This window comes from Lolium perenne, chromosome 6, assembly GCF_019359855.2.
Source record: "Lolium perenne isolate Kyuss_39 chromosome 6, Kyuss_2.0, whole genome shotgun sequence".
Classification (NCBI taxonomy): domain Eukaryota; kingdom Viridiplantae; phylum Streptophyta; class Magnoliopsida; order Poales; family Poaceae; genus Lolium; species Lolium perenne.
In genome coordinates this window covers 101,448,829-101,520,917 of record NC_067249.2, presented here as the reverse complement: position 1 = coordinate 101,520,917, position 72,089 = coordinate 101,448,829, and the positions used below count along the sequence as shown (strand labels likewise).

Sequence of the window (72,089 nt, the reverse complement as noted above, 5' to 3'; positions counted from 1 at the left end):
TTCACTAGTGGACACTCTCAACATTGATCACATAACGCAACGTATAAATGCATACTCTACACTTTTGTTGGATGATGAACACATTGCGTAGGATTACACGAACCCTCAATGCCGGAGTTAACAAGCTCCACAATAATGCTCATGTTTAAGTAACCTTTAGTGTAAGATAGATCAACAGACTAAACCGAGTACTAGCATAGCATGCACACTGTCACCTTCATGCATATGTAGGAGGAATAGATCACATCAATAATATCATAGCAATAGTTAACTCCATAATCTACAAGAGATCATGATCATAGCATAAACCAAGTACTAACACGGTGCACACACTGTCACCTTTACACACGTGCAGGAGGAATAGAACTACTTTAATAACACATCACTAGAGTAGCACATAGATAGTAGTGATACAAAACTCAGATGAATCTCAATCATGTAAAGCAGCTCATGAGATCATTGTATTGAAGTACATAGGAGAGATTAACCACATAGCTACCGGTACAGCCCCGAGCCTCGATGGAGAACTACTCCCTCCTCATGGGAGCAGCAGCGGTGATGAAGATGGCGGTGGAGATGGCAGCGGTGTCGATGGAGAAGCCTTCCGGGGGCACTTCCCCGCTCCGGCAGGGTGCCGGAACAGAGATCCTGTCCCCCAGATCTTGGCCTCGTGATGGCGGCGGCTCTGGAAGGTTTTCGTGGGTTTCGTCAATCGTGATGGGGTTTTCTGATCCAGGGGCTTTTTATAGGCGGAGAGGCGGCGCAGGAAGGTCGAAGGGGGGCCCACACCCTAGGGGGGCGCGCCCCCCCCCTAGGCCGCGCCGGGGTGTGGTGTGGTGGCCCTGCCACCCTTCTCTGGCGGTTCTCGTGTGTTCTGGATGCTTCCGGGTAAAATAGGAACCTGGGCGTTGATTTCGTCCGATTCCGAGAATATTTCGTTACTAGGATTTCTGAAACCAAAAACAGCAGAAAACAGGAACTGGCACTTCGGCATCTTGTTAATAGGTTAGTTCCAGAAAATGCACGAATATGACATAAAGTGTGCATAAAACATGTAGATAACATCAATAATGTGGCATGGAACATAAGAAATTATCGATACGTTGGAGACGTATCAGCATCCCCAAGCTTAGTTCTGCTCGTCCCGAGCAGGTAAAACGATAACAAAGATAATTTCTGGAGTGACATGCCATCATAAACTTGATCATACCATTGTAAAGCATATGAGATGAATGCAGCGATTCGAAACAATGTAAATGCAATGAGTAAACAATTGAATCATAAAGCAAAGACTTTTCATGAATAACACTTCAAGACAAGCATCAATAAATCTTGCAATAGAGTTAACTCATAAAGCAATAATTCAAAGTAAAGGTATTGAAGCAACACAAAAGAAGATTAAGTTTCAGCGGTTGCTTTCAACTTGTAACATGTATATCTCATGGATATTGTCAACATAGAGTAATATAATAAGTGCAATAAGCAAGTATGTAGGAATCAATGCACAGTTCACACAAGTGTTTGCTTCTTGAGGTGGAGAGAAATAGGTGAACTGACTCAACATTGAAAGTAAAAGAATGGTCCTCATTGAGGAAAAGCATCGATTGCTATATTTGTGCTAGAGCTTTGATTTTGAAAACATGAAACAATTTTGTCAACGGTAGTAATAAAGCATATGCATCATGTAAATTATATCTTATAAGTTGCAAGCCTCATGCATAGTGTACTAATAGAGCCCGCACCTTGTCCTAATTAGCTTGGACTACCTGGATTATCACCGCAATACATATGCTTTAACCAAGTATCACAAAGGGGTACCTCTATGCCGCCTGTACAAAGGTCTAAGGAGAAAGCTCGCATTTGGATTTCTCGCTTTTGATTATTCTCAACTTAGACATCCATACCGGGACAACATAGACAACAGATAATGGACTCCTCTTTTAATGCTTTAAGCATTCAACAACAATTAATTCTTTTCTCATTAGAGATTTGAGGATGTTTGTCCAAAACTGAAACTTCCACCATGGAACATGGCTTCGGTTAGCGGCCCAATGTTCTTCTCTCACAATATGCATGCTCAAACCATTCAACTCAGAGTAGATCGCCCTTACTTCAGACAAGACGAACATGCATAGCAACTCACATGAAATTCAACAATGAGTTGATGGCGTTCCCCAGTAAACATGGTTATCGCACAACAAGCAACTTAATAAGAGATAAAGTGCATAATTACATATTCAATACCACAATAGTTTTTAAGCTATTTGTCCCATGAGCTATATATTGCAAAGGTGAATGATGGAATTTTAAAGGTAGCACTCAAGCAATTTACTTTGGAATGGCTGGAAAATACCATGTAGTATAGGTAGGTATGGTGGACACAAATGGCATAGTGGTTGGCTCAAGTATTTTGGATGCATGAGAAGTATTCCCTCTCGATACAAGGTTTAGGCTAGCAAGGCTTATTTGAAACAAACACAAGGATGAACCGGTGCAGCAAAACTCACATAAAAGACATATTGAAAACATTATAAGACTCTACACCGTCTTCCTTGTTGTTCAAACTCAATACTAGAAATTATCTAGACCTTAGAGAAACCAAATATGCAAACCAAATTTTAGCATGCTCTATGTATTTCTTCATTAATGGGTGCAAAGCATATGATGCAAGAGCTTAATCATGAGCACAACAATTGCCAAGTATCACATTACCCAAGACATTTATAGCAATTACTACATGTATCATTTTCCAATTCCAACCATATAACAATTTAACGAAGGAGAAACTTCGCCATGAATACTATGAGTAGAAACCAAGGACATACTTGTCCATATGCTACAGCGGAGCGTGTCTCTCTCCCATAAAGTGAATGCTAGGATCCATTTTATTCAAACAAAACAAAAAAACAAAAAAACAAACCGACGCTCCAAGAAAAAGCACATAAGATGTGATGGAATAAAAATATAGTTTCAGGGGAGGAACCTGATAATGTTGTCGATGAAGAAGGGGATGCCTTGGGCATCCCCAAGCTTAGACGCTTGAGTCTTCTTGATATATGCAGGGGTGAACCACCGGGTGCATCCCCAAGCTTAGAGCTTTCACTCTCCTTGATCATGTTGCATCATACTCCTCTCTTGATCCTTGAAAACTTCCTCCACACCAAACTCGAAACAACTCATTAGAGGGTTAGTGCACAATATAAATTGGCATATTCAGAGGTGACACAATCATTCTTAACACTTCTGGACATTGCATAATGCTACTGGACATTAGTGGATCAAAGAAATTCATCCAACATAGCGAAAGAGGCAATGCGAAATAAAAGGCAGAATCTGTCAAAACAGATCAGTTCGTATTGACGAATTTTAAAATGGCACCAGACTTGCTCAGATGAAAATGCTCAAATTGAATGAAAGTTGCGTACATATCTGAGGATCATGCACGTAAATTGGCTTAATTTTCTGAGCTACCTACAGGGAGGTGGACCCAGATTCGTGACAGCAAAGAAATCTGGAACTGCACAGTAATCCAAATCTAGTACTTACTTTTCTATCAACGGCTTTACTTGGCACAACAAAACACAAAACTAAGATAAGAAGAGGTTGCTACAGTAGTAAACAACTTCCAAGACACAAATATAAAACAAAGTACTGTAGCAAAATAACACATGGGTTATCTCCCAAGAAGTTCTTTTCTTTATAGCCATTAAGATGGGCTCAGCAGTTTTAATGATGCACTCGCAAGAAATAGTATTTGAAGAAAAAGAGAGCATCAAGAGGCAAGTACAAAACACATTTAAGCCTAACATGCTTCCTATGCATAGGAATCTTGTAAATAAACAAGTTCATGAAGAGCAAAGTAACAAGCATAGGAAGATAAAACAAGTGTAGCTTGAAAAATTTCAGCACATAGAGAGGTGTTTTAGTAACATGAAAATTTCTACAACCATATTTCCCTCTCTCATAATAACTTTCAGTAGCAACATGAGCAAACTCAACAATATAACCATCACATAAAGCATTCTTATCATGAGTCTCATGCATAAAATTATTACTACCCACATAAGCATAATCAATTTTATTAGTAATAGTGGGAGCAAATTCAACAAAGTAGCTATCATTATTATTCTCATCAAGTGTAGGAGGCATAGTATAATCACAACAAAATTTACTCTCCATAGTAGGTGGCATCAAAAGACCACTATCATTATCATCATAAATAGGAGGCAAAGTATCATCAAAGAAAATTTTCTCCTCAATGCTTGGGGGACTAAAAATATCATGAAAACCAGCTTCCCCAAGCTTAGAACTTTCTATATTATTGTCAACAATGGTGTTCAAAGCGTTCATACTAATATTACTACCAGCATGCAAAGAAGATTTCATAGGTTTTTTAATTTTCGCATCAAACAATCCATATTTTAAATCAGGAAATAGAACAAGAAGCTCACTCTTGTACATTATGCCAACTAGTGTAAACAAGAAACAACAAGATGCAATTGCAGGATCTAAAGGAAATAGCTTAGAGCACAAACACGACGGCGCCAGAAAAATACTTTACCTGGAACCGGAGTATGAGTGCCTTTTACCTTTCCTCCCCGGCAACGGCGCCAGAAAAGTGCTTGATGTCTACGTTCCCCCTCCTTTCCTGTAGACAGTGTTGGGCCTCCAAGAGCAGAGGTTTGTAGAACAGCAGCAAGTTTCCCTTAAGTGGATACCCAAGGTTTATCGAACTCAGGGAGGAAGAGGTCAAAGATATCCCTCTCATGCAACCCTGCAACCACAAAGCAAGAAGTCTCTTGTGTCCCCAACACACCTAATAGGTGCACTAGTTCGGCGAAGAGATAGTGAAATACAGGTGGTATGAATATATAGGAGCAGTAGCAACGGTGCCAGAAAAGTGTTTGGCGCGTAGTTGATGGTGGTGGTATTGCAGCAGTAGTAACGCAGTAAAACAGTAAACAAGTAGTAGTAACGCAGCAGTATTTAGGAACAAGGCCTAGGGATTACACTTTCACTAGTGGACACTCTCAACATTGATCACATAACAGAACAGATAAATGCATACTCTACACTTTTGTTGGATGATGAACACATTGCGTAGGATTACACGAACCCTCAATGCCGGAGTTAACAAGCTCCACAATAATGCTCATGTTTAAGTAACCTTTAGTGTAAGATAGATCAACAGACTAAACCGAGTACTAGCATAGCATGCACACTGTCACCTTCATGCATATGTAGGAGGAATAGATCACATCAATAATATCATAGCAATAGTTAACTCCATAATCTACAAGAGATCATGATCATAGCATAAACCAAGTACTAACACGGTGCACACACTGTCACCTTTACACACGTGCAGGAGGAATAGAACTACTTTAATAACACATCACTAGAGTAGCACATAGATAGTAGTGATACAAAACTCAGATGAATCTCAATCATGTAAAGCAGCTCATGAGATCATTGTATTGAAGTACATAGGAGAGATTAACCACATAGCTACCGGTACAGCCCCGAGCCTCGATGGAGAACTACTCCCTCCTCATGGGAGCAGCAGCGGTGATGAAGATGGCGGTGGAGATGGCAGCGGTGTCGATGGAGAAGCCTTCCGGGGGCACTTCCCCGCTCCGGCAGGGTGCCGGAACAGAGATCCTGTCCCCCAGATCTTGGCCTCGCGATGGCGGCGGCTCTGGAAGGTTTTCGTGGGTTTCGTCAATCGTGATGGGGTTTTCTGATCCAGGGGCTTTTTATAGGCGGAGAGGCGGCGCAGGAAGGTCGAAGGGGGGCCCACACCCTAGGGGGGCGCGCCCCCCCCCTAGGCCGCGCCGGGGTGTGGTGTGGTGGCCCTGCCACCCTTCTCTGGCGGTTCTCGTGTGTTCTGGATGCTTCCGGGTAAAATAGGAACCTGGGCGTTGTTGTCGTCCGAGTCCGAGAATATTTCGGTCCTAGGCTTGCTGAAACCAACAACAGCAGAAAACGAGGCGGCACTTCGGCATCTTGTTAATAGGTTAGTTCCAGAAAATGCACGAATATGACATAAAGTGTGCATAAAACATGTAGATAACATCAATAATGTGGCATGGAACATAAGAAATTATCGATACGTTGGAGACGTATCAGTTGTATAAACTAGTTTTGATGCATGATTAGTACTCTAGCAAGTTCCTATAGTAGTTCCCCTTGATTATATGTCACCAAATCAAATTTTAAATTGTTTGTTGAAAATTTCAGAAAATGGAGTGGAATAGATATCAACTAAACCAACAAGAATTGGAGGTCCAACAAGTCATGAGAGTGAACCGTGAAGAGGGAGTATACCCCTCTTACTACCCGTGCGCAGATTTCATGAGAATCGCAGGAATATTGGAAGATGTTCAAAGTCTAATTTCTCGTGCAGGGCTGAGTGATTTTGTTGATGGAGAGCCAAGCCAATATGAAAAATTAACTATGTCTGTTGTGCAGGACTTTAAGTTCAATTGGTCGCGATCTAACCCCACGGTTCAGTATAAAATTTACAATAAAGCTGTCAACTTGCCATTCAGTGATTTTTGTGCAGCAATTAGAGTACCGCAATGGGGATCATGCGAGAAGATAAGGGGATCGCCGCAAGAACTCTTAAGCCTCTTCAAGATGATTTGCTATGGAAGGAGTTTCTCAGAGGATAGTGGTAAAATCACTAGCATTCAGCTCCCAGCTATCCGCTACTTTGCTTATTTCATTACTAAATGTGTTCTTGCTAGAAAGATTGGTGGTAAACTATCTATCCCGGATTTAGCTTTTCTAGCTGCGGCACTGCAAAGTAGTAGGACTTATAATTTGGGGGCATTGATAGCTTATAGACTTGCTACTAACCGTGAGAAAGGTGGAATTTGTGGAGGTCTCATCGCCTCTCGTTTACTAGCTTTTCATAATGTAGAACCTCATCATCTTGATATTCCATTTTCCATAGAAAAACTTGACATAGCCTCTATGATTAAACATGAATTTGTTTATGATTCCTCCAACTTGGGTAACCTGTTTTACAAGATGACATTTTATAAGAAAGTCTGGAGAATAACTAAGAAAACTGAGAAACTAGAAAGATTGCCTGCGCCTGTTCTGTCTAACCTTGATTCCAGGGAGGATTGGTTGGTCACAGAAGGTGCACTGGATGCACACATAGAGGGAGGAGGCCATCATGCAAGAGACAACACGGAGGAGGCCGAGGAACACCTCGACTCATCATCCGATGCAGCAAGTTCCTCGCATCAACATGTTGGGTATGTGGAGCCTCCACGTTTTTCTTCTGCACAGGAACTTTACTATGACTACGCCATGAATTATCCACCGGCGAGGAACAGCGACCCTCGTTGGGGTTGAACTCCACTTAGGCCAAAAGCCTAAGCTTGGGGGGAGGTATACCGGCATCACTCATTCTTTGCATATTATGATTGCTGGATACTTGTACATACTTGTTTTGTTCGTTTGAGTGGTTTTCTAATGAGAGAGAGATGATATTTGGGGAAGTGCTGCCTGAAAACAGATTCTGGACAGTTACCGTAAAAATTCTCAAAAATAGCCAGAACAGTATTTTGCTAAGCCAATTTTTGTACATGTTCCCCAGGTTGTTATCTAACTTTCATTAGTTGAACAATTTTCGATTTGAGCAGTGGAAGAATTTACTAAAAATCGGGTACTGTACTGCTATCAAGTTTGACGAATTTCTGCTGCTTTGTGTTTATGTGAGTTTTCTAGTTTGCCATTTCTTGTTTTTGCTTTGTTTCTTTCCCAAAACACAAAAAGACCAAAAATATTTCTGTTGTTTCTCTTCACCATTTGTTTGCTTTAGTTTCTTGCATTTGTTTCGCTTTATTTGCTATTGCTAGTTTGCTATAAGAAAACCCAAAAAGATTTTGCTTTGTTTGCTTGTTTCCTTTTGTTCTTGTTTCTAATTCGAAAACACCAAAAATATTTGCTGTTCTTCTTTGGTTTGTAAAGTTCATTATGAGTTCAATGGTCTTCGGTGGCTGGAGCGTGGTTTTCATTTCATATTATCCAAGCTACACAAGTGAAAGGCAATAATGACGATCTACGACAATTGGATTGTGGTGAGAGGCTGGTATGAACTCCATTTGTTTTCATTTTTGTACATATACTCATCCATGTGAGCATGCTTAGTTGGTTCATGTGAGGTATATGTTATTTGAGAAAGTCTAGTAGTTTATGATCTCTCATGTTTAGCTCCAATTTATTAAATGAGTAGCATGTCATGGATGTTTGCTTGCATTGTTTTATTCATAAGTAAGTATGGCATTGTGGTATCCTCCTCTGAATAATTCATTTATATCGACTTGGCACATGCTCACGCATGCATATGACTGAACCAAAGTCAATTAAGCCTCGATGATTTATATTGCTTCAGAGTTCTTGTATCACTTTTATGCCTCCGTTAATTTATTTTGCCGCAAGCATGATTATGACAGTTACTGCTCTCTTGATTTGTCGCTCCCTAGTCTTTTGCTAGCCTTCACTTGTACTGAGCGGGAACGCTGCTCGTGCTTCCAAACACCTGAAAACCAAGTTGTTCCAAAGTGTCCACCATAAATACCTATGCATGGCATTTCAAACCATTCCAAGTAAATTCTCATGCGCTACCTTTAAAACCTTCAAAATGCTTCTCAATTTGTGTTTATGTTTCATAGCTCATGAGGAAGTATGTGGTGTTTAGCTTTCAACATTGTCATTTACTTTTGACGGACTCTCATATGGACTAGTGGCACATTCGCTTATCCAATAATTTTGCAAAAAGAGCTGGCAATGGGATTCCCAGTCCCAAATTAATTAACTTAAATAGACACTCCTCCATGGTTTGTGATTGTTGGACGGCACCCGAAGGATTCGGTTAGCCATGGCTTGTGTAAGCAAAGGTTGGGGGGAGTGTCATCATCATAATAAAACTAAAATAAAAAGGCACTCCTTCATGGTATGTGATTGTTGGCAGGCACCCGAGGATTCGGTTAGCCATGGTTTGTGAAAGAAAGGTTGGAAGGAGTGCCACATAAATATGCAAATAATTCATGGGAGCCGCTCTTGGGAGTCCGGTTGGCGAGGTAGTTAGTGTACCCATTACCATTCGTTGACAACGACAAACACCTCTCAAAATAATTTTACTCCTGATTTCAAAAATGAAAAGCTCTAGCGCATGTTAATCCCTGCTTCCCTCTGCGAAGGGTCAATCTTTTACTTTTATGTTGTGTCTCCATTATTTCTTTGAGCACTATCTCGAGAGCACAACTGTCATTCTTAGTATAATATGCTTGTCTCAAAATATGATTGATTGTGGTATAACTTTGATGCTTTTATCTTTGACAATCACTACTTCTAGTCTTTCTATGAACTCCAGAGGTGCCTGGGCATTGATGTTTTGCCGATCAAATACGGGCAAGCGAGATACCACTTTATCATACTCTCTTATGAACATTGCAATCCTGCTTATATACATGATTCATGATGCTTATTATTAATTGTTGGTACCTCTCCATGATTGACATAGCTGTTAGATGATCTTGTTTGTATGTATCTCATTATGAACTGCTTAAGTATTAGCCATAGCATGAGAATATATACATCATATGAGCAAATGTGTTCGTGAAAGCTCTTTTATCGCTCAGTTGTTAACTGAATTGCTTGAGGACAAGCAATAAGCTAAGCTTGGGGGGAGTTGATACGTCCAAAACGTATCTACTTTCCCGAACACTTTTGCTATTGTTTTGCCTCTAATTTGTGTATTTTGGATGCAACTAACACGGACTAACGCTGTTTTCAGCAGAACTGTTCTGGTGTCTCGTTTTTGTGCAGAAATCCAAATTTCAGGAAAATCCTCGAAATTTATGCAGAAGGCCCTATTTTCCCAAAATATTGGCGGAGCCAGAAGGACAAGTCAGGTGGAGGCCCGAGGGCCCCACACCATAAGGCGGCGCGGCCTAGGGGGGCCCGCGCGGCCCTATGGTGTGGCCCCCTCGGCCGGCCTCCGACGCCCTCCTTCGGACTATAAATTGCCTTCGACCTAAAAACGCACGGGGAGAAGTCGAAATCGCCAGAAAGCCTCCAGAACGCCGCCACATCGCGAAACTCCGTCGCGGGAGCCAGAAGTCTCCATTCTGGCACTCCGCCGGGACGGGGAATTGGAGGAGATCATCGCCATCATCACCGCCAATGCCTCTCCATCAACCAGCCATGCTTCCCCCATCCATGTGTGAGTAATTCCCCCGCTGTAGGCCGAAGGGGATGGTAGGGATTGGATGAGATTGGTCATGTAATAGCATAAGATTGTTAGGGCATAGTGCCTAGTGTCCGTAATTGGTACTTTGATGATATTGTTGCAACTTGTTATGCTTAATGCTTGTCACTAGGGCCCGAGTGCCATGATCTCAGATCTGAACATGTTATTATTTGATCATGATATTCATTGTTTATGGTCTTACCTGCAAGTTGTATACACATGTTGCTGTCCGGAACCAATGGCCCCGAAGTGACAAGAATCGGGACAACCGGAGGGGATGGTAGTGACGTGAGGATCACATGTGTTCACGGAGTGTTAATGCTTTGCTCCGGTACTCTATTAAAAGGAGTACCTTAATATCCAGTAGTTTCCCTTGAGGCCCGGCTGCCACCGGCTGGTAGGACAAAAGATGTTGTGCAAGTTTCTCATTGCGAGCACGTACGACTATAATTGGAACACATGCCTATTGATTACTTTGTACTTGGACACCGTTTTATTATTATCTGCAAATGCCCTGCTATGATTGTTACATGAGTTTCTCTCATCCATGCAACGCCCGTCATCCATCCCCGTGCCTACAGTATTTTAATCCTGCTGTTTACTAAAATCACTACTGCTGTCTCTGTTACTCTGCTGCTGTTATTTCACTACTGCTACTGCTATAAAACTGTTACTACTGATAAACTCTTGCGAGCAAGTCTGTTTCCAGGTGCAGCTGAATTGACAACTCCGCTGTTAAGGCTTCCAAGTGTTCTTTGTCTCCCCTTGTGTCGAATCAATAAATTGGGTTATACTACCCTCGAAGACTGCTGCGATCCCCTATACTTGTGGGTTATCAGTCGAGCATACAAGTAACCAAGAGGAATAGCACGGCCATGATACCATGCATCCCATAATCACAAAGACAATAGTGGAGTATCACCACTAGGGAGTACCCCACTTGCAATCACACATAGATGACATAAATAGAGAGAATAACACACAGAGTTAAGGTGCTTTGGACATCAACAAATGACATCCAACTAGACACCGAATCAGAGATCAAAAGATGGCTTGCCTTGGCTTATTTGTCCCTGGACTTCTTCAACTCCATCAATATAAGAATTCCAACAATATAAATAATCTTCCGATCCGATTCCACTTCTTCTTCTTCTCCGGAATTGTTCGCATCTATCGCCGGAAAATATAAAAGGAACACAATCAATCACATTGCATCAACAAGACAACATTCAACAATCAACAACTAATCATGCAGCCAAGGTATAACATACTAAGGACTTATAGATACCACAAAATAAATTTAAGAGTTTTAATTTAGAAAACCCCATTTATTTACCTAGTAGAGGCATGAGTGCATCACAACATAGCAATTGCCTCTCTCGGTGATCACCATGGTATAAACAAATTATCCCCTGGTAGATAACATCATGAAGAGGACAAGAGCATTAGTTTGGCATCACAAACATTCACAACATAATTTCAAACATTTTTGGAAAAGTAGAAATCAGTTTTCCTAATTTAATTCGCTCACTTAACACTATACAAAAATAGGAAGCAAACCATATACCACATCATATGAAAACTTAAGCAAAACGAAAGAGTTAATGTTAGGTTGCAGAGGTTTTGTTTTGCAAGCATAAAACAAAGGTTGCCCATCTCTTCTAAAAAGAGTTGGTCAAGGGTTTTAAATAAACCGAAAAGTTTTGCTTCAACAATGCATGTCACACATAAACATTACTAACAGCAACAAATATGTATAAACAGAGTCTAATTATATTTTTCCTATATAGCCAGTACTAATACAAGACTAACCCAATTAGAATCACCCAAAAATATTAAACCTACAATTTTAGGAATTTCCTTGAATCTGACTGTACAGAAAAAAAGATCTGTAAGCCATAAATCGTAGAAAAATCCTAAAAATATGAGACCACTGGAATTTGAAAGATATTTAAACAGAGATTCACACACAATTGGATTTGGATTCAAATTGTTTCTGAAACTCTCACAAATGGATTTACAAGTTTACCGCATGTCTGTACCATTTTCTTTCTCTCTGGATTTACACAACAGATAAATGTTTGAAACTTATTTGAGATGATTAAGAAAACATTCAGCAGTCCTACAAAATTGGAATCACTCAATTAGGTTCAAAAATGGATTTTTGATGATTTAAAAGCTAACAGCCATGTCTGCAGAACACACAGAACAAGTTTAATTCACCAAAAATCATACACAAATCAAAAAAATATGAGGTCTGCTGCATCAGAAAGGTATTGAATAGGTGGTTCTTACCCAGTTGGTTTCATTCAAAAATTCATCTCCAAGATCCTGGTTTAATTCGACAAAGTCAGATCTGACCAGATCTTGATCTGTGAACCATTTCAATTTCAGGAGGTCATTTGAAGTGAAACCAATGCCAAAATGAAGGTACTGGAGAGGGTTTTCACCCACAGTTGAGTTTACTCAAAAAGGTTTTGTAAAACGGAAGAAATCTAACAAACAGTGATTCTGCATGTTTGCAGAACTTTATTTACCATGCAAAATCCTTAATGGATTTAAAGATGAGACCAACTCCAAGTTGTAGATCTTTTCGATACCTATCTGTGGAACTTTGAATCACTCGATTTGGATCTGCACACGAGTTTTGGCGGATTTTACAAGTTCGTACCAGAATCTGAAACAGCAAGATAGCAGAAATTACTGCAAGGTTTTGGACGAACTTTGGTCAAGAGTTTCAGATCTGAGGATTGCTCAACCTTCTCCATGCTTGGACCAACATGCACCTGCATCAAGATCCAATCTTGTGAGAGGGGAGAAGAGAAAGAGGGCTGGATTCATCAAAGGTTAGGGGAGAAGAGAGTGAGAGGGATGCTCTCATGGTGAGGATGAGCTTGAGGGAGGAGGGGAGCTTCATCTTGGTGGCTTTCCATGGCCATGGCCGGCCATGCAAGCAAGGGGCAGCAGCATTTCGTGGGGAAGTGGAGGAGGAGAGTGTGAGGGAGTGAAGGAAGAGAAATGAGAGCCAAAGGTGAAGGAGGTGGCCGGCCAAGCTCCTTATATAGAGGGAGAGGGGTGGCTGCCTCCTTTTTTGATTGGCCAAGGTGGGTGGCTGCCCATTTAATTGTTGGGGTAGTTGGGAGGCAAGGCTTGCAAGAGAAGAAAATGAGGAGCACAATGGCTGGCCAAAATTGTCATGCCAACACAATGGCCGGCTCCATTTTTGTCAAACACAAGTGAACAATGAGAGAGGTGCACAACATTCACGTGTATAGACCAAGACATGATGTTGAGAGGATAATGTCAATGAGTGACTTTGATAATGATAAAAATAGGAGTAGATACATATATATAAAAAATGGGTATGAAGGTGACATGTGCCATGAGAATAATCTTCACCACTTTGGTGGAGACCAACTTATGATAAAGATAGTTCCCAAGGTAGAGTTAATGAATAGAAGTTTTCATTTGAATTCAATCTTGGAAGTATTGGGGTTGACCACATGCAACAATGCATGAGCATGTCAAGGTAGATGGGATGGTGATGGTGGCTTAGTCAAGGATAGAGCAAGATTAAGAGAGATGGTGAGTGAAGTATTCATACACTCACAAAGATGAATATATAGACATAAATCTTCAATTCATGAGACCAATGTGATAATGGAAAAGAATAGTTGATTGAGATGGGTAGGAAGAAACATATATAAGTTGCTCTACAAATAAGAGGTCAATTGGGAGTGATTTGAGAGTATCAAATGATCATCCATTTGATCAAGAATTGGAGGATGGAGGGGATACAATGTGGTGGATCAGAGATGTGCATAAGATGTGCAAGAGTTGCCATTTGAAAAAGAGTTTAATTGAAAGGTATGGGACACACCTCAATTGTCTAGAGACAATTGGGAATGAATTCAAGTGAAATGGAATCTTGAAGATGTTGAGAGAAAACTATTTGGAACATAGGAGTTCAAAATATTCTACTTACTTTCTCAAGTAAAGTAGAGTTTTTCTCAAATTTAAAGTAAACAAGAAATGGTATAGGTACCATAAACAAGCCTTTTGTTAAAAACAAAGCAAAATAGAGAGTAATGTTTTAGAAATCAGTGCTTGGTAGAAATAGGATGAAAATCAAAACCCATTTCAGTTCTTTGTTTTCCTTGAAGAAATATCTTGAAAAGATTTAATAAAACTAGAAGTAGTTTTGTGATCAAAACTAGAGAAGGAAAACAATAGGGTTTTTGAGGAGGGAAAATAATGTAGGGAGGAGTGTTCTCAAGGGTAGGTGGTAGCTACTAAATGTATCCATCATTCCCACTCTTGGTTTTGTGAAGATTAAACTTGAATAAAAACAAGAGGTAAAAATAAAGAAAGTGATCTAGTGCAGAAACACTGGATAAGGTATGAGATCAAGTTGAATATAGGAGTTGCAAGGATAGATTGAGACATGCAGGACGTGGAGGTTGAAGAGGGTGTTGCATAGATGGGATCCATGCACTGAGATCACCAATAACAGTGGTGGTTGCTTAGATATCGACTGCCAAAGTCTGGACATTTTAACCCTGCCAACACAGATGGTCGACATGGCCTCAAAACCAACAAGGATGAGTGGGTACAAGAGAGGGATGTAGCTAGGGGTAGATGATCCCAAGTTTTGAATTAAGGATGATTGAGCTATCTTGTACCACAAAGAGAAAAATCAAAATGGCACACTCATGTTGCCATCAGAAGAAGAGTTTGATGTAGTAAAAAGGAAAACAATTTTTCCTAAGTCACACATGTGTTTTATTAGGTGAGTTGTTTGTCTGCCCACTAGAGGTGTTGTTCTTTGAGGTAGCTCAAGGCAAAACTCAACAAGAATTCAAGACAACACATCTACCAACAGATCAAGGCAATTCATCATAACAAACAGATCAAGGCAATTCATCTAATTAGTCTTTAGAAAAAAGTTTTTGTTCCCCCTAATTTTTGCAATAAGGACAATTAAACAAGTTTGCAAAAGTGGGGCATTACAGATCCTTCCACCCTTAAAATAATCTCGTCCCGAGATTACTGAGTGTAGAACTAGAGGGGTTGTAAAGCTTAACGAAAGTTAGACTCCATCCTTCTGTAGATGCACCATTGTAGAGAAGGTCGTTGCTTCATCTTCTAGCAGACATGATGGATTCCTGCCGATGGCGAGCTTCATGAAGAGGTTGACTACTCCCTGCAGATGTTAGACCTGTAGCTTCTTAACGACCCTAGTGGAGCTCACGACTTCGGAAATTTAGTGCACTCCAATGGTGCCTTAGCAGGGTTGAAAACTTTTTAGAGTTAGCTTAAATTTAGTGGAAAACGAAGTCTTCCACCCTTAAAATTGTTCCTCGGGGAGGGGGCGTTAAAATCTGTAAGCTTCGGCCACGGATCTTGTCGGGTGATTTTTGGAGAAGTCATTGATCTCTCGTCTTGAGTCAACATCTTCAGTGGGTGTTGAGTAGTCCACGGCTTCAAGAGGGGTTAGTGCATCCTACGTTTCCAACGGTGTTTTAGAAAGGTTTAAAAAGTTAGGGGTAGCTCCAACTTTTAGTGGAAGACGAGGTCTTCCATCCTTAAGATTTTTCATCGGGCTTTCGGGAAAACTTAGAGCTTCTGCCTTGTAGTTCTGTCAGGGGCTTCTGAAGAAGTCGTCGATCATCCGCATTCAGTTGTAGAATCTTCACGGGCGACGTGCAGACCACAACTTCTAGAGACACTCACGGTGTTAACTAAACCATAGGGGACGCGCAGTGAGTTGGTAGGTTGATGAAACGCCTGGTTGGTACCCATATGAAGCAGCAACAGGGGTCGTCGAAGACAATCTGCAGCTTGCGGGTCGGTGCTAACCAGCGAAGAAGTGAGCGGGTAAGTTGCACCAAATCTTGAGCCTTGGGGTATCTTCAGGAGCTTCGCTTCATGAGGAGCGGATGAACCATGTGATGTAGCTTGGTTTTGACGCTAATGTCCTCTCATTTAGTTAGACGGTGTGTTAGGGGGGGGGGTTTCAAAAAGATATCCTCGAGGTTAGCGCGATTATATACCGAGGTTAGACCAAGTTAGTAAGTCTTCTGGTAGAGGTGCAGTCACTCTTGAAGGTAGGGGCTTCCGCTTTCTTGATGAAGTGGAGATGCTTCAGCGGATCTTGAAGGTATTGGCTTTTGCTTTGTTGGCGTAGTAGAGATGCTTCAGATGACCTTGAAAGTAGTCGGCGTAGATAGGGGTCTGAGTTAGTTTCCCTGACGGTTGAAAAACAACTGCTAACAGGTTTAGATTTAGAGTCTTCCGTTAACCTATCCAACTAACTAGCAGTTAGCAATACATCGGCGATGCAAACTTTAATCCTATCATTGCATGTGACACCCATACAATCATAACCAGAGACAAAATACCACTAACAGAGGCTACTGGTATTTTTCCTAGATGCACATTAACAAAACAAGATCAACACAATTGGAATCATTCAAAAATATTTATTTTTCAATTTTTGAGACTCAAAATACTAACCAGAAACAGTGATCAAGTTTTATTTATTAAAAAATCGCACAAAAATCCTAAAAATACAAGGTAAATGGCATCTGAAAGGTAATTTCATACTGGTTCTAGCGCAATTGGAATCACATCAATCGGAGCTACCAAACTATTTTTATTAGCAAAACAGTACACTGGCAGATTTCCATTTTTAATTTCTGTTTTACAAACTTCAAACAATTAAAAAGGGCGGGAACGCCTAAATAGCAAGACATACATGCACACAACAAACAGATACAAACACTCAAGGCAGCACACTAGGGAACTACAGGCAATCATCAAACCAGACATGGTACTCTAAGTACCCAGAAATTCCTAATGCGCGGGGGTAGCTCAATCAAAGCGATTGAGTTTGTCCTATCCATCCTATAGGTTTGGGGGCTGGTCACTGATACGTCTCCGACGTATCGATAATTTCTTATGTTCCATGCCACATTATTGATGTTATCTACATGTTTTATGCACACTTTATGTCATATTCGTGCATTTTCTGGAACTAACCTATTAACAAGATGCCGAAGTGCCGATTCTTTGTTTCTGCTGTTTTTGGTTTCAGAAATCCTAGTAAGGAAATATTCTCGGAATTGGACGAAATCAAAGCCCGGGGGCCTATTTTTCCACGAAGCTTCAAGTCCGAAGATGAAACGAAGAGGGGCCACGGGGTGGCCAAACCCTAGGGCGGCGCGGCCCCACCCCTGGCCGCGCCGGCCGTGGTTTGGGCCCCCGTGCCGCCTCTCCCGACTTGCCCTTCCGCCTACTTAAAGCCTCCGTGACGAAACCCCCGATCTCCGAGAGCCACGATACGGAAAACCTTCCAGAGACGCCGCCAACGCCGATCCCATCTCGGGGGATCCAGGAGATCGCCTCCGGCACCCTGCCGGAGAGGGGAATCATCTCCCGGAGGACTCTACGCCGCCATGGTCGCCTCCGGTGTGATGTGTGAGTAGTCTACCCCTGGACTATGGGTCCATAGCAGTAGCTAGATGGTTGTCTTCTCCCCATTGTGCTATCATTGTCGGATCTTGTGAGCTACCTAACATGATCAAGATCATCTATCTGTAATTCTATATGTTGCGTTTGTTGGGATCCGATGAATAGAGAATACTTGTTATGTTGATTATCAAAGTTATATCTACGTGTTGTTTATGATCTTGCATGCTTTCCGTTACTAGTAGATGCTCTGGCCAAGTAGATGCTTGTAACTCCAAGAGGGAGTACTTATGCTCGATAGTGGGTTCATGCCTGCATTGACACAGGACAAAGTGAGAAAGTTCTAAGGTTGTGTTGTGCTTTGTTGCCACTAGGGATAAAACATTGATGCTATGTCTAAGGATGTAGTTGTTGATTACATTACGCACCATACTTAATGCAATTGTCTGCATTGCTTTGCAACTTAATACCGGAGGGGTTCGGATGATAACCTGAAGGTGGACTTTTTAGGCATAGATGCAGTTGGATGGCGGTCTATGTACTTTGTCGTAATGCCCAATTAAATCTCACTATACTCATCATGATATGTATGTGCATGGTCATGCCCTCTTTATTTGTCAATTGCCCAACTGTAATTTGTTCACCCAACATGCTGTTTGTCTTATGGGAGAGACACCTCTAGTGAACTGTGGACCCGGTCCAATTCTCTTTCTTGAAATACAATCTACTGCAATACTTGTTCTACTGTTTTCTGCAAACAATCATCTTCCACACAATACGGTTAATCCTTTGTTACAGCAAGCCGGTGAGATTGACAACCTCACTGTTTCGTTGGGGCAAAGTACTTTGGTTGTGTTGTGCAGGTTCCACGTTGGCGCCGGAATCCCTGGTGTTGCGCCGCACTACATCCCGTCGCCATCAACCTTCAACGTGCTTCTTGGCTCCTCCTGGTTCGATAAACCTTGGTTTCTTTCTGAGGGAAAACTTGCTGATGTGCGCATCATACCTTCCTCTTGGGGTTCCCAACGAACGTGTGAGTTACACGCCATCAAGCATATTTTCTGGCGCCGTTGCCGGGGAGATCAAGACACGCTGCAAGGGGAGTCTCCACTTCTCAATCTCTTTACTTTGTTTTTGTCTTGCTTAGTTTTATTTACTACTTTGTTTGCTGCACTATATCAAAACACAAAAAAATTAGTTGCTAGTTTTACTTTAATTGCTATCTTGTTTGCTATATCAAAAACACAAAAAAATTAGTTACTTGCATTTACTTTACTCGATTCATCATGTTTCCTTTTAATTTTACCACGAAAGACATACCGGTAGGACGTGGATCTATAGTTGGGAGAAATAATATAGAAGAATTTTTCAATCATGTTAGTACCATTGAAAGTTTTGAAGATAGACACTTGGTAGACCTTGCGCCTACTTATGAAATTGCTGCTGCGCATTTAGTTCGCCTGTTGGAAACTAAATTTGTTAATCTTAATCCTATAATCCAACACATGTTTCTCACACTTGGTGATATGGAAGAAGGGGAAAAGAAAGATTTTGTTTTAGAAACCCTTCTTAGAGAATTTGGTGGTCTAGCAAGAGAAGCTAGAAAGGTCTTTGCTAAATTTAATATGCTTGGTTCTCATACTAATTTTGTTAGTCTCCTTGAAAAGATGGACATGGATAGAATAAGATACACTAATAATATTGATGATGGTGGGGAGATCAAAGCACCAATACCATGTAAACTCTTAGCTATGAATGATGCACTAGAAAATAACTATGCTTGGCTTGTTCCTGAAAATTTGTTTGATGAGAGTAGCACACCTAAGACTAATGAAAAGGGGGATGCTAAAACCTATGTATCAAATATATTATGCCTGGTTGAGAAAACTCCGCACCCCACTGAGAATGCACCATCTCTTGATAATACTTGATACACACTTTCTGCGCCTAGCTGAAAGGCGTTAAAGAAAAGCGCTTATGGGAGACAACCCATGTTTTTACCTACAGTACTTTGTTTTTATTTTGTGTCTTGGAAGTTGTTTACTACTGTAGCAACCTCTCCTTATCTTAGTTTTGTGTTTTGTTGTGCCAAGTTAAGCCGTTGATAGAAAAGTAAGTACTAGATTTGGATTACTGCGCAGTTCCAGATTTCTTTGCTGTCACGAATCTGGGTCCACCTCCCTGTAGGTAGCTCCGAAAATTAAGCCAATTTACGTGCATGATCCTCAGATATGTACGCAACTTTCATTCAATTTGAGCATTTTCATTTGAGCAAGTCTGGTGCCATTTTAAAATTCGTCAATACGAACTGTTCTGTTTTGACAGATTCTGCCTTTTATTTCGCATTGCCTCTTTTGCTATGTTGGATGAATTTCTTTGATCCACTAATGTCCAGTAGCATTATGCAATGTCCAGAAGTGTTAAGAATGATTGTGTCACCTCTGAATATGTTAATTTATATTGTGCACTAACCCTCTAATGAGTTGTTTCGAGTTTGGTGTGGAGGAAGTTTTCAAGGATCAAGAGAGGAGTATGATGCAACATGATCAAGGAGAGTGAAAGCTCTAAGCTTGGGGATGCCCCGGTGGTTCACCCCTGCATATTCTAAGAAGACTCAAGCGTCTAAGCTTGGGGATGCCCAAGGCATCCCCTTCTTCATCGACAACATTATCAGGTTCCTCCCCTGAAACTATATTTTTATTCCATCACATCTTATGTGCTTTTTCTTGGAGCGTCGGTTTGTTTTTGTTTTTGTTTTGTTTGAATAAAATGGATCCTAGCATTCACTTTATGGGAGAGAGACACGCTCCGCTGTAGCATATGGACAAGTATGTCCTTGGTTTCTACTCATAGTATTCATGGCGAAGTTTCTTCTTCGTTAAATTGTTATATGGTTGGAATTAGAAAATGATACATGTAGTAATTGCTATTAATGTCTTGGGTAATGTGATACTTGGCAATTGTTGTGCTCATGATTAAGCTCTTGCATCATATGCTTTGCACCCATTAATGAAGAAATACATAGAGCATGCTAAAATTTGGTTTGCATATTTGGTTTCTCTAAGGTCTAGATAATTTCTAGTATTGAGTTTGAACAACAAGGAAGACGGTGTAGAGTCTTATAATGTTTTCAATATGTCTTTTATGTGAGTTTTGCTGCACCGGTTCATCCTTGTGTTTGTTTCAAATAAGCCTTGCTAGCCTAAACCTTGTATCGAGAGGGAATACTTCTCATGCATCCAAAATACTTGAGCCAACCACTATGCCATTTGTGTCCACCATACCTACCTACTACATGGTATTTTCCGCCATTCCAAAGTAAATTGCTTGAGTGCTACCTTTAAAATTCCATCATTCACCTTTGCAATATATAGCTCATGGGACAAATAGCTTAAAAACTATTGTGGTATTGAATATGTAATTATGCACTTTATCTCTTATTAAGTTGCTTGTTGTGCGATAACCATGTTCACTGGGGACGCCATCAACTATTCATTGTTGAATTTCATGTGAGTTGCTATGCATGTCCGTCTTGTCTGAAGTAAGAGAGATCTACCACCTTATGGTTAAGCATGCATATGTTAGAGAAGAACATTGGGCCGCTAACTAAAGCCATGATCCATGGTGGAAGTTTTAGTTTTGGACATATATCCTCAAATCTCATATGAGAAAATTATTAATTGTTGTTACATGCTTATGCATAAAAGAGGAGTCCATTATCTGTTGTCTATGTTGTCCCGGTATGGATGTCTAAGTTGAAGAATAATCAATAGCGAGAAATCCAATGCAAGCTTTCTCCTTAGACCTTTGTACAGGCGGCATAGAGGTACCCCTTTGTGACACTTGGTAAAAACAGTGCATTGTGATGATCCGGTAGTCCAAGCTAATTAGGACAAGGTGCGGGCACTATTAGTACACTATGCATGAGGCTTGCAACTTATAAGATATAATTTACATGATGCATATGCTTTATTACTACCGTTGACAAAATTGTTTCATGTTTTCAAAATCAAAGCTCTAGCACAAATATAGCAATCGATGCTTTTCCTCTATGGAGGACCATTCTTTTACTTTCAATGTTGAGTCAGTTCACCTATTTCTCTCCACCTCAAGAAGCAAACACTTGTGTGAACTGTGCATTGATTCCTACATACTTGCTTATTGCACTTATTATATTACTCTATGTTGACAATATCCATGAGATATACATGTTACAAGTTGAAAGCAACCGCTGAAACTTAATCTTCTTTTGTGTTGCTTCAATGCTTTTACTTTGAATTATTGCTTTATGAGTTAACTCTTATGCAAGACTTATTGATGCTTGTCTTGAAGTGCTATTCATGAAAAGTCTTTGCTTTATGATTCACTTGTTTACTCATGTCATATACATTGTTTTGATCGCTGCATTCACTACATATGCTTTACAAATAGTATGATCAAGATTATGATGGCATGTCACTCCAGAAATTATCTCTGTTATCGTTTTACCTGCTCGGGACGAGCAGAACTAAGCTTGGGGATGCTGATACGTCTCCGACGTATCGATAATTTCTTATGTTCCATGCCACATTATTGATGTTATCTACATGTTTTATGCACACTTTATGTCATATTCGTGCATTTTCTGGAACTAACCTATTAACAAGATGCCGAAGTGCCAGTTGCTGTTTTCTGCTGTTTTTGGTTTCAGAAATCCTAGTAAGGAAATATTCTCGGAATTGGACGAAATCAACGCCCAGGGGCCTATTTTTCCACGAAGCTTCCAGAAGTCCGAAGATGAAACGAAGAGGGGCCACGGGGTGGCCAAACCCTAGGGCGGCGCGGCCCTACCCCTGGCCGCGCCGGCCTGTGGTTTGGGCCCCCCGTGCCACCTCCTGACTTGCCCTTCCGCCTACTTAAAGCCTCCGTGACGAAACCCCCAGTACCGAGAGCCACGATACAGAAAACCTTCCATAGACGCCGCCAACGCCGATCCCATCTCGGGGGATCCAGGAGATCGCCTCCGGCACCCTGCCGGAGAGGGGAATCATCTCCCGGAGGACTCTACGCCGCCATGGTCGCCTCCGGTGTGATGTGTGAGTAGTCTACCCCTGGACTATGGGTCCATAGCAGTAGCTAGATGGTTGTCTTCTCCCCATTGTGCTATCATTGTCGGATCTTGTGAGCTGCCTAACATGATCAAGATCATCTATCAGTAATTCTATATGTTGCGTTTGTTGGGATCCGATGAATAGAGAATACTTGTTATGTTGATTATCAAAGTTATATCTACGTGTTGTTTATGATCTTGCATGCTTTCCGTTACTAGTAGATGCTCTGGCCAAGTAGATGCTTGTAACTCCAAGAGGGAGTACTTATGCTCGATAGTGGGTTCATGCCTGCATTGACACAGGACAAGGACAGAAAGTTCTAAGGTTGTGTTGTGCTGTTGCCACTAGGGATAAAACATTGATGCTATGTCTAAGGATGTAGTTGTTGATTACATTACGCACCATACTTAATGCAATTGTCTGTTGCTTTGCAACTTAATACTGGAGGGGGTTCGGATGATAACCTGAAGGTGGACTTTTTAGGCATAGATGCAGTTGGATGGCGGTCTATGTACTTTGTCGTAATGCCCAATTAAATCTCACTATACTCATCATGATATGTATGTGCATGGTCATGCCCTCTTTATTTGTCAATTGCCCAACTGTAATTTGTTCACCCAACATGATGTTTGTCTTATGGGAGAGACACCTCTAGTGAACTGTGGACCCCGGTCCAATTCTCTTTACTGAAATACAATCTACTACAATACTTGTTCTACTGTTTTCTGCAAACAATCATCTTCCACACAATACGGTTAATCCTTTGTTACAGCAAGCCGGTGAGATTGACAACCTCACTGTTTCGTTGGGGCAAAGTACTTTGGTTGTGTTGTGCAGGTTCCACGTTGGCGCCGGAATCCCTGGTGTTGCGCCGCACTACATCCCGTCGCCATCAACCTTCAACGTGCTTCTTGGCTCCTCCTGGTTCGATAAACCTTGGTTTCTTTCTGAGGGAAAACTTGCTGCTGTGCGCATCATACCTTCCTCTTGGGGTTCCCAACGAACGTGTGAGTTACACGCCATCAGTCACATATGTTGCCGTCTTCATTTTGCTCTTATGGACTCCAACATGGATTTTCGTGGCAGTTGGTTGCGAAGCAGGCCTGGTGTTCGGTCTTCTATGTTGAGGCGGAGGAGAAAACTGCATAGTCTTCTTGCTCAACATCCCGGGGATGTGAGGTCTTCGAAGAGGTAGTTGTTGAGGTACTCCCGAAGTCGATATCTTCTCGTGGCTGGCCTAAAAATTACTAGTCAAGAAACTGAGGACTTGATTCCTGACGACTGCAAAAAGTGCGAGTCCATGGAGGAAAAAGGTCAGCTCCTTGACGGGCTTTGGTGGTAACCAAAGACATGATCTAATTATCCCTTTGCGGGCACACTAAGTCGGCCTCCAATCTTCAATAGTTGTCGTTGGAGATACGTGAGACTTCATAAAAGGTTGATCCATCTTCGACTTCGAGTCTCCGGTCTGAGTTGGGGACATTGTCCAATATGCAGGTTTGAAGTGGATGAGACAATAGAGTAAGGATTTTCAAATCTTTTTATAAAGCGGAGAGGTAAGAATTTAGAAGTTTTGAATAAATAAGAGGAGTAGAAGCTATACTTCCGACTAAAGAAAGAATTTGTTTCGTAAATAGTTTTTCCCAAGTACTTGCTTCCTAACTAACGTCCATGCTAACTAAGGTCTCCTACAGTCAGGATAGCTCTGATACCAGCTCTGTGGGGACCCCGGACTAGCTGTCCGAAATTCCCTGTTATGTATACAATTCACGATCCCATGATCAGTGCGCCGTGAACACATAATCGAACTGATATCAATTTACACCATCCATTACAAAGCGGAATAAGAAAATTACAATGAGGTCACATGACCATCCTGTACATAATAGTCTCGAAGGGGCTAACTAAACATCAGAGTAGCAACATCACTTCAGCAGCGCAGTACCCAAGTCATCTGCCATAACCCTACAGGCAACTGACTGGGAAGACGTTCCTAGCTCGCATAGACGTCGCCAACTCCTTCTTCATCCGTCGTGTTCCTCCAAGTCTGACCAAGTAAATAGCCAGGGACAAAGCCGTGAGTACATTTGGAATTGTACTCGCAAACCATCAAGAAAGGTACTTTGCAAGAGCGCAAAGATAACAAGTGCTAATCTACGATGACAAGAGGGAAGAGCTAATTTCACTAGTGGAAATAGCAGGGGGAAGAGAATCAGTTTCTCTGGTGGATAAAGCATGTGGAAGAGACATAGTTTCTCTCGTGGATATAGCATGCACAAGAGCGTCAGTTTCTCTTGTGGATATAGCATGCACAAGAGCGTCAGTTTCTCTTGTGGATATAGCATGCCGCCATCTCAATTGATGGGGACGCTTAGGAAGTTCTATGACATATCTATATCTTTATTGGAGATGAGGTAGCATAAGTCCATCTCAGTTGATGGAAATGCTAGAGGATTCCTATGACATACCTATATCTTTATTGAAGAAGATACTTCAAAAGATACTTATGACATCTCTATATCTTTGTTAAAGAAGAGTTCCTCTTCAAGAAACATTTAGGAAAGAGTTCCCCACTTAGCCTCCATTTTTCCACGACCATCTCCATATGGTCAACACACGCCCTTTTTCCGTACCCTTCCGGTACATCCAACACAACACTTTCTTTGCAAAGCATTTATCAAAACAAAACTCAAGCCCCGGTTAAGGTAGACCTTTGCAACCCGTCCATGACCGCGGACGCGGCTATTCGAATAGATTTAACTCTGCAGAGTTTGCACACTTTCCCCACAACTATCCGGATACCTATCGTGTGGGCATCATCCCCGCATAACAACATATGCCACGACGGATACCCGGACATAACCTTTCGCCCATCTCCACTGGCACGAGTCCTTCCCTGCGGGCTTACCCCTTCCCGGCACCCCGGCAGCATACCTCCTTTTGAGCGTATCTCCGGCGCCATGACAGAAGACCCTCAGTAATCGTCCGGCTATAGACAACTACAGTGTATTGCCTCCTCCAGAGCGCAACCCGGCTTCAGGGGCCATATCCACCCCTATAGAAAGTTGTGAGGTGTCCCATGCCAGCTTCAACAAACTACGGGCTAAGCCCCGTCCCACACCAGGGTAGAGTGGTTGCGCGATAAAAGTTGGGCTGGTGTACACTTATACGCAGTGCTCCTTTTTAAAACCATTTTTCCCACAACACCTTGGTTGTTCAACAAACAGCCATACACCACTTTCCCAAACATCCTTATCAAGATCCTTTGCTTTCTTAAACCATACACTTGGGTTAACTCACCCAAGGTTTTCATAAACATTTACAACAAGGTAAACCTTGAGGGGTTCCCAACCTATAGTTTCATGAGAAGGAACTAATACAACACCATGGCCGAGATGAAGGTCATCACGCCATAAGGGGTATATGTGAGTGGCATAAAGAGGATCATACTTGCTTAAGGTAAGCATGTACTATGACCACACAAGGAGGATTATACTTTCAGATTTGTGGTGCTAGAAAAACAACTTAGATAATGGAGTATCACTATCCAACATACTCTCCAATGGGTACACGGCATATTCCTCTCAAGTTGAGAATACACCAAGATCATGACATCGATACCTCTATAATACGAAAGGGGGTGGGTGTGGTGTAAGTCATTATCTTGGGATGGAACATGCTCAAGTCGAGCATACAAGTAACCAAGAGGAATAGCACGGCCATGATACCATGCATCCCATAATCACAAAGACAATAGTGGAGTATCACCACTAGGGAGTACCCCACTTGCAATCACACATAGATGACATAAATAGAGAGAATAACACACAGAGTTAAGGTGCTTTGGACATCAACAAATGACATCCAACTAGACACCGAATCAGAGATCAAAAGATGGCTTGCCTTGGCTTATTTGTCCCCGGACTTCGTCAACTCCATCAATATAAGAATTCCAACAATATAAATAATCTTCCGATCCGATTCCACTTCTTCTTCTTCTTCTCCGGAATTGTTCGCATCTATCGCCGGAAAATATAAAAGGAACACAATCAATCACATTGCATCAACAAGACAACATTCAACAATCAACAACTAATCATGCAGCCAAGGTATAACATACTAAGGACTTATAGATACCACAAAATAAATTTAAGAGTTTTAATTTAGAAAACCCCATTTATTTACTTAGTAGAGGCATGAGTGCATCACAACATAGCAATTGCCTCTCTCGGTTATCACCATGGTATAAACCAATTATCCCCTGGTAGATAACATCATGAAGAGGACAAGAGCATTAGTTTGGCATCACAAACATTCAGAACATAATTTCAAACATTTTTGGAAAAGTAGAAATCAGTTTTCCTAATTTAATTCGCTCACTTAACACTATACAAAAATAGGAAGCAAACCATATACCACATCATATGAAAACTTAAGCAAAACGAAAGAGTTAATGTTAGGTTGTAGAGGTTTTGTTTTGCAAGCATAAAACAAAGGTTGCCCATCTCTTCTAAAAAGAGTTGGTCAAGGGTTTTAAATAAACCGAAAAGTTTTGCTTCAACAATGCATGTCACACATAAACATTACTAACAGCAACAAATATGTATGAACAGAGACTAATAATATTTTTCCTATATAGCCAGTACTAATAAAAGACTAACCCAATTGGAATCACCCAAAAATATTAAACCTACAATTTTAGGAATTTCCTTGAATCTGACTGTACAGAAAAAAGATCTGTAAGCCATAAATCGTAGTAAAATCCTAAAAATATGAGTCCACTGGCATTTGAAAGATATTTAAACAGAGATTCACACACAATTGGATTTGGATTCAAATTGTTTCTGAAACTCTCACAAATGGATTTACAAGTTTACCGCATGTCTGTACCATTTTCTTTCTCTCTGGATTTACACAACAGATAAATGTTTGAAACTTATTTGAGATGATTAAGAAAACATTCAGCAGTCCTACAAAATTGGAATCACTCAATTAGGTTCAAAAATGGATTTTTGGTGATTTAAAAGCTAACAGCCATGTCTGCAGAACACACAGAACAAGTTTAACTCACCAAAAATCATACACAAATCAAAAAAATATGAGGTCTGCTGCATCAGAAAGGTATTGAATAGGTGGTTCTTACCCAGTTGGTTTCATTCAAAAATTCGTCTCCAAGCTCCTGGTTTAATTCGACAAAGTCAGATCTGACCAGATCTTGATCTGTGAACCATTTCAATTTCAGGAGGTCATTTGAAGTGAAACCAACGCCAAAATGAAGGTACTGGAGAGGGTTTTCACCCACAGTTGAGTTTACTCAAAAAGGTTTTGTAAAACGGAAGAAATCTAACAAACAGTGATTCTGCATGTTTGCAGAACTTTATTTACCATGCAAAATCCTTAATGGATTTGAAGATGAGACCAAAGCCAGGTTGTAGATCTTTTTGATACCTATCTGTGGAACTTTGAATCACTCGATTTGGATCTGCACACGAGTTTTGGCGGATTTTACAATTTCGTACCAGAATCTGAAACAGCAAGATAGCAGAAATTACTGCAAGGTTTTGGACGAACTTTGGTCAAGATTTTCAGATCTGAGGATTGCTCAACCTTCTCCATGCTTGGACCAACATGCACCTGCATCAAGATCCAATCTTGTGAGAGGGGAGAAGAGAAAGAGGGCTGGATTCATCAAAGGTTAGGGGAGAAGAGAGTGAGAGGGATGCTCTCATGGTGAGGATGAGCTTGAGGGAGGAGGGGAGCTTCATCTTGGTGGCTTTCCATGGCCATGGCCGGCCATGCAAGCAAGGGGCAGCAGCATTTCGTGGGGAAGTGGAGGAGGAGAGTGTGAGGGAGTGAAGGAAGAGAAATGAGAGCCAAAGGTGAAGGAGGTGGCCGGCCAAGCTCCTTATATAGAGGGAGAGGGGTGGCTGCCTCCTTTTTTGATTGGCCAAGGTGGGTGGCTGCCCATTTAATTGTTGGGGTAGTTGGGAGGCAAGGCTTGCAAGAGAAGAAAATGAGGAGCACAATGGCTGGCCAAAATTGTCATGCCAACACAATGGCCGGCTCCATTTTTGTCAAACACAAGTGAACAATGAGAGAGGTGCACAACATTCACGTGTATAGACCAAGACATGATGTTGAGAGGATAATGTCAATGAGTGACTTTGATAATGATAAAAATAGGAGTAGATACATATATATAAAAAATGGGTATGAAGGTGACATGTGCCATGAGAATAATCTTCACCACTTTGGTGGAGACCAACTTATGATAAAGATAGTTCCCAAGGTAGAGTTAATGAATAGAAGTTTTCATTTGAATTCAATCTTGGAAGTATTGGGGTTGACCACATGCAACAATGCATGAGCATGTCAAGGTAGATGGGATGGTGATGGTGGCTTAGTCAAGGATAGAGCAAGATTAAGAGAGATGGTGAGTGAAGTATTCATACACTCACAAAGATGAATATATAGACATAAATCTTCAATTCATGAGACCAATGTGATAATGGAAAAGAATAGTTGATTGAGATGGGTAGGAAGAAACATATATAAGTTGCTCTACAAATAAGAGGTCAATTGGGAGTGATTTGAGAGTATCAAATGATCATCCATTTGATCAAGAATTGGAGGATGGAGGGGATACAATGTGGTGGATCAGAGATGTGCATAAGATGTGCAAGAGTTGCCATTTGAAAAAGAGTTTAATTGAAAGGTATGGGACACACCTCAATTGTCTAGAGACAATTGGGAATGAATTCAAGTGAAATGGAATCTTGAAGATGTTGAGAGAAAACTATTTGGAACATAGGAGTTCAAAATATTCTACTTACTTTCTCAAGTAAAGTAGAGTTTTTCTCAAATTTAAAGTAAACAAGAAATGGTATAGGTACCATAAACAAGCCTTTTGTTAAAAACAAAGCAAAATAGAGAGTAATGTTTTAGAAATCAGTGCTTGGTAGAAATAGGATGAAAATCAAAACCCATTTCAGTTCTTTGTTTTCCTTGAAGAAATATCTTGAAAAGATTTAATAAAACTAAAAGTAGTTTTGTGATCAAAACTAGAGAAGGAAAACAATAGGGTTTTTGAGGAGGGAAAATAATGTAGGGAGGAGTGTTCTCAAGGGTAGGTGGTAGCTACTAAATGTATCCATCATTCCCACTCTTGGTTTTGTGAAGATTAAACTTGAATAAAAACAAGAGGTAAAAATAAAGAAAGTGATCTAGTGCAGAAACACTGGATAAGGTATGAGATCAAGTTGAATATAGGAGTTGCAAGGATAGATTGAGACATGCAGGACGTGGAGGTTGAAGAGGGTGTTGCATAGATGGGATCCATGCACTGAGATCACCAATAACAGTGGTGGTTGCTTAGATATCGACTGCCAAAGTCTGGACATTTTAACCCTGCCAACACAGATGGTCGACATGGCCTCAAAACCAACAAGGATGAGTGGGTACAAGAGAGGGATGTAGCTAGGGGTAGATGATCCCAAGTTTTGAATTAAGGATGATTGAGCTATCTTGTACCACAAAGAGAAAAATCAAAATGGCACACTCATGTTGCCATCAGAAGAAGAGTTTGATGTAGTAAAAAGGAAAACAAATTTTTCCTAAGTCACACATGTGTTTTATTAGGTGAGTTGTTTGTCTGCCCACTAGAGGTGTTGTTCTTTGAGGTAGCTCAAGGCAAAACTCAACAAGAATTCAAGACAACACATCTACCAACAGATCAAGGCAATTCATCATAACAAACAGATCAAGGCAATTCATCTAATTAGTCTTTAGAAAAAAGTTTTTGTTCCCCCTAATTTTTGCAATAAGGACAATTAAACAAGTTTGCAAAAGTGGGGCGTTACAGATCCTTCCACCCTTAAAATAATCTCGTCCCGAGATTACTGAGTGTAGAACTAGAGGGGTTGTAAAGCTTAACGAAAGTTAGACTCCATCCTTCTGTAGATGCACCATTGTAGAGAAGGTCGTTGCTTCATCTTCTAGCAGACATGATGGATTCCTGCCGATGGCGAGCTTCATGAAGAGGTTGACTACTCCCTGCAGATGTTAGACCTGTAGCTTCTTAACGACCCTAGTGGAGCTCACGACTTCGGAAATTTAGTGCACTCCAATGGTGCCTTAGCAGGGTTGAAAACTTTTTAGAGTTAGCTTAAATTTAGTGGAAAACGAAGTCTTCCACCCTTAAAATTGTTCCTCGGGGAGGGGGCGTTAAAATCTGTAAGCTTTGGCCACGGATCTTGTCGGGTGCTTTTTGGAGAAGTCATTGATCTCTCGTCTTGAGTCAACATCTTCAGTGGGCGTTGAGTAGTCCACGGCTTCAAGAGGGGTTAGTGCATCCTACGTTTCCAACGGTGTTTTAGAAAGGTTTAAAAAGTTAGGGGTAGCTCCAACTTTTAGTGGAAGACGAAGTCTTCCATCCTTAAGATTTTTCATCGGGCTTTCGGGAAAACTTAGAGCTTCTGCCTTGTAGTTCTGTCAGGGGCTTCTGAAGAAGTCGTCGATCATCCGCATTCAGTTGTAGAATCTTCACGGGCGACGTGCAGACCACAACTTCTAGAGACACTCACGGTGTTAACTAAACCATAGGGGACGCGCAGTGAGTTGGTAGGTTGATGAAACGCCTGGTTGGTACCCATATGAAGCAGCAACAGGGGTCGTCGAAGACAATCTGCAGCTTGCGGGTCGGTGCTAACCAGCGAAGAAGTGAGCGGGTAAGTTGCACCAAATCTTGAGCCTTGGGGTATCTTCAGGAGCTTCGCTTCATGAGGAGCGGATGAACCATGTGATGTAGCTTGGTTTTGACGCTAATGTCCTCTCATTTAGTTAGACGGTGTGTTAGGGGGGGGGGGTTTCAAAAAGATATCCTCGAGGTTAGCGCGATTATATACCGAGGTTAGACCAAGTTAGTAAGTCTTCTGGTAGAGGTGCAGTCACTCTTGAAGGTAGGGGCTTCCGCTTTCTTGATGAAGTGGAGATGCTTCAGCGGATCTTGAAGGTATTGGCTTTTACTTTGTTGGCGTAGTAGAGATGCTTCAGATGACCTTGAAAGTAGTCGGCGTAGATAGGGGTCTGAGTTAGTTTCCCTGACGGTTGAAAAACAACTGCTAACAGGTTTAGATTTAGAGTCTTCCGTTAACCTATCCAACTAACTAGCAGTTAGCAATACATCGGCGATGCAAACTTTAATCCTATCATTGCATGTGACACCCATACAATCATAACCAGAGACAAAATACCACTAACAGAGGCTACTGGTATTTTTCCTAGATGCACATTAACAAAACAAGATCAACACAATTGGAATCATTCAAAAATATTTATTTTTCAATTTTTGAGACTCAAAATACTAACCAGAAACAGTGATCAAATTTTATTTATTAAAAAATCGCACAAAAATCCTAAAAATACAAGGTAAATGGCATCTGAAAGGTAATTTCATACTGGTTCTAGCGCAATTGGAATCACATCAATCGGAGCTACCAAACTATTTTTATTAGCAAAACAGTACACTGGCAGATTTCCATTTTTAATTTCTGTTTTACAAACTTCAAACAATTAAAAAGGGCGGGAACGCCTAAATAGCAAGACATACATGCACACAACAAACAGATACAAACACTCAAGGCAGCACACTAGGGAACTACAGGCAATCATCAAACCAGACATGGTACTCTAAGTACCCAGAAATTCCTAATGCGCGGGGGTAGCTCAATCAAAGCGATTGAGTTTGTCCTATCCATCCTATAGGTTTGGGGGCTAGTCACATATGTTGCCGTCTTCATTTTGCTCTTATGGACTCCAACATGGATTTTCGTGGCAGTTGGTTGCGAAGCAGGCCTGGTGTTCGGTCTTCTATGTTGAGGCGGAGGAGAAAACTGCGTAGTCTTCTTGCTCAACATCCCGGGGATGTGAGGTCTTCGAAGAGGTAGTTGTTGAGGTACTCCCGAAGTCGATATCTTCTCGTGGCTGGCCTAAAAATTACTAGTCAAGAAACTGAGGACTTGATTCCTGACGACTGCAAAAAGTGCGAGTCCATGGAGGAAAAAGGTCAGCTCCTTGACGGGCTTTGGTGGTAACCAAAGACATGATCTAATTATCCCTTTGCGGGCACACTAAGTCGGCCTCCAATCTTCAATAGTTGTCGTTGGAGATACGTGAGACTTCATAAAAGGTTGATCCATCTTCGACTTCGAGTCTCCGGTCTGAGTTGGGGACATCGTCCAATATGTAGGTTTGAAGTGGATGAGACAATAGAGTAAGGATTTTCAAATCTTTTTATAAAGCGGAGAGGTAAGAATTTAGAAGTTTTGAATAAATAAGAGGAGTAGAAGCTATACTTCCGACTAAAGAAAGAATTTGTTTCGTAAATAGTTTTTCCCAAGTACTTGTTTCCTAACTAACGTCCATGCTAACTAAGGTCTCCTACAGTCAGGATAGCTCTGATACCAGCTCTGTGGGGACCCCGGACTAGCTGTCCGAAATTCCCTGTTATGTATACAATTCACGATCCTATGATCAGTGCGCCGTGAACACATAATCAAACTGATATCAATTTACACCATCCATTACAAAGCGGAATAAGAAAATTACAATGAGGTCACATGACCATCCTGTACATAATAGTCTCGAAGGGGCTAACTAAACATCAGAGTAGCAACATCACTTCAGCAGCGCAGTACCCAAGTCATCTGCCATAACCCTACAGGCAACTGACTGGGAAGACGTTCCTAGCTCGCATAGACGTCGCCAACTTCTTCTTCATCCGTCGTGTTCCTCCAAGTCTGACCAAGTAAATAGCCAGGGACAAAGCCGTGAGTACATTTGGAATTGTACTCGCAAACCATCAAGAAAGGTACTTTGCAAGAGCGCAAAGATAACAAGTGCTAATCTACGATGACAAGAGGAAGAGCTAATTTCACTAGTGGAAATAGCAGGGGGAAGAGAATCAGTTTCTCTGGTGGATAAAGCATGTGGAAGAGACATAGTTTCTCTTGTGGATATAGCATGCACACGAGCGTCAGTTTCTCTTGTGGATATAGCATGCACAAGAGCGTCAGTTTCTCTTGTGGATATAGCATGCCGTCATCTCAATTGATGGGGACGCTTAGGAAGTTCTATGACATATCTATATCTTTATTGGAGATGAGGTAGCATAAGTCCATCTCAGTTGATGGAAATGCTAGAGGATTCCTATGACATACCTATATCTTTATTGAAGAAGATACTTCAAAAGATACTTATGACATCTCTATATCTTTGTTAAAGAAGAGTTCCTCTTCAAGAAACATTTAGGAAAGAGTTCCCCACTTAGCCTCCATTTTTCCACGACCATCTCCATATGGTCAACACACGCCCTTTTTCCGTACCCTTCCGGTACATCCAACACAACACTTTCTTTGCAAAGCATTTATTAAAACAAAACTCAAGCCCCGATTAAGGTAGACCTTTGCAACCCGTCCATGACCGCGGACGCGGCTATTCGAATAGATTTAACTCTGCAGAGTTTGCACACTTTCCCCACAACTATCCGGATACCTATCGTGTGGGCATCATCCCCGCATAACAACATATGCCACGACGGATACCCGGACATAACCTTTCGCCCATCTCCACTGGCACGAGTCCTTCCCTGCGGGCTTACCCCTTCCCGGCACCCCGGCAGCATACCTCCTTTTGAGCGTATCTCCGGCGCCATGACAAGACCCTCGATGTCGTCCGGCTATAGACAACTACAGTGTATTGCCTCCTCCAGAGCGCAACCCGGCTTCAGGGGCCATATCCACCCCTATAGAAAGTTGTGAGGTGTCCCATGCCAGCTTCAACAAACTACGGGCTAAGCCCCGTCCCACACCAGGGTAGAGTGGTTGCGCGATAAAAGTTGGGCTGGTGTACACTTATACGCAGTGCTCCTTTTTAAAACCATTTTTCCCACAACACCTTGGTTGTTCAACAAACAGCCATACACCACTTTCCCAAACATCCTTATCAAGATCCTTTGCTTTCTTAAACCATACACTTGGGTTAACTCACCCAAGGTTTTCATAAACATTTACAACAAGGTAAACCTTGAGGGGTTCCCAACCTATAGTTTCATGAGAAGGAACTAATACAACACCATGGCCGAGATGAAGGTCATCACGCCATGAGGGGTATATGTGAGTGGCATAAAGAGGATCATACTTGCTTAAGGTAAGCATGTACTATGACCACACAAGGAGGATTATACTTTCAGATTTGTGGTGCTAGAAAAACAACTTAGATAATGGAGTATCACTATCCAACATACTCTCCAATGGGTACACGGCATATTCCTCTCAAGTTGAGAATACACCAAGATCATGACATCGATAACTCTATAATACGAAAGGGGGTGGGTGTGGTGTAAGTCATTATCTTGGGATGGAACATGCTCAAGTCGAGCATACAAGTAACCAAGAGGAATAGCACGGCCATGATACCATGCATCCCATAATCACAAAGACAATAGTGGAGTATCACCACTAGGGGGTACCCCACTTGCAATCACACATAGATGACATAAATAGAGAGAATAACACACAGAGTTAAGGTGCTTTGGACATCAACAAATGACATCCAACTAGACACCGAATCAGAGATCAAAAGATGGCTTGCCTTGGCTTATTTGTCCCCGAACTTCTTCAACTCCATCAATATAAGAATTCCAACAATATAAATAATCTTCCGATCCGATTCCACTTCTTCTTCTTCTTCTCCGGAATTGTTCGCATCTATCGCCGGAAAATATAAAAGGAACACAATCAATCACATTGCATCAACAAGACAACATTCAACAATCAACAACTAATCATGCAGCCAAGGTATAACATACTAAGGACTTATAGATACCACAAAATAAATTTAAGAGTTTTAATTTAGAAAACCCCATTTATTTACCTAGTAGAGGCATGAGTGCATCACAACATAGCAATTGCCTCTCTCGGTTATCACCATGGTATAAACCAATTATCCCCTGGTAGATAACATCATGAAGAGGACAAGAGCATTAGTTTGGCATCACAAACATTCACAACATAATTTCAAACATTTTTGGAAAAGTAGAAATCAGTTTTCCTAATTTAATTCGCTCACTTAACACTATACAAAAATAGGAAGCAAACCATATACCACATCATATGAAAACTTAAGCAAAACGAAAGAGTTAATGTTAGGTTGCAGAGGTTTTGTTTTGCAAGCATAAAACAAAGGTTGCCCATCTCTTCTAAAAAGAGTTGGTCAAGGGTTTTAAATAAACCGAAAAGTTTTGCTTCAACAATGCATGTCACACATAAACATTACTAACAGCAACAAATATGTATGAACAGAGACTAATAATATTTTTCCTATATAGCCAGTACTAATAAAAGACTAACCCAATTGGAATCACCCAAAAATATTAAACCTACAATTTTAGGAATTTCCTTGAATCTGACTGTACAGAAAAAAAGATCTGTAAGCCATAAATCGTAGTAAAATCCTAAAAATATGAGGCCACTGGCATTTGAAAGATATTTAAACAGAGATTCACACACAATTGGATTTGGATTCAAATTGTTTCTGAAACTCTCACAAATGGATTTACAAGTTTACTGCATGTCTGTACCATTTTCTTTCTCTCTGGATTTACACAACAGATAAATGTTTGAAACTTGTTTGAGATGATTAAGAAAACATTCAGCTGTCCTACAAAATTGGAATCACTCAATTAGGTTCAAAAATGGATTTTTGGTGATTTAAAAGCTAACAGCCATGTCTGCAGAACACACATAACAAGTTTAATTCACCAAAAATCATACACAAATCACAAAAATATGAGGTATGCTGCATCAGAAAGGTATTGAATAGGTGGTTCTTACCCAGTTGGTTTCATTCAAAAATTCGTCTCCAAGCTCCTGGTTTAATTCTACAAATTCAGATCTGACCAGATCTTGATCTGTGAACCATTTTAATTTCAGGAGGTCATTTGAAGTGAAACCAACGCCAAAATGAAGGTACTGGAGAGGGTTTTCACCCACAGTTGAGTTTACTCAAAAAGGATTTGTAAAACGGAAGAAATCTAACAAACAGTGATTCTGCATGTTTACAGAACTTTATTTACCATGCAAAATTCGTAACGAATTTGAAGATAAGACCAACGCCAAGTTGTAGATATTTTCGATACCTATTTGTGGAACTTTGAATCACTCGATTTGGATCTGCACACGAGTTTTGGCGGATTTTACAATTTCGTACCAGAATCTGAAACAGCAAGATAGCAGAAATTACTGCAAGGTTTTGGACGAACTTTCGTCAAGAGTTTCAGATCTGAGGATTGCTCAACCTTCTCCATGCTTGGACCAATATGCACCTGCATCAAGATCCAATCTTGTGAGAGGGGAGAAGAGAAAGAGGGCTGGATTCATCAAAGGTTAGGGGAGAAGAGAGTGAGAGGGATGCTCTCATGGTGAGGATGAGCTTGAGGGAGGAGGGGAGCTTCATCTTGGTGGCTTTCCATGGCCATGGCCGGCCATGCAAGCAAGGCGCAGCAGCATTTCGTGGGGAAGTGGAGGAGGAGAGTGTGAGGGAGTGGAGGAAGAGAAATGAGAGCCAAAGGTGAAGGAGGTGGCCGGCCAAGCTCCTTATATAGAGGGAGAGGGGTGGCTGCCTCCTTTTTTGATTGGCCAAGGTGGGTGGCTGCCCATTTAATTGTTGGGGTAGTTGGAAGGCAAGGCTTGCAAGAGAAGAAAATGAGGAGCACAATGGCTGGCCAAAATTGTCATGCCAACACAATGGCCGGCTCCATTTTTGCCAAACACAAGTGAACAATGAGAGAGGTGCACAACATTCACGTGTATAGACCAAGACATGATGTTGAGAGGATAATGTCAATGAGTGACTTTGATAATGATAAAAATAGGAGTAGATACATATATATAAAAAATGGGTATGAAGGTGACATGTGCCATGAGAATAATCTTCACCACTTTGGTGGAGACCAACTTATGATAAAGATAGTTCCCAAGGTAGAGTTAATGAATAGAAGTTTTCATTTGAATTCAATCTTGGAAGTATTGGGGTTGACCACATGCAACAATGCATGAGCATGTCAAGGTAGATGGGATGGTGATGGTGGCTTAGTCAAGGATAGAGCAAGATTAAGAGAGATGGTGAGTGAAGTATTCATACACTCACAAAGATGAATATATAGACATAAATCTTCAATTCATGAGACCAATGTGATAATGGAAAAGAATAGATGATTGAGATGGGTAGGAAGAAATATATATAAGTTGCTCTACAAATAAGAGGTCAATTGGGAGTGATTTGAGAGTATCAAATGATCATCCATTTGATCAAGAATTGGAGGATGGAGGGGATACAATGTGGTGGATCAGAGATGTGCATAAGATGTGCAAGAGTTGCCATTTGAAAAAGAGTTTAATTGAAAGGTATGGGACACACCTCAATTGTCTAGAGACAATTGGGAATGAATTCAAGTGAAATGGAATCTTGAAGATGTTGAGAGAAAACTAGTTGGAACATAGGAGTTCAAAATATTCTACTTACTTTCTCAAGTAAAGTAGAGTTTTTCTCAAATTTAAAGTAAACAGGAAATGGTATAGGTACCATAAACAAGCCTTTTGTTAAAAATAAAGCAAAATAGAGAGTAATGTTTTAGAAATCAGTGCTTGGTAGAAATAGGATGAAAATCAAAACCCATTTCAGTTCTTTGTTTTCCTTGAAGAAATATCTTGAAAGGATTTAATAAAACTAGAAGTAGTTTTGTGATCAAAACTAGAGAAGGAAAACAATAGGGTTTTTGAGGAGGGAAAATAATGTAGGGAGGAGTGTTCTCAAGGGTAGGTGGTAGCTACTAAATGTATCCATCATTCCCACTCTTGGTTTTGTGAAGATTAAACTTGAATAAAAACAAGAGGTAAAAATAAAGAAAGTGATCTAGTGCAGAAACACTGGATAAGGTATGAGATCAAGTTGAATATAGGAGTTGCAAGGATAGATTGAGACATGCAGGACGTGGAGGTTGAAGAGGGTGTTGCATAGATGGGATCCATGCACTGAGATCACCAATAACAGTGGTGGTTGCTTAGATATCGACTGCCAAAGTCTGGACATTTTAACCCTGCCAACACAGATGGTCGACATGGCCTCAAAACCAACAAGGATGAGTGGGTACAAGAGAGGGATGTAGCTAGGGGTAGATGATCCCAAGTTTTGAATTAAGGATGATTGAGCTATCTTGTACCACAAAGAGAAAAATCAAAATGGCACACTCATGTTGCCATCAGAAGAAGAGTTTGATGTAGTAAAAAGGAAAACAATTTTTCCTAAGTCACACATGTGTTTTATTAGGTGAGTTGTTTGTCTGCCCACTAGAGGTGTTGTTCTTTGAGGTAGCTCAAGGCAAAACTCAACAAGAATTCAAGACAACACATCTACCAATAGATCAAGGCAATTTATCATAACAAACAGATCAAGGCAATTCATCTAATTAGTCTTTAGAAAAAAGTTTTTGTTCCCCCTAATTTTTGCAATAAGGACAATTAAACAAGTTTGCAAAAGTGGGGCGTTACAGTGTGCATGTTTAGGATGGTGAAGATGTGTTTGTTTAGATTAAATCGATGTATCTAGATTGCATGAATGGTCATAGGGTCTTCTTAATCGAGTATACTTTGCAAAATAAAATTACCACTGAAATTAGATTTTTATTTAGTTTTTTACATCACAAAGTCATTCTAACAAAGGATGACCTAGCTTAAAAGTTGGAATAGTAATATGAGGTATTGTTTTTTTCCTCTCAAGATGAAACAATCAACATTTGTTCTTTAATTGTCCTTTGGCTGAAATAGTTTGCGTATTATTCATATGACCTTTAATATTGCACCTCCAACTAACATAAGGAATTTGTTCGTCAATTGGTTGCATGGTGTTAATAAGTAAGATAAAATACAATTCTGTGGGGGGGGGGGGGGGCATTAGCTTTACTATGGGCCATATGAAACATGAGAAATGACTTTATTTTTAATAGATTAAAATAAATACTTATTTGTGCAAGTTATCTTGTTGCCTACGCACAGGATCCGTCCGTGGTCTTATCTCCAACCGGAGAAGCAAAGGAAGGATAGGGATAACGGGTGCAGCTATTTGTAGAGAACTAACGGGATAGTGCGACAGGTTCGGTTGTCGACCTGTCAATAGAATAACTTGTTGATATGTTAGTTTTTCTATGTTTTATTTAGGTGGTTGATTCCTACAGCGAAATTTTTGTGATCCATGAGTTGTAATAATTACTTTGATAATAATATCACTGATTGAATAACTACTATATTAAAGATGAATAAACATCTTTTTTCACAGAATTTTGAGGCTGACCTGAAACGCATGTGTTGTTTTCTCCGTGTGCAGCATCGGTGCTTTCTAAGAATTTTTACAGTACGAATCGTTCTCTTCTTTTCTTATTTGGTGTCGCACTGTGTGGCTGTTGCTATTTATGGTGGTCGAGCTGATCTCATCAATTCTTGCGTGGTGGATTTGGTCCCGTCGCACCGCTTTGACCTGCCGCTTTGTGTCTCTCCCCAATTCACCGCTCTCCTTCATCTTTCTCTGGCTTGCCTCGCCATATTCCCGTGACCTGAATTCGTCCTCACACGAGCTCTTCCGTGGCCGAGCGCTATCGCATGGCTAGCAGACTTGCGTGTCAGGTCCTCCGACGTCATGGTCGTCACTGAGGCGCTCACGTGGTCTGCTCCGCCGCCGTTACTCCCCTCCTGGACGGTGGCCCTTGACCCGGCCGTCTGGTTCGCCTTGTGGGCGTACCACCACGACCACCAATGCTCGCGGCTGCTCTGGATCAGGGGCACTGCGTTGCCTCCGGGCCGCCCCGCCGCCACCAACACCTACGACGCCGTCGGCAAGGCGTAGTGCCGATGATAGTGGCAGCATAGAAATCCAGCAGCAGGAGCGGGGCATAGCCGTATGGACGGAGGGAGTCCCGGTTCCTGCGGAACTCATGTGGTGCACCGTGAGCGGCTATTCCTCGGGCCATGCCACAGGGATACAGCGGGAGCAGCGGTAGGTAAAGACGGCGAGGTGTCGAGCCGCTACCAGGGTCTCCTTTGTGGCCGTCGGCCGTGGCCTGCGTCTGGTCTTCCTCGGCGTGGTGACCGTCACCGAGGCGATCCAGATGTTCCCCGCTCCGTCTTCCCCATTATAGCTCCTCTCTTGGCCGATGCCCCGACCCCGCCGGTCTGGTTCAACGCCGCGAGGCCACCACGCTGCTCTGGCTTCTCTCCCACTGACGTGAGGGCGCCACGCCGCCCCGTCTCCACCCCCGTCGCCGCCTGGCTGAAGCGGCGCCCTTACTCCTCCTCACTGGCGGGATGCCGCAGGTCCTCACCTGCTCCATCCCACCGGATTGAGGCCACACCGCTGCAGAAGTTCATGGGTGGCGCCGCGCTATCCATTCAGGCCTGTGTGAGACCTGCACAGCCAGCCCTGCTCCTCGCCATACTCCGTCCTCACAGCCGGGTCTGATTATCTAGATCTGGTGAGTTTTCTTAGCTTCGTTTCCAGCCTTTGACTGATTACATGTGGCTTCTGCAAAGTTTATTTGGTGATTCCATAACTGAATTGTTGTTGTAGATGCAAATTTGGAAATTCCCACTCTGGCAGTTGGATCTAGATAGCCTGGCATTAAGCTCGATATCATCAGCGACATGCGCTTTGAGTTGTTACAGTTCTCGGGTGTGTCCACCCAGTTGTTGACGGCAAAAGGATTGTCTGTTGGACATAGAAGAGAAGGTATCTAATATATGGTTGATTCAGAATTAAGAATTATCAGGTATGCTTGATTTCCCTTCCCTTCAGCACCAAGCTGAGTTTGTTGAGTGTAATTATTGTGTATGTTGAGTGATTGACCAGCATTAGTTTGGTCTCAAGTGAGGGCTGCCTCAAGTGAGCTATGCAGTTAGCTAATTAGTTTGTGGTGATGCAGCCACAAGTGAGGCATGCAATTACATATTAACATTGATAATGTTCAGTCACTCGAGACCAACCAAAATAGCTAGATTTGTTTACTTATGAGCTCTGTAGTCTCCATTGTGTCTGGGAAAAATGTTGCTTTAGATCATCTGTGGTTTGATCATACAAGTACCCAGTTTTCATGCATGTACATGTGCCTATATCATGTGTTTGATGACAACAAGCATGGACTCAGCTTGCTGGTGGCAATACCTTTTTGTCGAGTGTTGCAAATCTGGATTGGGTAAGTTGAGCTGATGACCTTCTGTATCAAGTTGTTCTGCAATGGTTGATAATAAAAAGAATCTTCAGATTTAATCGAGAGGTATATCTTAGGTGAAAAAGAATCAAACTCTATCTGATCATTGTGAGACTTTACTTATATATTTATATTACTAAATCATGAATATCTTGATTTCTTCTAAGAATAGTTTCTCCATACATTCCAAGTTATACCTGGTCAATAGCCTGTCTTCTACCAGGCATATATGTTGTTACTTGTTTTTGGCACAAGTGTCATGGCAAGAACCACAATGGTGATCATTCTAAGAAGTAGAATTATGGCCAGTTAGATACAAACTAATTTTGTACTCAGTTTTATTTCAGAAGAGTGCATGTCGCGCTGCTACTCTTTTGCAAGATACACTTTCCATTGTTACTCCTTGCCTCCTTGGTATCACGAATCGTGGGCCAGCCAACAAAATCTTTACTCATTCACTTCTTTGAAATCGCAAGATTTTGTTTTCTTATATACAGTTATGATTTAGTTTGTTTATGGATATTGTGTAGAAGAGAACTTACTATATTACCCTTAACTGACAATATATTTTTCCCTTCCATTTTTCTTACAGATCTTTTGAAGATGTGTGTGAAGTTTAGTTACCTCTTGGTCTCATGATCTGTCAGGTCCTTTCAATTATCAGTAGTGGCGGAGCCACCTCCCGGCAACCCCAGGCTCCGCCCGGGCTCATCCGGTAAGCGTCTGTTTAGAGCAGTGCTATTCCTACCTTCAATGGCAGCAGTTGTTTGGGCAAACTTTCACTAGCGCAGCATCAGTTAAGGTCTGCCCTGGCTTCCATGACTGACAAGCTCCGCCACTGATTTTCAGGTGAGTGAAACTTGGATCACATGTTCTGCACTCGATTTGTTTCATGTTGCTCAGAGTAATCTTACATGACAGTGCATTGCTACTTTACTAATGCACTATGAATTGTGTGTGTTAATGTGCGCTCACTTTTACGAGTAGTTTGACATTGTTGTCGGTGGCATTTCTTTTACAGTCTTGGTGAACATGGACTTCCTATGTTTTTTTTCATTGTCTCAAGATAACCATCTATAGGAAATTTTGTATAATTGATGCAACTAACCCTAACATTTCATTTGCAGACATTTGTACTAACTATAACCAAGCTATCTCTATTTTCATTTTGTAAGTGGCATAATTTATTTCAAAAGACATTGAATTTGTAGTCTTATTCTTAGGTTTATCTACAATGAAGAAAGGATAAATAAAGTGTCTTTCTCCTCCCATTGTGAGGAAGTTATGAAAATTGATGCAATTGTATGATATTTTCTCTTCACTATTTTTCGAGCGCATATGCAATAAAAACTCTCAGTTACTCATACCATAGTACTATATTCATTTTTAGATGAATACTGATATACTCAACTGTTTTCTGATAGGTGTTTGCAGACTTCACCAAAGCAGAGAATCAGAGAGAAAATGATGTTTGTTGAATGTACTATTGATTGGCCTTGAAGCTCTGTGGTTATTTTTTTTTGGTAAGGCTACTAATATAAGAGAAAAAACTGTGAGTGACATTTTCACTAAGTTTCAGAACAAGGCCATACAACAAGGTAGTATTTGTATAGATTGAAGTTCAGCTAAATAGGTCCAATTGGTCCAGTAATTTCCATTCTCTATCCAACATCTGCTAGCAAGTACTTCGCAGTTATAGTATTTCTCTTATTTCTCTTTGCTAAGATCGTATGCTATTCTTTACTGAAGTGGGAGAAATGCAGTTCTCAGGTAAACTTTGATGTTGAATACACTGCTGTTATATTTCAATAATAAATATGCCAAGATATGTATTTTTGTGTCGCCTCATTAACATTACGATGGCACTATCAGATCCATGCCTCCTCGCACACACGCCGAGACATTTTCCAAATACATACACAGCTTCAATGTCCAAACTCATATTTTGAGCGCCTCTTTCGCTAAAATCTTCTTGATTCTGAGCGCTGGTACTAGAAAGCATAATCCAAGTTAGTGTGAGTTTACTATTTCCAAGTAATTTAATCCCGTTAATTCGAGTACTTTGGATATCATGCTGATGTTACCACATAGTTCTCAGTTTAGCACAGGAGCTAACCGGACTTGTTCTTATTTTTGTGTGTAGAAAGAAGCACGTTGCAGATTAGGAGGTCCCACTCTTTTTTAGGCCAGCGGTGATTGCATAGAACTTCCTTTGAGAAACCCGAGCAAACTTCCCTTAGTTTGTGCCTCTTGGTTTTCCTAATTCTCTTTTGTTCATTCTGACTTATAGCTGAACTAGACGACTTGAATCTGGTCGGAGGTAGAGCATGAAGGTGATGGTACAGAAGTTTCACGACCACGATAAGGTTAAGTCCCATGCTTAATTTAGCTTCCTTTTCTTTGTAGCATGGTCGAGTGTTATCACATTACCCACCAAGATTTGATCTTTGAGTTTTCTCATCTTTTGACCATACAAAGTGCACTTAGATTCAGGTAATGTAGAAAGTGCAAAAAGATTCTGCGGCAAATTTGTTTTTACCTTGGATATGCTATTTGGGCTGGTCCTTTAGGTGGATTTTTTTTCCTAAGTACTAAATCCTTTTGGAAGACAACCTGCTCCAGTTTTGGAGAGGGCAACGACTGGTTCGCCTGCTTTTTTGTCTTAGCAGTTCCCACTACACAATCACTTATTAGTCTTTTTTACTGTTGGTAAAACTAAGTGAGTTTCATGGGAGCATATGTTGGTGTTGTTGCAAGTTCTGCTTCCTCTGTCAGACGAAAGAATTGGATAGCTCTTGCACATTCCGCGTTTCTTAATTTCGGGTGTTTCAATCTCCACAATCAGACACATATGATTATTGTTACATAAATATTAATGTATGATCTTCGAACTGGTAAAGACTGGATAGTACTTCTGCCCATTTCTTATTCTCGAAGTGGAGAATATATACTATATATATGTAATAATAACTCAAAAGATCACACATTAGCTTTCTAATTTCATAGGCAGTTCCTAAGAAATAAACATACATCTACGGTCAGACCTTCCAATCTTCAATATTGAGCTTCTTTCAAGTGATTGGTTGTTCATGTCAACTGAGCTTTTATGCAAAATGCAAGTGCAATAAGTTTAGGCAGCACATTGAGAACAAGCAAGTGCGTGTGGGGAGGCCTCTGGGGCTATCCACGATACGCACCTGCCGCGAGGGTTGGCGATTGTGAGAGAGAAAGAAAAGTCGAAAGAAAAGGTTGGGCGAGCGACAAAAAAAAGTAAAGTGATTGGTCACATGCTTCCTCTCCCTACACGCAACCTTCTCCATCTCTCACATCCTAGCTGCGGCGGCGGCGGCTCCCCATGCCCTCATCTTCTTCCTCTCGTCCTCTCCGTCCGGTTCTTGGCCGCCTCCACCACTACGGCTTCATCTACGTCGCCAGCCCGTGGTGGAAGCAGGCGGAGGCAAATCAACCGCAGAGGCTTGACGGCCAGAGCGATGGCGGCCGGCGTGGCCCTGGAAGGTCGGGCGATGTCGCCATATCGGCCGTCCCGAAGGCCGGGATGCGCTGCCACTCAGCTCTCTCCCCCAACAGATCGAAGGCCGAAGCGGCGGCAGTTTGGACTGAGGTACGTGATTCCCATTTTTCTCGTTGTATTTTCTCCATCTAAATACAGATATATGCCCCACGCTGATAGTTTGTGATTCGGCCTCTTGTTTATTGGTTACTGTGTGGAACAATCATACTGTCATGTTGCCCTTTGCTATTTGACATTTGTTGTTGTTGATTTACAGAACTGCAGGTGCGAGGTGCGGGGTATTCTCTGCCCACTTCCAATCATGCCCCCTTTGCAACTTCTTTATTTCTTGGGATTGGACAATGCACTCTATGTCTTGATGAATTGGTCACTTGCCACGGCTTCAGTTATAGCATAAGGATTTTCCTTGGGAATAATGGAGCTAATTCAATGACAAGAAAGCAACTATGAAGTACATCAGATAGATGTTCAAAAAACTATTCTAAATGGTTTGGTCAAAATCAAGGATCTGGATCATCTAGCTATACTGAAAGGCTATCTTTGTGATATATATTTTTTCCTGTTGCTTTCGTAAGTACATTTGATGTGAACTAATCATTTATGGAAAATTTTCCGTGCAAGATTTGTCCTAATCATTTTGCTGACTCCTACTTTCCTTGTATTTTTACAGGAATCATAGAGGCTTCCTAATCTTTTTGTATGCATCAGAGTGATGAATCGACTTGACATCAATCATCTTTCGAGGTATATAAGCATTCAAACCCAGTTTATTATATTACTCTCTTTGAGATGAAATCCTTTAAGTGACTAGGTTGTATTGATAAGATATACTTCATGCAGTTTTGGGAGGGAGCAATTTTGGCACTATATCCTAACCTTAAGTGGTGCTTATGAGAATTTGACTTGAAAAACACACTACCGCATATACCATATCAGATAAAGATGTTACAAAATATAATTTGGTGGACAACTGTCAGTGAGCTTAAGGACGTTGCCTTCTTCGCTCCTTATGTATGTGTATAACTTGGTCCCTTTATGTTGTCGTCATGTGTTGAAGCCCAAGATTCATTTTTCGCTATGTGTTTTGCCCTTATATTTTCATGCATGTTCCTGTCTGCTTTGATTTGCCAATTGACACGTGTTCTCATGACCACCAATACACCCAACACTGCAAAGAGGGCCTTTTCTCTGAGAGATAAAAGGTTAGGTCCATGTGTTCACTTATTATTGTGTTATATTCTTTCAGTGGGCTAACGCTTGTGCATAATGATTGGGCAAACCAACAAAAATGCAGGAACGCTGGGCTCAAATGTGTGCTTTGGAGACAAAGAGCTGCTGAATTCAATGATAATGGCTAGAGCTCTGCTGCTGTTGGGATCTTTTTGGTGTCCTTATAAAATATTATAACAGTGGGTTTGTTTTTTAACATTTGATGCATTGCCTTCTCAATACATATATCCAGTTCTGGTTTTAGTGAGCACCTGAAGCAAGGTATCAAGAAAAAATATATCCTTATTACATTGAACTCTAATGTACCGTGTAGATGATGAGACACTTAGGGGTGGTTCTGCTTGCAGATGGTACCTCAATGAAGACTTGCCTAATATTGACTCTTGCTTTGAAAGGTAGGTCCATGTTATGTGTACATTCCATTATGCATTCATTTTTTACGTTGGTTGATGGTGTTACCCATTCACCCATATGCGGGCTCTTTCGATGTCTTTGCAACGGTTCAGATGTGTTCTAGAGGAAGAAGATGGAGTTCTATAATTCTATAGAAGAATTGGGCTTAAATCTTACTGTTCAAACAGGTAAATATTTGACCTCTTTCTTTTTAAAGTTGGATCATACTGCAAGTATAGGATCTTTTTAGATGATTCAGTTGAGATGATAAAATAGAGATTAATACTTTTAGATAAATTAGGTATGTCTATGCCTTTTTTTTTGTGTAAAGGTATCTATGCACATATTTACTGTATGGCCACCTCCATATCATGCCGCAATGCAAATAAGCAGGTTAGGAATTCGTATATTTGCGAAACAATGTATAACCCTTGTGGCAATCATGATGAGCTCTCTGAAAAATAGTCATGGGTATATAATTGCAATCTGTGTAAGACTTGAATGGTTTGGTAGGGACGTCCACTTGTTGGAACAGGTTATTAATTGAACGTGTCTGGAAGTATCTATTCACTAGAGTGTGCATTTCTATTCTGAATAATTTCCACTCTGTCAAGAACTTTGTAGAGCCTAACTAGATTACATCATGGATTTTCTAGCCTTTGGTACCTATAATTAATGCTGATGCTGGCAAATGGTTAGTTGTCAATTACTTCTCTCAGTTGGTAAAGCTTGTGGTCATGGCGTTTTTTTGGAAACTTTCTTGTGATAGAGCTATAATCAAATGACTTATCATTGTGGTAAAGTAGGTGTAAATGTTCGTCAAGTCAGGTTATCTGGATTACATATATATTTTTCTCTGTGTAATCGAATTATTTGAAAATGGGGATAACTGTAGATCTCTTTCATGATGCTATAATTGTTTGCTACGTAGATCAGGAGTTGCAAGGCTTGTGTATCATTTTTGTTGATCCTTGTCTGTGTGAAATAAGTGTTAATTTGATGGTGGTGGTTATCTTTTGCAGCTCAATTAGTGAACAGTAATGTTTGTGTTTCTGTGAAATGGTAAAAACATAGTTTTATTGACACAAGCATCTTTGGTAGTGTCAGGAGTACATAGATTTCAGCAGCGAAGAACTGGGTTAGCTTGTATTTAGGTAAGTAGATTAGATATGCCAAAATTAAGAAAATTGAAGATGCTTGGCTACATGCTTGCACTTTGAAATTTGAGTGGATACTTGGTTGTTAAAAACTCAACATGTTGCTTACTGAACTGCCGCATGCACCTAAATTTTATCATACCACACATCTCCTTTCTTTTTCCTGCTCTGTAATTTGTTCTGTTGCTCTTGTGTAAATTTTCAGCTGATGCCATCCAGTTTTTTTTTGCAAAGGATGTTAATATTATCGCAAAACCTTCAGTATTGAAGCTAGCAAGTTGACATCAGCAATCAATCAAGTTATCGCTCAACTACCTAACAGTTCAATATGAGGTGAAGCTGATCTCTATATATATACCTCTTCTGTTTCAATTGCAGGTCGGGGTAGCATGTGCCGTTGAGAGGAAGGTGAGATGCGAAAGGGGAGAGGAGATGTCAAAGGTTGCAAAGAGAAGAAATGCTATCTAGGCACAACTCGGAGGAGAGAGGCAGGCAAATCACTAGCGGTCTATTATTGTTCTGATTTCCACCTTCTAGAATGGTCTTTTAGCCATAGAAATGCTAATGTCAAACTTGTTTTCTTATAATTTATGAATTATCAACTATGTGGAGCATCAAGTTTTGACGTGTTCAGTGTGTGTGTGATAACAATTCTCTGATTATGGTTAGTTGTGCACAACTTGCACATAAGCATTATTATTCAACATTTTTCACTCTATACAATTTTGATCTGAATCAACTATGCCAACCTTGCATGCTGGTAGCTTCATCTACACATTATACTTTTGTGCTGACTAAGACTAACCTGGATTTCTACCAGTGAATGTCTTCTGAAACTGTAAACCCTGAAACTTGACTTGCTACCAATATTCTCAGATGAACATGGTTGGCTTCTTATTTTTAATGGGCTCAAATATATAGACTTAAGTCAAAATTAGCAAACATTATGAAACTGTATTGGTTATCACATATGAAATCAGTATTCCAATATGCAGACCCACAGTTTGAAGCTCAGCAACTACTGTCAGAAAACAAAAATATAATACAACCATTCAAGGTCAGGTGCGAATGCAGGAAGCTAAAAGAGGGTGTCAGCACGCTTGTGATTGTAAAAAATCGACCTCCGTTCTGATTCCTACGGAGGCTCATCCATCTTCCTCTACCCAAATACCCAATGACTATTCCTAAATATGCAGGCCATGTCTTGCACGTGTTACCATGATGCAACTGTTAATATTGGGACGAGATTGAGCCGCAACTGTACGGTAAGGAGGCGCCCCATGGGGCGCCCCAACCACTAGTGACCTGTAATGTACTTGTAGATGTAGTCATATTTTTGGATGTTCAAGCATAGTTTCCTTGGCTCAGCTGAGAGAAGAGCAGGCTGACACAAAAAACTAAGCGGACTTTATTTTGTGTAAAATAGTACACCTTCTTTTTTTAACCAAACCATTGTACACTTTGCTGAAAACATATATATAGCTCAGTTTTATGTTGTAAAATAAAATAGATGCAATCTAGCAAGGCACTGTTCAGAATTAATAATATCAATCAGGTTCACTAGAATTACAACAATCGATATTACACGGTTGGCGCGGCGTGCCGCCGCGCTCATTCCTGCTAGTAAGATAAAGGTCATACATCATTTGATGCAGAGGATAGGGTGCATTTCCCCTTTCAAAAAAAAAACTTGATTCAGAGTCAATTTAACATTGTAGATCTTAATAGATTTTTTATAAAATTGATCAACTTTATAGTGTTCGATTTTGAATCAAATATTTATATTTTCATTGTAGAAATGGAGGGAGTACAACACCGGTTTCAACTCGAGAGCTATGTATATGGGAAAAAAGAATTCCTGGGAGTCCTACAGTTGGAAGATTAGACTGCAGCCACCATACATTAGACGAATTATCTCGCCCCTAACCCTCTCGCCCCCGCGCGGCGGTCCCGCGCCAGGGCAGCCGTTGGCACTCCTCCTTGTCTCGTACGTGCCCCCCCCCCCCCCGGCGCCGCAGGCGCGGCCAGGCAAAGCCTTGGTGGCGTGGCGGACTCTCATCGGTTGTGGACCTGTGGGCACGACTGCGGTGACCGGCCTGGCCTTCCCTGATGCAGCAGTGCGGGGAGGCGGCGGCCATTTCACCGATCTGCAGGCGGCGGCTTCGCTGGTCTATGGCATTGCTACGTCGGTGGTGAGGCGCTACTGGGCCTCTCTTGTGTCATGAGGAATCCTAGGGCAGCAGCTTAGGCATGGCAGTTGCTATCCATCTTCTCCGTCGAAGGTGGTCGGCCGGATTGGGGCTTGTTGTGGCGATCTCCCGATCTCACATCTAGTCCTAGCAGCGAGTTGGGGATGTGCGGCAGCCGGTGAAAACCGTGCTCCGACCCTGCTCGTGGCGGGCGATGGTGACGTCACATACCGTAACCTTCTTGAAGGCATCGCAGTCGCACTCTGCGTCTACTCACTCGTGCTGCTCCAGGGGAAACCCTAGATCTGGGTCTCCCGGATCGGACGATCTGCGTCGTTCTACCTCTTGGGGCATTGATTTTGGAGCAGCTGCTGGACAGTGGTGGGCTGCGGTGGTGTGGTGTTCATCTACCGCATCGACGATGGTGAGTCTCGGCGGCGTCAAACAACATGGTATCGTTGTTGGATGCGGGATGATGAACGCGCGCAGGACAGTGGTGCTGTCATGCGGCATGGTAGCGTCGATGGCAGTCCTGGCGAGGTCAATGCGGTGATCCCTCTTGGGGATGGGTTCAAGAAAGACATGGGTAGCGATTTCTGCGGCGTGTGCAATGGCGTGCGCTGAGGGTCTGCTTGACTGGTTATGCTTCTCACCCGCTAATGGGCGGCTTGGGAAGGCATTTGGTTTTAGAAGATGTGCTTGGTGGATTATTAGGTACTGCCATGTTCATGGTCACCCCCTTCATCGCTCTTGTAGGTATAGCGAGTTGTCGCTAGAAAGGTGGCTTCGATTTGATCTTTGTATCTCCCTTATAAAACTTTGTAAATAATGTAATAAAAAAAGATGTGCACATCTTTTGGATGCATAGGCTTGGGCTATGCTTCCATTTCGAAAAAAAAAGTTAAGAGATTAGAAATGCTGAGGAAAATCAATTGGTAACTTGAACGCTGGTTTTAAAAAGTTGATCTATGGGAATAATGTACAAAAATATGACACGAAGAAATGTTACCCTACTCCTACATCCGACATGACTCGCAAAAAAGTACCATGCCTACAAGCAAAATATGTATACGCTGTTGTACTAGCGACTACACAGGCGGCAAAGCATCATCAGCCGGCAGTTCCGTCTCTACAGCCGCCAATTTTGCAGTAATCGTCCTCGGTGGCGACAGGTCGCAGCGGCAAATAGGGCACGTGGTGTGAGAGTGCAGCCACATGTCGATGCACTCCACATGGAAGAGGTGCTTGCACGCTGGTAGCTGCCGGACCATCTCGCCGTCCTCAAGCTCCTCCAGACACACGGAGCACAGCTCGCCGCTCCCGGACTCGAGGTCGCCGCCTCCCTCGGCGCCACTGGGCGTGTATGCGTACGTGGGCAGCGCGTCGATCGTGCTCTTCCCGAGCCCGAACTTCCACGCCCGCGGTGGAGCGCCCGCCCTAGCCTCCTGCTCGTCGCCGGTGCCGCCCGTCGGCCTAAGGCACTCTACGATCCCGAAGGCAACCAACGCCAGACCGGCGAACACGAACGCCTTCCAGACGCTGACGGTGGCGACGAGCACGCAGAAGACGAGCATTGATACGAAGGACACCGCGACGCCGTACCACGCTCCACGCTGGCCGTTATCTCCGCGGAACCATATCGGGAGCCTCGCCAACAGGTTAGACATGATCACTAGCAGCTAGCGTTGGCAGTAGCCTAGCCCTGTGAAATTGTATGTGATGAAGTTTTACTGGAGCTGCACAGATTGCCTTGTGGGAATTGTGGTGATCTGAGCGGCAAGAAATAGTCTGCGTTTGAGCTCGAGAATTAGAGCATGGTGCTAGAGATCGAGCACGGCCGCGGCCGCCTGTAGCTGCCTGGCGCGCGGAAGATAAGTTCGGTGTTTCTTTGACGAATCAAATATTTTGAGCTCCCGATTCTCTGGTCAACTTTCAACCGCCGGCCATTAGCCTATTGTTAACGATAGCATGGCAAATGATACGGCACGGTGGAAAGCGACACTGTGTCGCCGACACAGAAAGGATTACTCTTTCGAGCACACGTGCAGGGGACCCTACAAAAAATTGTTTAGTAGAAAGAAGGGAAATGGAGATTGCAGAAGGAGTGAGGGCATCTCCAACGTAGCAACCTAAACGGACGTGTTGGACGGTGCGTTTTGGACTATTTAGGTGGACACGCGTGTTATATTGTGATCCAAATTCATATATACTAAAGGGAGGCTAACTTCTGACGAGCGGAGCGAGACCCGTCGCCGGTAGGCTTGCGAAGGGGGTGCGAGGGGCGGCAGCCCCGCGCTACGGATCGTTGCCAACACATCTTGTAAGCCTTCGGCTAGGGTTTATCAGATTATAAGATAACCCAGGACGTTTGTAAACACTCTCCGATATAGTGAAGTTTTGATGACTGACGGCCGTGGTTTTTTCCCCTTCTGTGTTGGAAGGGGTTTTCCAGGTTAAATCTCGTGTCTCCGCCGCTTTTTATTTTATCGTTTTTCGTTATTTGCTTGTCGCGTTTATAACAACACGGACAGCGTCCGTGTACGCGTGCCCGTTTGGGTCGCACGCAGTGGCCACCCATTTGCCCATTTGATCTATTTCTTTGGGAAATAGGTCATTTGGCCACACATACTTATAAATAATACCTAAAAAATATAGAATAATATCAAATAAAATGTGAGCATGATGAAGAAACAAAATGTGTCATAGTTTGAACAAATATAAAAATTACAAATTGAGATTGTCAACTCAATTTGTGCGCTCTAGGATCTCCTTCTGCCTCTTCTCGAACCAAGCTCTCTTCACCTCGTTCATGGCAGTCAAGTCGGCGTTCATGATCATGTGGTTCTCGGCTTGCCGTTTCAGCTCAACTTCCTTCTCCTTCAACTCCACCTCTTTGGCCCTTGCCACTGCAATGAGCTCCAATTCTTTCTCTTTGAGCTCAATTTCCCTAGCCTTCGTCTTGGCCTTCACCTCTTCAATCTCAAGCTTCCTCTTTTGGACATCGAAGTAGGTCTTCATGTCATCTTCCTTCTCCCGGCGCCTCCTCTCATCCCCCTTGTCCGTGCACACCTCTTTGCAACATACATCTTCTTCAAAGTGTCGACCAAATGCATGGCCGAAGTATCACGCTTCAAGTTGGCCTTGGTTGCCTTGTGGCCTTGTGGATGGCTTGCACGAGAAGCGGAGCTACCGCAAGGCTGGCCACCATCCAGGTCAATGACCGTGGCTTCTTTGGAAGTCTTGTTGCCAGTCAAGGTCGCCATGTACCCCTCGTATCCCTCCTGGAACTTGGGGGTGCCCTCGAGTTCCTTCCAACAATGAGGAAGGCAAAGGACTTTCCTTCATTCGCATTTTTGAAGAAATCCAAAGCTTGCCACACCTAGAGCAAAGCGAGACAACAATGACAAACATATGTGCAAATAACGAATGAACAAGTTGAGGTTAAGAATCATACCAAGTCCTTGACGCCGATGCCACTAACGAGAATCCGCTTCACGTGATCATACGCCACCTGGAACTTGTTGCATTATGTTTGAATTGTTCCCCACCTCTTTTGGAGGGAGAACTTGTTGCGGTCGTTGTCAAATCGCTCCTCTTCGTACCGGCGATGTTCATGGAAGTAGTCATGGATCCGACGCCAGAATGCGGCCCCCTTCTGCTCGGCACCTGTCAATGGGCCTTGCTCAAAGGTCAACCATGCATCGATGAGCATTCTGTCCTCCAGCTGCGTGTAGTTGCTGGTTCTTTTGCTAAGCCGGTGACCTCGAGCTTGTGCAGTGCGGCTTGTGTGAGCTCGTCAACGAACAACGGCTCCTCGTCAATGTTCATGGTGCCGAGATGGCCAGTGGTGTCCTCCTCTATGTCAATGCGAGGTGGCGGGGGAGCCTGCTTGGTCGATAGATATGGCATGGTGGTCGGCATCGTCGGCGGGTAAGACGGAGGGGCCTGCATGGTGGACGCCGCCTACATAGATGGCAGCGCGCGCTCGCCCGACAAATCGTCAAACAGGTTGCGGGCACCGGTCATCGCTGATGCTCCCAGGTGCTTAGGGGCCTTGGAGTGCGCCGCCGGTGCACGGTTGAGGTCAATGGACGAAGGCGACGACCCCTTCATGGACTCGCCCTCCTCCGGTGACCCATCCCATGTCGGATACAAGTACCGCCCCGACGGCGCCACCATTTCCTGTGCGCAGGGCGTGTACCCAAACGGGGCAGTCGGTGGGGCTGTTGACCTTGGAGGAAGGGGTTGGGTCACGGACGCAGCGGAGCTTCCCGCCGAGGCCGTGCCGGCGCCCGGGATGATCATTTGCTGAGCTAGCGCGGCGTGGCCGTAAAAGAGCATGGCATGTTCTTCCATGGCCTTAGCCTTCGCCTCCGTTTGGAGTTGGAGGAGCTACTCGGCCGCCCTCTGCTGCTCCTCCACGACAGCGGCCTCCTTCTTCCGTTGTTTGTGCGCCGTGCGCCGGTCGGCTCGCTTCTTGCTCTCGATCGCCCTCTGCTCCACTGTGAGCTCGGGTTTCCCCTTCTTCGTCGCCGCCGCGGGCTACAGGACCACCGGAGCGTCCAAGACATGAGCCTACTCCACGGTAGGAGCGACAACGGCCGCGAGCTGGGCCTCATACCCGATGGTGGTGGTGGCGGTGGCAGGATGATACAACTCAAACGTATCTATAATTTCTTATGTTCCTGATACGCGTACAGCACGCGACCGTTGGGAACCCCAAGAGGAAGGTGTGATGCGTACAGCGGCAAGTTTTCCCTCAGTAAGAAACCAAGGTTTTTCGAACCAGTAGGAGCCAAGAAGCACGTTGAAGGTTGATGGCGGCGAGATGTAGTGCGGCGCAACACCAGGGATTCCGGCGCCAACGTGGAACCTGCACAACGCAACCAAAGTACTTTGCCCCAACGAAACAGTGAGGTTGTCAATCTCACCGGCTTGCTGTAACAAAGGATTAGATGTATAGTGTGGATGATGATTGTTTGCAGAAAATAGTAGAACAAGTATTGCAGTAGATTGTATTCGATTAAAAGAATGGACCGGGGTCCACAGTTCACTAGAGGTGTCTCTCCCATAAGAATAAGCATGTTGGGTGAACAAATTACAGTTGGGCAATTGACAAATAGAGAGGGCATGACAATGCACATACATGATATGATGAATATTGTGAGATTTAATTGGGCATTACGACAAAGTACATAGACCGCTATCCAGCATGCATCTATGCCTAAAAAGTCCACCTTCAGGTTATCATCCGAACCCCTTCCAGTATTAAGTTGAAAACAACAGATAATTGCATTAAGTATGGTGCGTAATGTAATCAATAACTACATCCTCGGACATAGCATCGATGTTTTATCCCTAGTGGCAACAGCACATCCACAACCTTAGAACTTTCTGTCACTGTCCCAGATTTAATGGAGGCATGAACCCACTATCGAGCATAAATACTCCCTCTTGGAGTTAAGAGTAAAAACTTGGCCAGAGCCTCTACTAATAACGGAGAGCATGCAAGATCATAAACAACACATAGGTAATAGATTGATAATCAACATAGCATAGTATTCTCTATCCATCGGATCCCAACAAACACAACATATATCATTACAGATAGATGATCTTGATCATGTTAGGCAGCTCACAAGACCCGACAATGAAGCATAATGAGGAGAAGACGACCATCTAGCTACTGCTATGGACCCATAGTCCAGGGGTGAACTACTCACTCATCACTCCGGAGGCGACCATGGCGGTGAAGAGTCCTTCGGGAGATGATTCCCCTCTCCGGCAGGGTGCCGGAGGCGATCTCCTGAATCCCCCGAGATGGGATTGGCGGCGGCGGCGTCTCTGGAAGGTTTTCCGTATCGTGGCTCTCGGTACTGGGGTTTCGCGACGAAGGCTATAAGTAGGCGGAGGAGATACGTCAGGGTGCCACACGAGGGCCCCACATGCTAGGCCGGCGCGGCCAAGGGCTGGGCCGTGCCGCCCTACTATGTCGCCAGCTCGTGGCCCCACTTCGTATCATCTTCGGTCTTCTGGAAGCTTCGTGTGAAAATAGGCCCCTGGGCGTTGATTTCGTCCAATTCCGAGAATATTTCCTTACTAGGATTTCTGAAACCAAAAGCAGTGAAAACAATGATCGGCTCTTCGGCATCTCGTTAATAGGTTAGTGCCGGAAAATGCATAAATATGACATAAAGTATGCATAAAACATGTAGATATCATCAATAATGTGGCATGGAACATAAGAAATTATCGATACGTCGGAGATGTATCAGCATCCCCAAGCTTAGTTTATGCTCGTCCCGAGCAGGTAAACGATAACAAAGATAATTTCTGGAGTGACATGCCATCATAACCTTGATCATACTATTGTAAGCATATGTAATGAATGCAGCGATCAAAACAATGGTAAATGACATGAGTAAACAAATGAATCATATAGCAAAGACTTTTTATGAATAGTACTTCAAGACAAGCATCAATAAGTCTTGCATAAGAGTTAACTCATAAAGCAATAATTCAAAGTAAAGGTATTGAAGCAACACAAAGGAAGATTAAGTTTCAGCGGTTGCTTTCAACTTGTAACATGTATATCTCATGGATATTGTCAACATAGAGTAATATAACAAGTGCAATATGCAAGTATGTAGGAATCAATGCACAGTTCACACAAGTGTTTGCTTCTTGAGATGGAGAGAAATAGGTGAACTGACTCAACATAAAAGTAAAAGAAGGGCCACTTCGCAGAGGGAAGCATTGATTGCTATATTTGTGCTAGAGCTTTGGTTTTGAAAACATAGAAACAATTTTGTCAATGGTAGTAATAAAGCATATGTGTTATGTAAATTATATCCTACAAGTTGCAAGCCTCATGCATAGTATACTAATAGTGCCCGCACCTTGTCCTAATTAGCTCGGATTACCTGGATTATCATTGCGATGCATATGTTTTAACCAAGTGTCAGAAAGGGGTACCTCTATGCCGCCTGTACAACGGTCTAAGGAGAAAACTCGCATCGGATTTCTCGCTATTGATTATTCTCAACTTAGACATCCATACCGGGACAACATAGACAACAGATAATGGACTCCTCTTTTATGCATAAGCATTCAACAATTATTAATTTTCTCATATGAGATTGAAGATATTTGTTCAAAACTGAAACTTCCACCATGGATCATGGCTTTAGTTAGCGGCCCAATGTTCTTCTCTAACATTATGCATGCTCTAACCATTCTAGCGGTAAATCTCCCTTACTTCAGACAAGACGGACATGCATAGCAACTCACATGATATTCAACAAAGAGTAGTTGATGGCGTCCCCAGGAACATGGTTATCGCACAACAAGCAACTTAATAAGAGATAAAGTGCATAAGTACATATTCAACACCACATAGTTTTTTAGGCTATTTGTCCCATGAGCTATATATTGCAAAGGTAGAGGATAGAAATTTAAAGGTAGAACTCAAGCAATTTACTTTGGAATGGCGGAGAAATACCATGTTGTAGGTAGGTATGGTGGACACAAATGGCATAGTGGTTGGCTCAAGGATTTGGATGCATGAGAAGTAATCCCTCTCGATACAAGGTTTAGGCTTGCAAGGTTTATTTGAAACAAACACAAGGATGAACCGGTGCAGCAAAACTCACATAAAAGTCATATTGTAAACATTATAAGACTCTACACCGTCTTCCTTGTTGTTCAAACTCTTTACTAGAAATTATCTAGACCTTAGAGAGACCAATTATGCAAACCAAATTTTAGCAAGCTCTATGTATTTCTTCATTAATAGGTGCAAAGTATATGATGCAAGAGCTTAATCATGAGCACAACAATTGCCAAGTATCACATTATCCAAGACATTTTAGAATTACTACATGTATCATTTCCGTTTCCAACCATATAACAATTTAACGAAGAAGATTCAACCTTCGCCATGAACACTATGAGTAAAGCCTAAGGACATATTTGTCCATATGCAACAGCGGAGCGTGTCTCTCTCCCACACAATGAATGCTAGGATCCATTTTATTCAAACAAAACAAAAAATAAAAACAAACAGACGCTCCAAGCAAAATACATAAGATGTGATGGAATAAAAATATAGTTTCACTAGAGGAACCTGATAATGTTGTCGATGAAGAAGGGGATGCCTTGGGAATCCCCAAGCTTAGACGCTTGAGTATTCTTGATATATGCAGGGGTGAACCACCGGGGCATCCCCAAGCTTAGAGCTTTCACTCTCCTTGATCATGTTGTATCATCTCCCTCTCTTGATCCTTGAAAACTTCCTCCACACCAAACTCAAAACAACTCATTAGAGGGTTAGTGCACAATCAAAATTTACATGTTCAGAGGTGACACAATCATTCTTAACACTTCTGAACATTGCACAAAGCTACTGAAAGTTAATGGAATCGAAAAATCCATCAAGCATAGCAAAACAAGCAATGCGAAATAAAAGGCAGAATCTGTCAAAACAGAACAGTTTGTAAAGACGAGTTTCTAAGAGGCACCAGACTTGCTCAAATGAAAATGCTCAAATTGAATGAAAGTTGCGTACATATCTGAGGATCACTCACGTAAATTGGCATAATTTTCTGAGTTACCTACAGAGAATTAGACCCAGATTCTTGACAGCAAAGAAATCTGTTTCTGTGCAGTAATCCAAATCTAGTATGAACCTTACTATCAAAGACTTTACTTGGCACAACAATGCACAAAACTAAGATAATGAGAGGTTGCTACAGTAGTAACAACCTCCAAGACTCAAATATAAAATAAAAGTACTGTAGTAAAAACATGGGTTGTCTCCCATAAGCGCTTTTCTTTAACGTCTTTCAGCTAGGCGCAGAAAGTGTGTATCAAGTATTATCAAGAGACGAAGCATTAACATCATAATTTGTTCTAATGATAGAATCAAAAATTAACTTCATTCTCTTTCTAGGGAAGTGTTCCATACCTTTCTTGAGAGGAAATTGATATTTAATATTACCTTCCTTCATATCAATAATATCACCAACAGTTCGAAGAAAAGGTCTTCTCAATATAATGGGACAAGATGCATTGCATTCAATATCCAAGACAACAAAATCAACGGGGACAAGGTTATTGTTAACGGTAATGCGAACATTATCAACTCTCCCCAAAGGTTTCTTTGTAGAATTATCAGCAAGATTAACATCCAAATAACAATTTTTCAATGGTGGCAAGTCAAGCATATTATAGATCTTTCTAGGCATAACGGAAATACTTGCACCAAGATCACATAAAGCATTACAATCAAAATAATTGACCTTCATCTTAATGATGGGCTCCCAACCATCCTCTAACTTCCTAGGAATAGAAGTTTCGCGATTTAATTTCTCTTCTCTAGCTTTTATGAGAGCATTTGTAATATGTTTCGTGAAAGCCAAATTTATAGCACTAGCATTAGGACTCTTAGCAAGGTTTTGTAAGAACTTTATAACTTTAGAGATGTGGCAATCATCAAAATCCAAACCATTATAATCTAAAGCAATGGGATCATTATCCCCATTGTTGGAAAAAAATTCAGCAGTTTTATCACATGCAGTTTCAGCAGTTTTAGCAGTTTCAGGCAGTTTCTCACGCTTTGCATTAGAAGTGGAAACATTGCTAACACAAATTCTTTTACCATTAATAGTAGGAGGTGCAGCAACATGTGGAGCATTAGCATTACTAGTGGTGGTAATAGTCCAAACTTTAGCTATATTATCTTCTTTTTCATTTTCTTCTCTTTCCCACCTAGCACGCAATTCGGCCATCAATCTTATATTCTCATTAATTCTAACTTGGATGGCATTTGCTGTAGTAACAATCTTATTATTATGATTTTCATTAGGCATAACTTTCGATTTCAAAAGATCAACATCAGCAGCAAGACTATCGACTTTAGAAGCAAGTATATCAATTTTCCCAAGCTTTTCTTCAACAGATTTGTTAAAAGCAGTTTGTGTACTAATAAATTATTTAAGCATGGCTTCAAGTCCAGGGGGTGTGTTCCTATTATTGTTGTAAGAATTTCCATAAGAATTACCATAGCCGTTGCCATTATTATAAGGATATGGCCTATAGTTGTTACTAGAATTGTTCCGATAAGCATTGTTGTTGAAATTATTATTTTTAATGTAGTTTACATCAACATGTTCTTCTTGAGCAACCAATGAAGCTAACGGAACATTATTAGGATCAACATTAGTCCTATCATTCACAAGCATAGACATAATAGCATCAATCTTATCACTCAAGGAAGAGGTTTCTTCGACAGAATTTACCTTCTTACCTTGTGGAGCTCTTTCCGTGTGCCATTCAGAGTAATTAATCATCATATTATCAAGAAGATTTGTTGCTTCGCCAAGAGTGATGGACATAAAGGTACCTCCAGCAGCAGAATCCAATAGGTTCCGTGAAGAAAAATTCAGTCCTGCATAAAAGGTTTGGATGATCATCCAAGTAGTCAGTCCATGGGTTGGGCAATTTTTAACCAAAGATTTCATTCTTTCCCATGCTTGTGCAACATGCTCATTATCCAATTGTTTAAAATTCATTATGCTACTCCTCAAAGATATAATTTTAGCAGGGGGATAATATCTACCAATAAAAGCATCCTTGCATTTAGTCCATGAATCAATACTATTCTTAGGCAGAGATAGCAACCAATCTTTAGCTCTTCCTCTTAATGAGAAAGGTAACAATTTTAATTTTATAATGTCACCATCTACATCCTTATACTTTTGCATTTCACATAATTCAACAAAATTATTGAGATGGGCAGCAGCATCATCAGAACTAACACCAGAAAATTGCTCTCGCATAACAAGATTCAGTAAAGCAGGTTTAATTTCAAAGAATTCTGCTGTAGTAGCAGGTGGAGCAATAGGTGTGCATAAGAAATCATTATTATTTGTTGTTGTGAAGTCACACAACTTAGTATTTTCAGGAGTACCCATTTTAGCAACAGTAAATAAAGCAAACTAGATAAAGTAAATGCAAGTAACTAAATTTTTTTTTGTGTTTTTAATATGGAGAATGCAAACAAGATAGTAAGTAAAGTAAAACTAGCAACTAATTTTTTTGTATTTTGATTTAATGCAGCAAACAAAGTAGTAAATAAAATAAAGCAAGACAAAAACAAAGTAAAGAGATTGGAATGTGGAGACTCCCCTTGCAGCGTTTCTTGATCTCCCCGGCAACGGCGCCAGAAAACAGTCTTGATACGCGTACAGCACGCGACCGTTGGGAACCCCAAGAGGAAGGTGTGATGCGTACAGCGGCAAGTTTTCCCTCAGTAAGAAACCAAGGTTTATCGAACCAGTAGGAGCCAAGAAGCACGTTGAAGGTTGACGGCGGCGAGATGTAGTGCGGCGCAACACCAGGGATTCCGGCGCCAACGTGGAACCTGCACAACACAACCAAAGTACTTTACCCCAACGAAACAGTGAGGTTGTCAATCTCACCGGCTTGCTGTAACAAAGGATTAGATGTATAGTGTGGATGATGATTGTTTGCAGAAAACAGTAGAACAAGTATTGCAGTAGATTGTATTCGATTAAAAGAATGGACCGGGGTCCACAGTTCACTAGAGGTGTCTCTCCCATAAGAATAAGCATGTTGGGTGAACAAATTACAGTTGGGCAATTGACAAATAGAGAGGGCATGACAATGCACATACATGATATGATGAATATTGTGAGATTTAATTGGGCATTACGACAAAGTACATAGACCGCTATCCAGCATGCATCTATGCCTAAAAAGTCCACCTTCAGGTTATCATCCGAACCCCTTCCAGTATTAAGCTGAAAACAACAGACAATTGCATTAAGTATGGTGCGTAATGTAATCAATAACTACATCCTCGGACATAGCATCGATGTTTTATCCCTAGTGGCAACAGCACATCCACAACCTTAGAACTTTCTCACATCGTCCCAGATTTAATGGAGGCATGAACCCACTATCGAGCATAAATACTCCCTCTTGGAGTTAAGAGTAAAAACTTGGCCAGAGCCTCTACTAATAACGGAGAGCATGCAAGATCATAAACAACACATAGGTAATAGATTGATAATCAACATAGCATAGTATTCTCTATCCATCGGATCCCAACAAACACAACATATAGCATTACAGATAGATGATCTTGATCATGTTAGGCAGCTCACAAAGACCCGACAATGAAGCATAATGAGGAGAAGACGACCATCTAGCTACTGCTATGGACCCATAGTCCAGGGGTGAACTACTCACTCATCACTCCGGAGGCGACCATGGCGGTGAAGAGTCCTCCGGGAGATGATTCCCCTCTCCGGCAGGGTGCCGGAGGCGATCTCCTGAATCCCCTGAGATGGGATTGGCGGCGGCGGCGTCTCTGGAAGGTTTTCCGTATCGTGGCTCTCGGTACTGGGGGTTTCGCGATGAAGGCTATAAGTAGGCGGAGGAGATACGTTAGGGGGCCACATGAGGGCCCCACATGCTAGGCCGGCGCGGCCAAGGGCTGGGCCGCGCTGCCCTACTATGTCGCCAGCTCGTGGCCCCACTTCGTATCATCTTCGGTCTTCTGGAAGCTTCGTGTGAAAATAGGCCCCTGGGCCTTGATTTCGTCCAATTCCGAGAATATTTCCTTACTAGGATTTCTGAAAGAAAAAGCAAAAACAAAGCGGCTCTTCGGCATCTCGTTAATAGGTTAGTGCCGGAAAATGCATAAATATGACATAAAGTATGCATAAAACATGTAGATATCATCAATAATGTGGCATGGAACATAAGAAATTATCGATACGTCGGAGACGTATCAGTTCCATGCTAGTTTTATGACAATACTCACATGTTTTATATACACTTTATATCATTCTGATGCATTTTCCGGCACTAACCTATTAACAAGATGCCGAAGCGCCAGTTCCTGTTTTCTGCTGTTTTTGGTTTCAGAAATCTTACATAGGAAATATTCTCGAAATTGGATGAAACAAAAGGCCACATTCCTATTTTTCCAGGGGCTTCACGGAGTCCGAAGGAGAGACAAAGGGGGGCCAGGAGGAGCCCACACCATAGGGGGGCGCGGGCCACCCCTTGGCCGCGCCGCCAGGTGGGGACCCCACCTCGGGACTCCTCCGACTCTGCCCCTTCGCCTATTTATTCTCTCTGTCGCGAAAACCCTATTACCGAGAGCCACGATACGAAGAAAAGTTCCAGAGACGCCGCCGTCGCCAATCCCATCTCGAGGGATTCAGGAGATCGCCTCTGGCACCCTACCGAAGAGGGGAATCATCACCGGAGGACTCTACATCACCATGCCCGCCTCCGGACTGATGCGTGAGTAGTTCATCCTTGGACTATGGGTCCATAGCAGTAGCTAGATGGTTGTCTTCTCCTCTTGTGCTATCATGTTTAGATCTTGTGAGCTGCCTATCATGATCAAGATCATCTAATGGTAATGCTACATGTTGTGTTTGTTGGGATCCGATGAATATGGAATACTATGTCAAGTTGATTATTGATCTATCATATATGTGTTGTTTATGATCTTGCATGCTCTCCGTTGCTAGTAGAGGCTCTGGCCAAGTTGATACTTGTAACTCCAAGAGGGAGTATTTATGCTCGATAGTGGGTTCATGCCTCCATTGAATCTGGGACAGTGACAGAAAGTTCTAAGGTTATGGATGTGCTGTTGCCACTAGGGATAAAACAACGATGCTTTGTCTAAAGATATTTGTATTGTTTACATTACGCACAGTACTTACTGCAATTGTCTGTTGTTTGCAACTTAATACTGGAAGGGGTGCAGATGCTAACCCGAAGGTGGACTTTTTAGGCATAGACGCATGCTGGATAGCGTTCTATGTTCTTTGTCGTAATGCCCTAAGTAAATCTCATATTAGTCATCATGATATGTATGTGTATTGTTATGCCCTCTCTATTTGTCAATTGCCCAACTGTAATTCGTTCACCCAACATGCTATTTCTTATTGGAGAGACACCACTAGTGAACTATGGACCCCGGTCCATTCTTTTACATCTGAAATACAATCTACTGCAATCATTGTTCTCTGTTGTTCTTTGCAAACAAACATCATTATCCACACCATAAGTTTAATCTTTTTGTTTACAGCAAGTTGGTGAGATTGACAACCTCACTGTTAAGTTGGGGCAAAGTATTTTGATTGTGTTGTGCAGGTTCCACGTTGGCGCCGGAATCCCTGGTGTTGCGCCGCACTACACTCCTTCACCAACAACCTTCACGTGGCCTTCATCTCCTACTGGTTCGATAACCTTGGTTTCTTACTGAGGGAAAACTTGCTGCTGTACGCATCACACCTTCCTCTTGGGGTTCCCAACGGACGTGTGCTTCACGCGTTATCAAGCTCTTTTTCTGGCGCCATTGCCGGGGAGATCAAGACACGCTGCAAGGGGAGTCTCTCACATCCAATCTCTTTACTTTGTTTATTGTCTTGCTTTACTTTATTTTATTTTCTGTCTTGTTTGCTTTCTTTATATTAAAAACACAAAAAAATTAGTTACTTGTTTTACTTTACTTAATTTAGTTCGCTTTACTTATTTTTACTACTGTTAAAATGAATACTCCTGAGAACACTAAGTTGTGTGACTTTACTAGCACAAATAATAATGATTTCATATGCACACCTATTGCTCCACCTGCTGCTACAGCGGAATTTTATGAAATTAAACCTGCTTTACTAAATCTTGTTATGAGAGAGCAATTTTCTGGTGTTAGTACTGATGATGCTGCTGCCCATCTTAATAATTTTATTGAACTTTGTGAAATGCAAAAGTATAAGGATGTAGATGGAGACATTATAAAACTGAAATTGTTTCCTTTCTCCTTAAGAGGAAGAGCTAAAGATTGGTTGCTATCTTTGCCTAAGAATAGTATTGATTCATGGACTAAATGTAAAGATGCTTTCATTGGTAGATATTATCCTCCTGCTAAAATTATATCTTTGAGAACTAGCATAATGAATTTTAAACAATTGGATAATGAACATGTTGCCCAAGCATGGGAAAGAATGAAATCTTTGGTAAAGAATTGCCCTACCCATCTACTAACTACTTGGATGATCATCCAAACCTTTTATGCAAGATTGAATTTTTCTTCAAGGAACCTATTGGATTCAGCTGCTGGAGGTACTTTTATGTCCATCACTTTGGGTGCCGCAACAAAGTTTCTTGATGATATGATGATCAACTACTCTTAATGGCACACTGAAAGGACTCCACAAGGTAAGAAGGTAAATTCTGTTGAAGAAACCTCCTCCTTGAGTGATAAGATTGATGTTATTATGTCTATACTTGTTAATGGTAGATCTAATGTTGATCCTAATAATGTTCCTTTAGCTTCATTGGTTGCTCAAGAAGAGCATGTTGATGTGAACTTCATTAAAAATAATAATTTCAACAATAATGCTTATAGGAATAATTTTGGTAACAACTATAGGCCATATCCTTCTAATAATAGTAATGGTTATGGTAATTCTTATGGTAATTCTTACAACAATAGTAGGAGTGTACCCTCTGGTCTTGAAGTCATGCTTAAAGAATTTATTAGTACACAAACTGCTTTTAACAAATCTGTTGAAGAAAAGCTTGGTAAAATTGATGTTCTTGCTTCTAAGGTTGATAGTCTTGCTGCTGATGTTGATCTTTTAAAATTGAAAGTTATGCCTAATGAACATAAAGATATTAAGTCATTTGCTACAGCAAACGCTATACAAGTTTGAATTAATGACAATATTAGATTGATGGCTGAATTGCATGCTAGGTGGCTAGTAATGTTGATGCTTCACATGTTGCTAAACCTCCTACTATCAATGGTAAAATAATTGGTGTTGGCAATGTTTCTACTCCTAATACAAAGCGTGCAAAATTGCCTGAAACTGCTGAAACTGTTTGTGATAAAAGTGCTGAAATTTTTCAGAATATTGGGGATAATGATCCCATTGTTTGAAATCATAATGGTTTAGATTTTGATGATTGTCATATCTCTGAAGTTATTAAGTTCTTGCAAACACTTGCTAGAAGTCCTAATGCTAGTGCTATAAACTTGGCCTTTACAAAACATATTACAAATGCTCTCATAAAAGCTGGAGAAGAGAAATTAAAACTTGAAACTTCTATTCCTAGGAAGTTGGAAGATGGTTGGGAGCCTATCATTAAAAAGAAGGTCAATGATTTTGATTGTAATGCTTTATGTGATCTTGGGGCAAGTATTTCTGTTATGCCTAAGAAACTCTATGATATGCTTGACTTGCCACCATTGAAATATTGTTATTTGGATGTTAATCTCGCTGATAATTCTATAAAGAAACCTTTGGGGAGGATTGACAATGTTCACATTACGTTTAACAATAACCTTGTCCCCGTTGATTTTGTTGTCTTGGATATTGAATGCAATGCATCCTGTCCTATTATTTTGGGAAGACCCTTTCTTCGAACTGTTGGTGCTATTATTGATATGAAGGAAGGGAATATTAAGTATGAATTCTCTCTTAAGAAAGGTATGGAACACTTCCCTAGAAAGAGAATGAAGTTACCTTTTGATTCTATTATTAGAACAAATTATGATGTTGATGCTTGATCTCTTGATAATACTTGATTTACACTTTCTGCGTCTAGCTGAAAGGCGTTAAAGAAAAGCGCTTATGGGAGACAACCCATTATTTTACTTCTGCAATTTTTGATTTATATTTGTGTCTTGGAAGTTGTTACTACTGTAGCAAACTCTCCTTATCTTTATTTTATTTCATTGTTGTGCCAAGTAAAGTCTTTGATAGTAAGGTTGATACTAGATTTGGATTACTGCGCAGAAACAGATTTCTAGCTGTCACGAATTTGAGTAGATCTCTCTGTAGGTAACTCAGAAAAATCTGCGAAAAATCATGAGCAATCCTCAGATATGTACGCAACTTTCATTCAATTTGAGCTTCTTCATCTGAGCATGTTAAGTGCCTCGTAAAAATTCGTCTTTACGGACTGTTCTGTTTTGACAGATTCTGCCTTTTATTTCACATTGCCTCTTTTACTGTGTTGAGTGGATTTCTTTGCTCCATTAACTTTCAATAGCTTTGGGTAATGTCCAGAAGTGTTGGGAATGATTGTGTCCTCTCTGAACATGTGAATTTTTGATTATGCACTAACCCTCTAATGAGATTGTTTTGAGTTTGGTGTGGAGGAAGTTTTCAAGGGTCAAGAGAGGAGGATGATATAATATGATCAAGAAGAGTGAAAAGTATAAGCTTGGGGATGCCCTCGTGGATCATCCCTGCATATTTCAAGAAGACTGAAGCATCTAAGCTTGGGGATGCCCAAGGCATCCCCTTCTTCATCGACAACTTATCAGGTCACCTCTGTGAAACTATATTTTTATTCCGTCACATCTTATGTGCTTTACTTGGAGCGTCTGTATGTTTTTATTTTTGTTTTTGTTTGAATAAATTCGGATCGTAGCATTCCTTGTGTGGGAGAAAGACACGCTCCGCTTGTTCATATGAACACTGGTGTTCTTAGTTTTACTTTTAATGTTCATGGCGAAAGCTTAAAGCCGCTTCGTTCATTGCTATTTGGTTGGAAACATAAAATGCTTCATGTGGTAATTGGTATATTATCTTGAATAATTTGATACTTGGCAATTGTTTTGAGCTCTCAAATAGATCATGTTTAAGCTCTTGTATCATGTAGTTTGAACCTATTAGTGGAGAATTACTGTAGAGCTTGTTGAAATTTGGTTTGCATGATTGGTCTCTCTAAAGTCTAGATATTTTCTGGTAAAAGTGTTTGAACAACAAGGAAGACAGTGTAGAGTCTTATAATGCTTGCAATATGTTCTTATGTAAGTTTTGCTGTACCGGTTCATACTTGTGTTTGCTTCAAACAACCTTGCTAGCCAAAGCCTTGTACTGAGAGGGAATGCTTCTCGTGCATCCAAAACCTTGAGCCAAAACCTATGCCATTTGTGTCCACCATAACTACCTACTATGTGGTATTTCTCTGCCATTCCAAAGTAAATTTCTTGTGTGCTACCTTTAAAATTTCATTCCTTGTCTTTGCAATATATAGCTCATGGGAAAGTAGCTTAAAAACTATTGTGGTAAAGAATATGTTGCTTATGTATCTTATTTCTTATAAGTTGCTTGTTGAGCGGTAACCATGTTTCTGGGGACGCCACCAACTGTTACACCTTTGTTGAATATCATGTGAGTTTCTATGCATGTTCGTCTTGTCTGAAGTAAGGGTGATTTGTCATGATTAAATGGTTTGAGTATGCATATTGTTAGAGAAGAACATTGGGCCGCTAACCAAAGCCATGTATCATGGTGGAAGTTTCAGCTTGGACATTAATCCTCAATCTCTTATGAGAATATTATCTGTTGTCGAATGCTTAAGCATTAAAGAGGATTCCATTATCTGTTTTTGTAAGGGTATTTTACCCTTATCCATTATTTTGGTATCTGTGACACCGTGCTAGAGTATTTGGTCTAATACATGCCTACAAGATGACTTTCAGGTATTAGCCAAAGAGGTATGATGGTATAGCAATGGAACAAAAGGCAACGGGAGACCCCCCCAATTCGACGAAAAATCAGCTAGTTTTTCAGAGCCTGGCCGGTCACAGATCCGGTCGGACCGGCCCTGGCACCGGACAGCCCGGTCACCAACCGGACCCAGAACCGGTGCCATCCGGGCGAGTTCCAGTAAAGAAGGCGAGCCCTCCGATGCGTCCGGTCACCAGCCCGGTTTCGGACCGGCTGCTCCGGTCCATGGCCCGGTCGACCGGGCGCCAGACCGAGCGGCCGGTCAAGAATCGGACTCTGCGCTGTGACATCCGGACGCCATCCAAGAAGGTCGAAGCCTGCCCGGTCAAGACCCGGTCCCAGCTCCGGTTGGAAACCGGCCGGCCTCAGGTCTGGCCCCGACCGGGGCGTGGACCGGCCTGTCCGGCGCCAACTCCGGTTGACCGGGTTTCTCGAAGAATCTGCTGATGTGGCAAGTGACCAACGGCCGTATTTCGAAGAACACTATAAATAGGTCTTCTCCTACCTCTGAACAGTTAGGCACTACACTACAAGCTGTTCTTGAGCTCTCTCTCTCTCATACTCCATTGCTAGAAACACCAAAAGCCTCAGATCTCCCTCCTCCTCCACCCAAACTCAAATCCCTCCGGGGAATCATTAGAGGAGGACCCGATCTACCGTTCTACCAAGCCAAATCTCATTCCCCCTTGTATTCATTGAGAAGCTTGCTTCCTAGGGTTCCTTGGAAACCCTAGGTAGGCAAGAGGAGTCCGGAAGCATCCGGGCTGTGGATTTGCTCCGGGCAAGATTGTGAAGGTTTGGAGGCTACCTCAAAGTCTACCACAAGTGAGTGAGCTATTCCTTCGTGGGATAGGCTCCGGAGAATAGGGTGAGCCTTCGTGGCGCGGGGAATCCTTCGTGGGACCTCCACTCCTCCAAACGTGACGTACCTTGTTGCAAAGCAAGGGAACACGGGAATACATCCTCGTCTCCGCGTGCTATCGGTTATCTCTAACCGAACTCCTTACTTGTGATTTAACTGCATGTGAGAGCCTTCGTGCTCGAGTTAGTTGTATCCTCATATAGGTTGCTTCACCTAGTTTGCATTAGGCTCATCTTTATATTCCGCAAAGCCTAATATTGCAAAGAAAGAATTAAAATTTGTAGAAACCTATTCACCCCCCCCCCCTCTAGGTTTACCATCTCTATACTTTCAATTGGTATCAGAGCCTGGACTCTTATTAAGGGCTTCACCGCCTTAAGAGTGAGATGGATAAACTCTTCGAGGGTCTAGATGATGACTCTAACCTTTCGGTTAAAGAGATGAAATCTAGATTCTTGGCATATGATGCCGAGAAGAAGAAAAAGGAGGATGAGCTACAAAACCAAATGACAGAAATGACTGCCATGCTTAAGAACCTAACTGCGGGTGGAACTCCTAGTGGGGCTTCGGCTTCTAAGGAATCCTACCATGATGTTAACCATGACTATCCCAGAAACACTTCACCCATGCCTCATATAAACCATAGTGGGACCGTTCCCCATTACGATGGAACTCACTTTCCACATTGGAAATCTGCTATGGAATCTCATATTCGCAGCTGCAGTGTGGAGCTATGGGAGCTCATTGTTCATGGACATCGGGAGCCACAAGATCCTACTCGGTTGACCTCCACCGAGTTCTACAACCGTCAACTCAATGCATCCGCACGTGACAAGATTAGAAGTGGCATCAACCGCAAGCTTCTTGATCAAGTCGATGACATTGTCTCCGCTAAAGAGTTGTGGGATCGGATCGTAGTACTCCAAGAGGGAACCGATTTGATCCAATCAGCTCTCTATGAGACCGCAAAGCAAGAGGCCTACCAGTTCATGATTCGAGATGGAGAATCCGTGTTCGATGCCTATGCTAGGCTTGGTGCTCTGAAAGTAAGGGTCAAGGGACTTGGTGCTGAGAAGTACAATGACGGATTCGAGATGAACGAAGCCTTCATAAAATCCAAGGTCATTGCTATGATTGCCGTCAAACAAGAAGACACCAACCTTGGACTCAACTTGCAAATCATGACCAAGAGTGCCGATCTCAACTCCGATGATCTAGTCTCCTATGTGGCCGCCAATGAAAACATGGCCAAAGCCGGAAAGAGGCTCAAGGCAATGAACCGTGTTGATGAAGCCTCACACAACCATGAAGCGTCACACAACCTTGCTCTCAAAGCTAGAGTCGACCATGAAAGCAAAGAAGACTATGAAATTGAAGAAGATGAAGAGATGACTTCAACTAGTGACATTGCTACCGACTTTGCTTTCTTTGGCAAGAAGTACAAGGCAAAGTTTCCAATGCTCCTCAATGACAAGAAGAAGAAGAGAACTTGCTACAATTGTGATGAAGATAACCACTTTGCAAATGAGTGCCCTTATGAGAAAAGGATAGACAAGCCAAAGTTCATCAAAGGGGTCAAGCCAAGATTGAAGCCGAACCCAATCAACGATCGGTACAAGAAGAACAAGGGAAGAGCTTTTGTTGGGGCCGAGTACTTGTCCGATGAAGAAGAGGAAGATGAGGAGAAGGAGGCCGGAGTGGCCGGTTTAGCTTTCTCTAAGCCCGGGTCACTCTTCACATATGACTACTCCAAAGATTACTCCACGGAGAATGATGTTGGCTTTTCCTTCATGGCAAGAACAACTCAAGATGATGACTCCGATGACTCTCCCTCCTCTCCAATCATTGGCTCTTGTCTTATGGCAAGGGAAACCAAGGTAATGGAATCTCCACCTTCCCTATCTAGTGTTCTTGATGATGAGAACGAAGATCAAGAAGAATTAATTGTGCTTAAGGAACTCTATGATGTTAGATGCACCCTTCGTGGTGAAGCTCTTGTCAAGTTTGATTTCTTG

At 41.9% G+C, this 72,089-nt stretch overlaps 1 protein-coding gene and 3 long non-coding RNA genes across 7 annotated transcripts; 1 reads left to right on the top strand and 3 right to left on the bottom strand.

Annotated features, from left to right (window-relative positions):
* Positions 1–27,016: 27,016 nt before the first annotated feature.
* Positions 27,017–28,249, bottom strand: LOC139831977 (uncharacterized). The gene is made up of 3 exons (XR_011746405.1): positions 28,216–28,249; positions 27,974–28,050; positions 27,017–27,091 (listed from the first exon to the last, which is right to left on the bottom strand). It is a non-coding gene; the product is annotated as an uncharacterized lncRNA (long non-coding RNA).
* Positions 28,250–35,378: 7,129 nt separating this feature from the next.
* On the bottom strand, positions 35,379–36,801 carry LOC127307432 (uncharacterized). The gene is made up of 3 exons (XR_007855587.2): positions 36,720–36,801; positions 35,761–35,836; positions 35,379–35,594 (listed from the first exon to the last, which is right to left on the bottom strand). It is a non-coding gene; the product is annotated as an uncharacterized lncRNA (long non-coding RNA).
* Positions 36,802–40,476: 3,675 nt separating this feature from the next.
* On the top strand, positions 40,477–49,174 carry LOC127307431 (uncharacterized). Of its 4 annotated transcripts, none has more exons than XR_011747138.1 (10): positions 40,477–41,407; positions 41,503–42,988; positions 43,564–44,154; positions 44,283–45,761; positions 45,928–46,241; positions 46,342–46,415; positions 46,512–46,873; positions 46,966–47,296; positions 47,408–47,482; positions 48,830–49,174. It is a non-coding gene; the product is annotated as an uncharacterized lncRNA (long non-coding RNA). The 4 variants fall into 4 exon arrangements; XR_007855583.2 differs by having other exon boundaries at positions 43,564–45,761; positions 46,966–47,162; positions 47,249–47,296; XR_011747139.1 differs by having other exon boundaries at positions 40,481–41,407; positions 41,503–41,701; positions 42,732–42,988; positions 43,564–45,761.
* Positions 49,175–51,728: 2,554 nt separating this feature from the next.
* Positions 51,729–53,658, bottom strand: LOC127310358 (uncharacterized). Its single transcript, XM_051341040.1, has 2 exons — positions 53,429–53,658; positions 51,729–52,287 (listed from the first exon to the last, which is right to left on the bottom strand). The coding sequence occupies exons 1-2, from the start codon at positions 53,656–53,658 to the stop codon at positions 51,729–51,731; spliced, it is 789 nt and encodes a 262-aa protein (XP_051197000.1).
* Between the last annotated feature and the right edge of the window lie 18,431 nt (positions 53,659–72,089).

What these genes read in the sequence shown, in the direction of transcription:
- LOC127310358 (XM_051341040.1), bottom strand. Translation starts at nt 53,658, where the DNA reads ATGAAGACCTACTTCGATGTCCAAAAGAGGAAGCTTGAGATTGAAGAG. An exon ending in AACGAGGTGAAGAGAGCTTG is followed by an intron (nt 52,288 to 53,428) that starts GTTCGAGAAGAG and finishes CCTGTTGGCGAG; the next exon opens with GCTCCCGATATGGTTCCGCG.